Raw genomic sequence first — 68,391 nt, 5'->3', positions numbered from 1 at the left:
AGTAAAGCTAAAAGGGTTTATTTACTGAAAATGTGCCTCTTACCCCAGTTATTTAGACTTGATTATGCCTAACCAGATGCCTAAATTGTTAAAATATCTTTTACCCCTGCTATAACAGTATGTCCCTAATAGATGGAGTGAGAAGAGTGACATTCCAAGCTTCTGCAAAATCTGTGTCCTTAAGGAATAAATATCTACATAAGTATAATTGAATGATGTGTGTGTGTGTGTGTGTGTGTGTGTGTGTATGAATGTTCCACGATAACTCGTGAACGCTTTAACTAATCGTCTTCAAACCTTGCACACTATTTTTTATCATCTAAAGGTACAATCTAAGTTCAGAGATGGTTTAATCTGACGGGCCCTGAAGGGTGCCGTCATAGGGGTCAATGTAATTTATGCATTGTGATATGTTGTTGGAAAGCTTATGCCTTTCTGAATACAACCATGGCTGCTGAAAGCGTAGCCGGGTCCCGGTAACAAAGGGAGTGTGGCTAATGGGACCGGTGATGGGGAGGATTTGGCAACAGGGGAGCTGGTGACCAGTGACAGTGCAGATGGTGGTTTGCCACTGGTTCACCACTGGCACTACTAGAGGGGGCACTACTAGAGCCCCCTTTCTTTACAGTGACATGCCCGGACATTTCTCGGGAGAGTCCTCTCCTGCAACGCAGCGCAGCTCAGCTCAGCCCGAGAAATTCCCGGGTATACCACTGAAGGGGTTAAAGGCCTATAAGGGTCCATTAAATGAAAAACATTTTAACTTAACACAACTTTTGCGAATTGCATAAACATACACTTTCGCCGTCTGTCCATCCATCGGATGGGCCTTCGGACTAGATAACAATAAATAATCATCTTACTATTTTGCAGACTGTGTAAAAAATATCACTAGTGCAGAACTTATAAATGTATAACTTGTTGAGAGGATATTGAAGCTTATTTTTGGCCTTTAAAGGATCATAGATCCAGGAGCATCTGTGTTCTTGTGCATGATTAGTTAGCATGGTATGTTTCTGCACAGGGGAAATAAGTGAGGGACACTGCACTCTAGTGGCAACACATAATAATGCTAACCATTAAACCCGCTGTGCTGCCCCAAACACTGGCCCTTATTCTAATCGGATCGGTACGGCCCGCGTGCGGCCGTACCGCCGATGTTTTTACTCTGCACATGCGCAGAGGTCAATCTGCGCATGTGCAGCCCCCTTCGCCGCAGACGGATTTCGTCCGCCGCAAAGGGGGCGTATAGGGGCGTGAGAGGCATCATGCCCTCATTTCCCTATGTGTACGCCCCGCGTTTCATGGGCGTTCCCATGCAAACGCGGGGCGTACGCATGGTAATGAGGCCATGACGCAACTCATGGGGGCGGAAAGCTGACGTCGCCGGATGTCAGCTTTCAGCCCCCATACAAGCTACCACACGGACGATTGTCCGTGTGGTCTCAGCTTGCGGGAGCTGCCGCGGCGTGCGGACCTGCCTTCGATGGTCGACGACCATCGAATGCAGGGGGCAGCTCCCACCATGGTGGAGGCGTAGCCTCCACCATTTTTATGCGGATCGCCAGCCGTCCGTGTACGGACGGCCGTGGCGATCCGTAGGGTGGGCGGGGATTCGTCTGGTGCGGTCGCAGCCGCATATGCGGCTCGACCGCACCAACCAGAATAAGGGCCACTTTGACGTAAATTGACTAAAGCTTCTAAAAATGAAAAAGATGATATTGCCCATAGCAACATATCAGATTCTATATATTAATTTATAGGATGCAATAGAGAAATGGCAGACAGAATCTGATTGGTTTCTATGGACTCTTTAATTGTAGAAGCTTTAGTAAATGTATGCCGTTGAATCTATAGGCCTCTGTATAAAGCTTTTACGAGTACTTTGCTGAATGGGCTTATGCTCCTCATAGCAGAGCAATGTATCCCCAGCTTTACCTGCTATGAGCTTCCTGTGCTCGAAATAGCCAAGTGTGTATGGGCTTATATGGGATCGGCAGTTCGGCCCGACAAATATCAAACAGTACCGTAAGATGCAATCCCACAATTCCAGCCGCCTAAGGAAAGTGATCAGGCTGTTCACCCAATATCCAGTAAGATAGTAACGTAGTTTTAGACATTGACCAAAAGACCTTAGTCCATCAAGTTCAACCTATATATGATCCCCTGCAGTGTAAATGACCCGGATGAGGTTACTACCTATCTGTTAGAAACCAGAATCCCCGATGACCCCAAATGGCTGTGCACTACAGTACATTATACTTGTAATGGTTATACTTTTATTTTTATTCTGCTAAAACTTGTCTGGCCCTTTTTTTTTTTCTTAATATATTTTGATTGTGGGAGACACACCGTGTGAGAACCCCAAACAAAAAGATGACCCTGTATCAATTGTCTGCCATTACAACCTTCTCTGGACAGGTATTCCATATCTTAACTGCCCTTACTGTAAAGAAACGCTTCCTCTCCTTCCTGTGTGTTCATTTTGGTATCAGTGTCTTTGTGATGTTATTCTCTTTAGTACCTGTCTGCTTATACAACTCCTTCTTTGCAGGGTTATTTGGTACTATATTTACATTAGTATGTTACACAGAATTTAGAGCTTTGTGGTCCATTTATCTGACACTTTTGTGTTATCAGTTTGATGAATGTATACATCATGGCGCACCAGAAATGGTTCTCCATTTGTAAGCGGAGTACACAGTTGAGACATCAGAACGAATCTTCATTAACAGGAATTGCCGGTACTTCACGCTGGCATGACCTTAATTAAGGAAGCGAAAAAAACACTTAATTATCATGCATTAGACTGCTAACATTATCATCAGGTTTGATGCGCAGTACATCAAACATGTTGCAGATAACCACAGGAGTGCACATAGCACCAGTAGACACTGAGTTATGCCACCTGGGCGGATTGGACCAACATATCAATCTTCATGTACCCACCCTTACTGTTTAATCATTGTGCCAATTATCTAGGACTTGGGCTTTATACTACCCAGTTGATGTTAGCTACAGGACCCAGGTAGTTCGTTCATGCGATTCCTTTATATTAGTGGATTGATTGGCAGGAGGCAACCACCTTACCCTGATTGCTATAGATGACGTTAGCATGTGCATGCAAGGTGTTATGCTTTCCATGAGTGAGTGCAGGACCACAATGCATGTGCTGGCGGAGGGACATTCCCAGCTCTATCCCAGAGTTTATCCATACATGGGTGCTAAGCGGCAACCTGTACTAACATCTAGCAGTACAGTATTATCGAATTATCCACACACTAATACCCCTTTCACACCACAAGCAGACCCGGATAATAACCACGTTGCGCTGATGTGTTGACCAATGTCAAGGTGCGGCATGAAAGTGCCAAAGCTTATAACCTGGGTCAACCAAGCTGGCAATTTGCCCCGGTTATAAGAAGGACTAACCCAGAGTTGTTCGCTGTATAGTGGGTGACAAGTGTTTAATGTGAAAGTGTAGAGATACCAGGTCCAACCTGGAATTGTGATCTGAAAGGAGTATAATATATTATGTGGCTAGTCACAATAGTGTACTCCTTGCTTTATTTTGTACCTTTATAAGAAACGGGTGTGTAGAAGTACTAAGGCCCAGTGGAGTGTGTAGGTCAGGCATTCCCAACCACAGTCCTCAAGGCACACCAACAGTGCAGGTTTTAGTGATATCCAGGCTTCAGCACAGATGGTTTAATCAGAAACAGCTTTATTGGCCAGGTATACTTGCATATACTTGGAATTTTTTGCGGTTACAGTGCAGCATCAAGCAGGGAACACATGGGGGGGGGGGAATAGGAGGGGGGCATAACATACATTTCTCGTGAGTAGAACAGTTCAAGTTAAAAATTTGGTGCGTTCAGAATTGTTTAGTTGTTGGACAGCTATTGAGATGAAGTTTTTCCTGCTTCTTGTCGTCCTTGCTGGGATGGACCTATAGCGCCTGCCTGACGGGAGGGGTTCAAACAGGCAGTGGCCAGGGTGTAGCTTGTGCTTCATGACCCTGGCTAGGTATAGCTCTTGGACCGTGGGGCGGTCCGCCCCGATGATCTTTTCTGCAGTCCTCACCAACCTTTGCAGCCTTTGTCTGTCGTTCTCCTTTGCTCCTCCATACCAGATTGTGATAGAGAATCCCTCAGGTACTAATTAAGTCACCTGTGTTCAAGCCTGGATATCTACAAAACCTGCACTGTTGGTGTGCCTTGAGGACCGTGGTTGGGAATGCCTGGTGTAGGTAATCGCCATCTCCACGTTGTTATACCTATGCCTGCATGTGAGCAATACTGGCATACAGATGGTATGTCTTGGAAATAGGTCGATGTTCAGATCAAAATATTGACAGCCTCAAACTGAACCCACATTTGCAATTGTGACTATTGCTGATTTGGGCATAAACAATTGAGTAGATTGATTTCAAAGACAGATGAGTGCCCTCGTAATTACCTTGCCGTGACTCTCCTCTTCACACATATATCATCTATTCCCAAGCATTTCTTAAATGCTCCGTTGGGTGAGCTTGCATCTCCTGTGACACTATAGACTATATATTCTACTCCTGAACAGTTATGGCTAGGAGAACAGCTTACCTCTGAAAAACAAGCATTCATATTACAGTAAATGGGAAGAACCCTCTGGTCTGCCATGCTTTAATAGTATAAAAAGGAAAGGAAAAAAAAAAAGATCAGTGGAGAGCTTGTTATATCCTCTGCTATTCCATAAAGAGAGGTAAAAGCAGGTAAATCAGTGAAAAAGAACTTGGATGGCACATGTTTGCATTAGTCACCTTCTACAAACAAATATATTCATCCTTGGGAGAGTTTTCATTTTGCTCCGGGGTTAACAAATGGATCATTTCTCTGTATTGTTATGTGTGGATTCTGCTGGGGCTACAATGAACATCATGAAGTGTGAAAGCAGAGGCAGAAGTGGCACTTGAACCTAAAGTTCAACAACAGAATCATCATTCAATTTGTACACACATGTTTGTTGCCAAACCTGACAAGATCCAGCTGTTTGTCTAAGGGAAATAAGAGTAGCCAAATCCCTTCCGGCTTTACTGCTGCCAGTTAGTGCTGTCTGAAGACTAGATGAAGTGAATAACATTTAGTTCATTATGTGTATGTACAAATTCAATGTGAAATGGAGTCTATTGTGATCAACATTCACAGAATGATGTACTTGACCACCTCTGCGTAATGTGATCTCTATCCACATCGCAATGTAGTGATCCTCTCTCTTGAATAATTTATCTGCATCAGGAGCAATCCTACATGGTGCCTCATTCTGTGGTGTTAACATGTGAATACTGCTAAAATAAAAAAAAGTTGGCTTTGAATACAGAAGCATGCTCACAAAAAAATATGGGTAATTCGGGATATTACATGTAATTAAAATATATGCACTGCGCGACCAACATTGCAAAAAAAAAATGCCTACTTGATTTTTTTTTTTTTTTTTTGCAAAGAGAATACAAGTGGGGAAGATATTGAGCAATATGTCTGCACTCTACAGTACTTCACCATTACCTAATCAATCATGAAGTAAAGGATGGGAGCCACATAACCGATATTTGAAAGTTTTGAGGAGGAGGAGGAGCCCATTTCGCTGTTCGCTTTCTATTAAATACTTTTAAATCCAGAGGGGAGGGTAAGTTTCTCCTGATGATATAAATAAATCACTGATATGAACATATGGCAACTAGAAATGTAACACAATGGATCACAGAAAAGTTGCAGGAAGGCATGTGCATTCCAATAAATTGATGTCTGCTAAAGTTGGAATATACATTTATTAACAGGGTTTTGACAAGAAATGGAAGTGCTCACAGTGGCGCCTGAAAATATGCAAGGCCCATGAACACTGGGTGATTTTGAGCTAAAAGCAGCTAACATTTACCATATGAGCTGCTTTCAGACCAAAAGCCGCCTAGTGTGTATGGCTGGTCAATGAGCGGTGAGAACTGATGCACACTCCCGCATCATAGCCGGCCGAAGCCACGCACCTGCTGGTTTTACCAACAGATGAGTGGCAGGGTGGATGCCCAGCTATGGAAAGCCATTCACACCCCCGTGAAAATCGCTTTAACTGGCAAAACTCACTCTTTGCCCCTCTGAAGTGATTATCAGCATCATCGCTGTCCATACACGCTGGGCATAAAAACACCCAGTGTGTATGCACCTTTAACTTTGTTCCTCAAGGCATACTAACAGTGCAGGTTTAATGATATTCGGTCTTCAGCCAATTGTTTAAGCTTGGTTATTGCCAAAACCTGCACTCTTAGTGGAGCTTTGAGGACAGAGGTTGGAAATACCTTGTATAGAGTATTACAAACAATGTGACTATTGGATCTGTACAAGTTTTAAGGTCCGCATACATGGAGCAACTTAGTCACAATGATTTTGTCTTAATATTGCTCAGCGATATATCGCTCAGTGACCAAATCTCTGAGTGTCCCATTTTCATCAGCAACCAGCGATGGTTGCTGAAGAAAACAGACAATCACACCCAAAAAAAGAAAATCACAGGAGCCTGATGGACTGATGGTGTATGTCAATTCTATATTTTGATCATTGTTATTTAAGTACACACAGAAGTCATTTAGGGTATCTAGACCTCCCCTCCAGACGAACAGGAGGTCATCGATGTATCTGACCCATAGCACCAGGCTGGCATTCCAAGGGTGGTTGGACCAAATTTGTTTGTCCTCCCACCTTGCCATGAACAAATTCGCATAGCTGGGAATCAAAATTTGTAAGTCCAGTTGGAGAAAAAATTATGTTGAGGAGCGTTTAGCCAAATTAGAAATGAAATGTATATTTACCCTCAACACCATGGTCCCCAAAGGACTTAATGTGGACTATGAATATAAATGGCTCATATGAAAAATAAGGGGGGTGGTATGGTACCATCAATATACCACTGTTTTTTCAGCTTTTTCCCCTTTTTCTCCCTTCTCATAAATATCCGGCTTATAATGAGTTATGAGTCAGTATAGTTACAAAATACTATAAACCCATGCTGCTATATTACTTTTATAAACCGCTGAATTAACCCTGTATAATGTGCAATTTTTTGTAATTTTTGTGTAAATTTTTTTGTTCTATGTCGGCTTTTTTATGTTGATTTTTATGTCAACCTGCATGTCAATTAATTTTATATGCAAAGTTTCAGGTCAATTTTATTGTATTTTTAAATATGTATTTGTATTAATTATGCATTTTTTTAAATTTGGTATTTTAAACATACTGAGATAGAGCTAATAGATTAGAGCCGGACACAGGTTGAATCCCATTGGCAGGCTGAACATCATGTGACGGAGCAGGCCGGTGATAAAAGCATCTTCCTGTAACCAAGGCGGCACATATTGAAAAAGGATATACTTAATATCCGAAACGCGTTGATCGAGCCGCAATACCAATCAGCAGGACGGACCTCGGCAGCGTCACTACCTCCCTCTTTCCCCGGCGTTGTCTGCAGCACGCCCAGCACGGAGGGAGAAGTCGCCGGCACCCGCTAATCGGCACTGCTTTCACTTGGACACTTTTTACCGTTGTTTGTCGTGTGGATACGTGGATCTTTGTGTAATAAATTCTACCTACCTGTTTCCTGATGTCTACGACCATCTATTGACAAAGAAACCACTGACGTGCATGCGAGATTGAATTTCCATGTAAGTTGAATTCATGTTGGTATTTCCTGCACTGTGAAGTCTACCTTAAAGAAACCGTTACGGGCACACCTGAATTGAAGTGCACTGTAAGTTCACTTCTAATTTATACCCAGAAGAGTCACACGCAGAAAATAAGAGATACTACATTGCAGATAATTTTCATTCATTATCCACTAAGCGCTGGTTAATTGTAAAATCTTTTTGTTACATCGATAGAACTTGGCTGTAAATGGCCATGATTTCTATCGTGGTGTGTGTGTAGTGTATTAAAAGTTATATTTTATTATGGTCTGTGTGGCTTATTGAGGTATTGGTTCTGTTGTGGAACTACAAGACCCAGTGGGCCCATTAATGCTCACTCCCCTAGAGACCCGGTCGACCAGCCACGATAATCATGCTTTGGCTGGGGGACTTAAGTAAAAAGTGTCCCCCGGCTGTGGCATGGTACTGCTGGCTGTTTGAGCCCAGTGCTGGTTTCCGAAATGCGGGGGACGCTACTCCTTTTGTCCCCCATATTTTGGGAACCAGGACCGGGCCAAGAGCCTTGTGCTGGTTATAGAAATACAGGGGGATCCCATTTAATTTCCCCCGTCTTTCTGCAACCATTACTGGTTATACTTAAGTAAATACTTGTAAATTAGCTGTATTCTCGGTTCGTATTTTTGACCGATTATGGCCAATCCCGGTCATACCAATTAGTGCACAAGATGGGCCATAAACGACCTTCTTAGTAAATTTCCCCCAATGTGTCAAATTTCTATCACGTGAACATTTAAGGATAACAATGAATGTTGACCTACTGGCGATCCAGCCAAGTAGCAGCATTTTTTCCAGCATGAACTGTGCTCCAACATTTCTTCTAACAGCTGCGTGAAGTCATTTGTGGTCATCATACAGCCGCATTCACAAATCTGATAATTATGTGATTGATTTCAGTTGTATCGGCTGATCACATTGCGAGCACATGCTGCACGATTAGGAGAACTGCCCAGTATTTCCCTCCCATTCCTACTTTACTCTTTCTATGTGACTTAACATAAACCTTCCTGCATGCTTAGCTGTTGTGCAGGAGTGTGGCAGAAGCAAAGTAGAGATCAGCAGGTATGGACCAGTGACTCGATCTCAAATAATGCACTAAGCACATGCTTTTGAGTAACAGCTAAAATCCCTTCACATAATTCCCCAAAATGAATTGCTCAATAACAACGGTCAGTGAGGTCACTGGTTCCTAGAGAACTAATATGCTTCACTCTCATTGAAATCAACTACATTATTGCATAGCAATGGTATGTAAACGTTAACCTTGTTGTGTATTTCCATTCAAAAATATCTTGTCACATTTATGCTATGGTGGTAATTCAGAAAGCAATTACACTCCAGTGTTGTTGTTATATCTAAACGGTTTATTTTAAACCCATTCGCCACCCCTCTTAAAATATCCAACGACAAAATGGCTGAAAAACCAAAACAAAAAAGTCAATCTATAAAGCACCCAAGACAGGAGCTGAGATAGATGAGTGCTTTCATGTCTGGGGGTAGGGAAGGAAAGGGAGAGACAAAATAGACTCATCACTGACACAAAACAATTTTGCCGTTAATTCCTATTCAACGTCTACAAAGAAAGAATTTTTGGGAGTCCAAAATATAGGTTTAAAAAGTAAAAAATTAAAATGGGAAATAATGTGTCCCTATCATGCCTATAACACAATATATACAAACAGGGCTTGTAGGGCACATTAATCTTCTTCCGACATCCCAAACAATCCTCGCAGGACTGGTTCTGCAGCAAGTTTCATATATTAAAACCCAACAAGGAACTTGAGGAAAGAGTCAAAAGACAAGTAAAATAAATTACACACAGACTAATAATATTCAATAAATTAAGCGCAGAAAAAATATACACAAAATTATTAAGAATTTAGGAATGGGGGGAGGATTGTGCTGGAGTCAAGTTTTCTTCCTTTTCCTCCATTAATTGAATTTACATTATTCCTTTGAAAGGGCAACAAAAAAATCTTCACTATTTCCACCAACCATAAATGGGAGGGGAAAAAAAAAAATGTAAGAAAAAAAAAAAAAGGAAGAAAGAAAAAAAAAAGTGCAGCGATTGATTATTTAAGGAACTAGGTAATGGTTCTGGCAGTCACAATGAAAAATCATGTGGGTTACTAGTACATGTAACCTAGCTAGTAGCCAGCCATAACTATCTCAGTCATTAGATATGGGTGCATTATCTCCAGTGAACAGACTGGTAACTTTTGCAAAGGTTTTGCCTGGATTAGGGCACCAAAATGTGGGAAATCACATTATAGGGCGGCAGGACATTCACGATCCTAGAAGTAAAATTGCACTGTTCCATCAGTAGTACAAGTCAGGGCTGCCCTGCAGGTCCATAGTGAGAGGTGTTTCAGTAGTATAATCTGTCCGTCACTGGAAACTGAGCTGAAAGAACTTCCAAAGATATCAAATGTTCATGAGATGTACAGAATTACTGGACCTTTCCCAGTAAAATAGCTTACAATGCAAGAGGACTGGAGCCCACGATATTGTGGGCGAGTTTTCAAGTTCTGAAGAAACTCCAGAATGAGATGACCTGTTGTTCAGTAGTTTCAATGGGCCCATTGCCCCTGTTGTTCGAAATATTCCCCAGGAAATGTCACCACAATAGCATACTGAACGTAGCAAAGATGCTGGAAGCAGAACTGTAAAGTCAGCAACTACTAACGTCTCTGCAGTGGCTTTTGGTAATATGGGGTTTAGGGAGGTGTTGGCAGTGTGGCACTCACATCCAAGTTATCCCTCCATTGTGTAACTAGAGGGTCAGAAGTAGTCGGCGGAATTTCCAACCAAATTTCTCCATCCCTGGGGGGTTGTCCAGTGTTCTCATACCAGTGTTCTGTTTCCTAACAAGAGACAAAGAGCAATTACATCTTCTCATCAGTTAATCAATGCTCAACAAATAAAAATTAATGACATATTGAAAGATAAAATATCAGCTAAAGCAGATTTATGTCACCTGAAAATAACCAAAGCAAGGGGGGCACTAACCTAAAATCTATACAAGCAGTCCTGCAATTTATTTTATAATGAATATGTAACATTTTGCTTTGACATAATTAAGATAATACCCCCCTACTAGGGTTCAGGTCTGAATTCTCATCAATAAGCCTGTTAAGGCCTTGCTTAATACTAAAATCATGGGGCTGCCTTTCTGTCGTTAATGTTCTTAGACCATTGTGCAGTGACATTTTACAAATATGCTTTAATCTGTTTGAAAAAAAATAAACACCTAACAAAAATGATTAAAAAAATACTATTTGCGACTTCAAATGATAAGTATATTGTGGCCCAATACGAATAGCAAATAAGACTTTAATCGCCCATCATTGGTGCGCGGAGGTCATGAGCCTTAGTAGCTATTGAGGATAAGCCCAATGTCAATCTGAGACTGCAGGGTGCCCCTTTTCATCACAGGCCTCTAATCCTCAAATGAAGTGGTTTGGATGGAGTGAATATTGGGTTGAAAAGAGGGTATCTGTTGGAAAAGTATCTCTCATAAACCTCTAGCTACTAAATGAAAGCTGGGTCTTTGTTCTTTCCTACCTGTTTCACCCTTTTTTGTGGTACCTTATTATTCTGTTATGTGTTGATTTCTATTGAGAGTTCTTGCATTCAAGCATTATGCCTTCTTGTATTTTATGGTTTTTATTGTGTACCAATGCGTTTCCCTTTTTGTACCATTATCCTGATGTACCCAGGCTTATGGAATTTCCTGTTGCTCTCTCCCATTTTTTTGCCTTTCTTCTTTCTGTATCCTATTGTGATATATTTAGAGAAAAAAAGTACCACTTGTTTATTGTTGTGAACAAATAGCTAAAATGTCACCAATCCTCAATGACTTTTCTTGTAGGCAAAGACTTGTGGCCTAGATTACCATATTGTGTATAACATTTTGTGTTATCCCTGTGTGGTAATTTAACAAAAAATGAGCCATGCAAACGAATGCGAAAAGTATATCAGTTTTTGTAATATTTGACCATTTTCTGCCCTAGGTAAAACGAAGCCCAAGGACGAGTCATTATCAGTCAAACTAACATAGACTGACCAAGTATTTTTGGTTCTAGAATTACCTGGGCCAAACAAAATAAAAAGATTTTATAGAGCGTTGCTACGTGGAGCTCTCAGTACCAGACTCCATTCTGGGAACAAGACGAGCCTCCTTTAAACAAAGGTATATTTCCTCCTGCGGGTCGTAGTAATAGAACTTGCGCAGGTACGAGATGAGCGGTCTAGGGAAAACACAAAGAAATAAGGAATCAAACAGGAGACAAGTCTGGAATGCTTCATACCCAAGATAAAGCTAATTAACAGTTTGCCTATGATCATGTCAAGTTATAAGATGTAAGAATTAATTCTGCAAGTTCCATTTGTACACGTAAAGTCTTCTCTATCATGATGTCAGTAACACTGTGCTCTGACGTGAGGTGAACAAGCTGTTAGACTGCAGCCAACACAAAACAACCCGCAGACCTCCCAGAGCAACATAAACAGCACTTAGCCAGGGCTCTGCCTGGTTGTGACTAATAATTAGTGTTGACGTTAGAAAGTATAATTATATAGGAGGGAGAACTGTATTTACATACACTGCTCTGTACAGTAGTACTTAAGGGGGAACATGCCAGACAAGGCCTATGCTATATAGTACGGATTTGCGGATGGCAAAAATGATACAGAAGTGTAAGTAAAACCAGCTGGGTGCCTTTATATTTATAAAATACAAGAACAATATCAGCATTTTTAGAAAGTGGTCTATACTCTTCTGCTGCCAATTTGTTTGGTGTGGGTACTACATGCTATTGTGTCTATGAAGAGTTACAAACGTATACAACTAATAAGAGCAAAAGCAGACAGTGGAATAGTGGGTTTTTTTTACAGTTTAGGAGCATATTTTATTATTAGCACAGCCTATTATAATGCAGTTATTACCATGCATCATTGCTTATAAACAAAATTAATTCCCTGTATGTGTCAAATACTTTAGGCCAGTAGTTCCCAAACATTCTTGAATCACAGCACCATATATCAAAATATTTTTCCCCGTTGTACCCCTAGGATTAAAAGTTTTTATTAATAACAATTTGAAAAAAATAAAATAAAAATAATAAGTATAGTGTGCATATTTTTAACTATTGGCAGCCACTGTGCTTGTTTTGCCTATGACATTGTCCATAAATAATTTGATTTGGGCATGGACCACCAACTTAAGGCACCCCTGCATGAGCCCCGGGCACTCCAGGGTACATAGGCACAAAGTTTGGGAACCACTGCTTTTGGCATTGTTTAAAGGAGCTCTTCGTGTTGGCAGAAGTACCTGCAATACTGAAATGATGTGACCATTAACAGCCAATGTGCTGACAGCTGACAGGGTCGTGGTGCGAGCATGCACCTGCAAGTACATGGAATTGTTTATAAACTGACTACTACTTAAATATGATGGCTACATTCACGGTGAACAGTTTTAAACCTATATCACACTAAACATAGGTTTCATTTTCTGCTTTCTTGTACAGTGTGTATGTGATAAGTTTGGCCACAAACACATAACAAAACTTAACATAGAATCAGCTGCATAGGCCCAGTGACAAGGAAACACCACCCAGTGACACGGAAACACCCATGTGAGACCATGTTAGCTTTATTGACACTGTAAATAGTTTTACACTGCAGTTATGCTGTCAGCTTCTAGCTCCCAAATATAGCATGTTATTCTTTAGACCAGGCATGTCAAACTCGCGTGCCGCATGCGGCCCCGGCCTCCTACTTTTGTGGCACGCAGAATGAAGGGCAAAGCCCCTTTCCGAACGCTGAAGCCAGGAGAGGCTTCAGAAGAAAATGTGCGGTAATACTGCACATTTTCTTCTGAAGCCTCTCCTGGCTTCAGCGTTCCCAGTAGGGCATTGCACTGGTGCGCGGGTGACATCACACACACAGCTGATACGTGGTATTGTTATTATTATGTAGCCCTCCAGCTGTTGTGGAACTACACGTTCCAGCATGTCCTGCCACAGATTTTATGGATTGCTAAAACTGTGGCAGGGCATGCTGGAACATGCAGTTTCACAAAAGCCGGAGGGCCATGAGTTGACACAGCTTGTAATTTATGGTGTGTTAGGTATCAGCTGACATTCCCGTGTCAGGATGTGAATTTCGGGCACATTCGCTGTGTCAAATGTGAATTTGTAATCATTCCCTGTGTCAGAATGTGAATTTCAGCTTATTCTTGGTGGCAGAATTTGAATTTTGGCTTATTCTCGGTGTCAAAATGTGAATTTTTACTCATTCCCTGTGTCAGAATGTGAATTTCGGCTTATTCTCTGTGTCAGAATGTGAATTTGAACGCTAAATAGACACTGATATATAATATGATATAGAGGAGGCGACTGTACAGTGCTGAAAATGGGTATATAGGACAATTGTATATAGAACTTTTTTTCTTGTGACCCACACAAGACTTAGACCTTGGTTATTCAGCCCAGTTGGGATTTTGAGTTTGACATGCCTGCTTTAGACAGTGCAAAACACAAAGAAGCCCCCGGCTGTAACTGAGATTTCGATACTCACTTGGGTAGAGGGAGCTCTGGAATGTGGTCTATCCGGACCAATTGCCGAATACGAAAGCGACACAAATGTTGCAGAGACTTCACATTGCTGAAGCGGGACACAGGGTATAACAATTGTACTGGAGTAGGAGGGAGACCTGAAATAGACAAAGGGGCATCGTTTATAAAATGGTGTTAGGTCTACAAACAAGCTATAACCCAAAGCACAAATCACATTTGGCCACTAAGGGAATCCTATAGATATGACTTACTCAAATCAGTAGTTACAAGTTAGATAGGTTGAACTCAATGGACTAACGTCTTTTTTTCAGCCTTAATTACTATGTTACTATGTTACATAAGACTCACTCTATATTTATCATTAGAAAATGGTTAGCTAAAATCTGGTTGTGGCAGTTTACAGCATAATCATGCACATAGCCCTAAAAGATTAAAGAATATAAGGGGATGGAAATGTAAGAGTAATTCAATACAAAGCAGCATAGCAGAGAGAGAACAACAGGAATCCAGTATGCACATGGGAAAAGTACCAGTGAAAAGTGGAATACAGAAGAAATAGAATAAGGTTGAAAAAAATAGTGGTTATACAAAGATGTGATAAGGAACCAGCCCAAAAAAGATGCTGGTCAGTCTATGCTTTGCTGTAGCTACAGACCTGGCACCCGGGAACGCAGGAAATACAGGAACTTCCCATTTTTTGAGTGCATGATAGCTCGTTTAATAAATTCAACTACTGACTGGCAACGATCTTCGAACTTGGGATGACACCAGAGACTGAATGTGCCTGAAAGACAAGGTGGACAAGGTGATATTGAGCAAAAGTTAAGATGTACATTAAACACAAAAAAAACGTATACATGGCCCCATAAATTGAAAAGTATTCTTCCACATATGTAAAATTTAATTAAGGCATAAATATAGATTCCTACTTGATACAATATAAAAGTAAAAATAATAATACAGTCCCTTGATAGCTGTATGCTGCTACTAGGGAGGCCAATCCCACAATCAGCGGGATCCCAGGATTTGGTCCCAAAATGTTCAGGATGTGAAACCTGGGATAGGGATGTGCAGTCTAATGCCTGGCAGTGCCTGCGCACCCATTCAGACGCTGCCGGGCTGTTCCTGACCCAACGTGTGGCCTGAGCAGTGTGACTCCATCATAGGTCATGCTGCGCAGGCCGCAGCGCTGCACCTCCAGTGCCAAAACCCTCTCGCCATCTGGCCTCTCCTGGCCGCACGCAGTGACCCAAGCACATCATACTTACCACCTGCCTCTATTCTGCCTCCGCACCGCTGCTGCCTGCCCACCTCCGCCACTCCCCAAAGTAAGGGGCAGTTTTCTTTTAGGGATGCCAATCCCGGGATTGGCATGCCTAGCTGCTACTACATAAACAATGGTGTCTTCTTATGCTGGGGCACATGTATTAAGCCTCGTGAAATTATAAAGTGGCAGTGATAACACACAAGCCAATCAGCTCCTAACTGCCAAGTTAAAGTATGGGGTTATGAAATGACAGTTAGGGAGGGACTGATTGATTGGCTGGTGTGTTACCACCAGCCACTTTATCACTTCACCGGGCTAAATACATCAGGCAAACAGAAGTTGGTACTTGTTTCCTAGCACGGCGCCCCTGATTTTGATTGTATTACACCTTATACAATCGCAACACATGCAATATAGCGGCATGCGATGCGATCCGATTTTTAATTGTACAAGCACCCTGATGGGTGCTTTTAATGTTAAATGCATCCCCATTGGCAACGCCACCCCCACTATCAATGCCAACCCGAAGCGTGGTGACCGCAGCGAGCCCGTGTGGGGTGGCCGTACATGTCCTCCGACCTTTTCATACCCCCACTATCCACGTTGGCGTGGAGTTGATTTTAGATAGTGTGGCGAGCGCAGCGAGCCACCGAGCCCGAATCGCGGCGAGCACCGTGAGGGATCACGGATCACTTTACATGTATTGTGCCTCCACTTGCCACGCTCCAGGCTCGTATTCTGCGTACCCTCGCCACGCTTCGGGCTCGGTGGCTCGCTACGCTCACCACACTATGAAAACAACAATTTCCTGATTTAAATGAAACCGGGAAACAACCTTAGGAAGAAAGTCCCAACGGGTACAGAGAACCCTATGTGAATGGAAGACAAGATGGGGAGAAAAATGCAATAAAGCAGATAATTTGGAGACTCAGCAAGCAGAGGCTATCTTCCACAAGAGCCACCTAAGATCAACGAACTCCAGGGGCTCAAATGGGGACCGTTGGAGAGCGGAAAAGACCAATGTCAGGTCCCAAGGCTGAAGAGGCGGCACAAAATGAGGTTGTAATGAAGTACACCTTGAAGGAAGGTTTATATTGCCATTCACTTTGCCAGACGCCTCTGAAAGAGCACAGAAAGGGCCGACACCTGTACCTTGAGGGAGGCCAGACGTAAACAGAGATCCAGGCCAAACTGCAAGAAAGACAGTACTCTAAAGAGACAGAACTCCTGAGGCGCAAAACCTCTAACTGTACACCAGGTGTGGAAAGAGCGCCACACTTGACCCGAGATGAGGAGCGCTTCCTTGCCGCACTCATGGTCTTGATTACCGCAGGAGAAAAACCTTTGGCTCTCAGGTTTTTTGTCTCATGAGCCACACCGTCAAAGCCAAATAGTGGCAGATCTGGGTGTAGACACGGACCCTGCGTCAACAGGTCCTGTTGCAAGGGCAGTTGCCAGAAAGGCTCCACTGACATGACTAGATGGTCCGTGAACCAGGCCCTGTGAAGTCAGTAAGGCGCCAAGTTCCTGCTTGAGTCTCCAAAGGAGATGAGGCAGGAGGGCCACCGGGGGAAAAACGTACACCGGAGAGAATGGCCAGGGGGGTGGACAGAGCATCTACAGGGAACACTTCTGGATCTCTGGTGCAAGCCCAATAACACAGATGTTTTTGGTTTAAGCGGGAGGCAAATAAGTCTATCTGGGGCAGGCCCCAGCGATCCACTAGAGCAGGCATTCCCAACCACGGTCCTCAAGGTAAACCAACAGTGCAGGTTTTAGTGATATCCAGGCTTCAGCACAGATGGTTTAATTAGAATCCCTCAGATACTAATTAAGTCACCTGTGCTCAAGCCTGGATATCTACAAAACCTGCACTGTTGGTGTGCCTTGAGGCCCGTGGTTGGGAATGCCTGCACTAGAGCCTGGAACACTGCCTCATGGTGTACCCACTTGTCTGACTGGATTTCCTGCCGACGTAAGAAGTCAGCTTCCCAGTGGTTCAGACCTGGGATGTGGACTGCGGACACTGCAAGAAGAGGTTTCTCAACCCAGAGCAGTATTGGGAGGACCAAGGCCATGCTCCTCGTTCCGACCTGGTAATTGATGTATGCCACAGCTGTGACATTGAGGGAAATGTGGGTTTAACACGGCTCTGCTGGGGGAATTATAAATTCTGAGTGAACCCTACCGCACAAGCATACACTGGACACACTGCTTTAGGCAAGTAATATTTTATATAAATAAAATTGGTTTAATTAAAGTATATATATATATATATATATATATATATATATATATATAAATAAAATATACACACACACACACACACACACACACACATTTTACATGCTTTTTAGCCCCTTCTATCCTACACCAACAGCTGTGGCATTGTCTGACTGGATCTTCACCGCCTTGGACTGAACCAGGTGGCGGGCACTGGTGAGTGCCTGGTAAACTACATAGAGCTCGAGGACATTTATGGGAAGCCTTGCCTCCTCCCACGACCATCGACCTTGAAAGGAGTGGCGGTCAAGAACTGTTCCCCAACCGCTCAGGCTGGTTTCAGTTGTCAGAAGCTCCATTCCGGGACAGAAAACGGATGCCCCTTCCGAAGATTGGAGGGATGAAGCCTCCAACTGAGGGAAAGTCTTGTTCATCTAGAAAAGATGAACGTTTGAGACTTCAGACCCATGGGAGAACGGTTCAATCGGCAAAAAATCTCCAACTGTAGAAGTGGAGTGTAGCTGGGTGAACTCCACCATCTCAAAAGCAGGAGACCATCTTTCCATGTACCTTTATGCACTGGTAAACGGATACCCTGCGATGGCTGAGGAAGTTCCTCAGTAGAGCCTGCAGAGCCACAATGTTGTCGCCAGGCAAGTAAACTCGCCGAGCGACGGTGTCGAGATGAGCACACAGGTGGATTACTGTCTGAGACGGGACCATGCTGGACTTTTTTCAGTTTATCAGCCAGCCGTGTTCATGAAGCAGGTCTAAGGTCAGCTGAAGGTGATTGCGGAGGAATTCTGGAGACTGCACCAGGATTAAGAGGTCGTCCAGATACAGTAACAGACTGATGCCCTGAGCTTTCAATGTCACTGCCATGACAGCCATGATCTTGGTAAAGATTCTCGGGGCTGTGGACAGGCCAAACAGCAGAGCTATAAACTGGTGATGGCAGTCCTTGACCGTGAACGCAGGAAGTGCGGACAGTCCTTGCGAATAGGAAAGTGGAGATATGCGTCTCGGATGTAGAGGGACGTCATGAAGTCGCCTGGTTCCAGAGCCAGGAGAATGGTCTGCAGGGACTCCATCCTGAATCTGGGGACCTTGAGGAAGAGGTTTAGTTGCTTCAGATTGAGGATGGGTCGGTACGAGCCATTCGGTTTTCCAACGAGGAACAGGTTGGAGTAAAAACCTGTGCATCACTGAAAAGGGGGTACTGGAACAAATAAGTTTGCAGCCAAAAGCCCCTGGATTGACTGGGAAAGCGCCACCGCCTTGTCCCCATCTTGCGGGAGCCCCATCATGAAGAAACGGGCCGGGGGACGACCCAGAAAGGAAGGAGAGTACCCCTGAGATAGTATGGCAGTCACCCACCTGTCTGCCGGTCGTGGCCTGCCACCTGGAGGCAAACTGCAGGAGGTGACAACCTGCCCGAGGATCCGCCAAATACTCATACTGCGGGTTTCTCAGGCTGTTTGGAAGCCTGGCGATGACCCACCCAGGTCTGTCTACCACAGGAGCTGGAGGCTTTTCTAGGAGGGGGCAGGGCCCTGGTTGAGGGCTGACCCTGCGTTTAGATAAAGGTGCCACCAAAATAGATTTAAGTGAGATAGATAATTGCACTAATCGTTGTACAGAGGAGGACAAACCCTGCACCTAAGCAGGTTCCGCCCCAGACGGAGGGACCTGAATATTAGATGGTGCCACTTTCACTGCCACAGTCTCAGCAGGCTGTGTGGGTGCCCTGGCTGCGGCTAACTGGGAGGCTAGCTCTTTCATGGCTGAAGAGAGACCCATTCTGGTTCAGACGGTGAGACTGACCTAGATGGTCTGTCGACAGGGGGATTATCTGCAGTGTAACAGTCACACAGACCTGGCCTGTCTTGGGCCTTAGAAGAATAATTCCCCTTACAGCTATTACATGTATAAGCACGCAGCTTGGATGCATCCCCTGAAGGGGGTCTGGCAGAGGGCTTTGATGTCCTTTTTGTGACATATTAATAAAGTCACAACACCCAGCACACAAAATACTGACATTGAACAGGCTCTATTATAGAAATAAAGAGTTAGGCAGTAATACTCAATATTCCCTAAAACAGACAAGAAGCAGAATACGGAAAAGTAAGAGTTGGCACACACTAAGCCATGAACCAACACCAGCATGGTTACAGTGGGAGAGAGTAAAAAACCTGGTCCTGCAGCGTGTAGAGCAGGAATCCAGGTGAACTTCTCCCCTGTAGTGCTGTGAGCAATGGCACCTGAACGCTGCAGTGGTGGAGAGAAGCAAAAACCAGTGCAGGAAGCGTGACTGGGCCTGAATAATAATGGCGGAGAGCTGAAAATCAACTCCACCTCCCCTGGAACCACCAGTGCCCTGCACCATCTTGGCGATTCTCAGTACAGGTCTCTGCTGCCAGGATCACTGGGTGTGCACCCCCCCCCCCGGCGATATGGGCCGCTGGCAGGTATCCGGCACCGCGAATGGCATTTTAATGCTGGCCCCGCGCCTATCCCCCCTATGACTGCATCAATCGCTAGTCGCGCTGAGGAGAAGGGGGGAAACGCTTGCCTAGTGGCTGGGGAGCGGCATCCTTGGTGTGCAGGGAGGTCTCTGGCAGGTCTGGCTGTGGAAGTCAGTGCACCGGGGCCAGCCACACAGGAGCAGCTGCTGTAGTTGCAGGCAGTCTCCTAGTAAAAAAATAAAAAGTAAAATAAAAAAGGTAGAAAATAGAAAATCAACATGGGGCACATAGCCCTGTCCTTGGACACCTGTGCCTTAGGGCACCAAGAAAAAAAACTGAAGCATATAGGGGCGTGGAGGAGGAGGAGCCTGGGCTGCACTCAAAATAGAATCTCCTTGGTGCCTGTAGCTGGTAGCTCCAACCACACCTCACTGTCCCAGTGTCCACCATTGGTAGGATAGAAAAAGGGGGGACATGATAAAAACTTTTAAATATTCCAAGTGCTTTACCAAGTTCCAGGAGGAGGCAAGGATATGCCCTGAAAATTAGAGGGATGTAAGTTTAGGGGAAATATAAGGAAACACTAGCACACTGAAAGAGTAGATGAATGGAATATCCTCCTGCCAGAGGTAAATGCAATTTAAACATGCTTGAGATTGCCATATGAATATACAAAGCACTAAGAGGAAGATGTATTATGCCCGCACTGATCATGCTGAGGTGAAGCCGGAAACAGCAGTGCTAAGATGTATTTACATCTTGGATGAAAAAGTAAGGGAGCAAAAATTCCCCCCTCCAGCGAACGCTGTCACACCCACCTATCAGCCTAGAGCCGATACGCTGTGTCTCTGCCCCAGGCCGGGTCACTGGGTGTGCGCAAGATCTCTTGTGCCACAGCTGAAGGAGTTGGAATGGTCACTGCATGCCCCTGCATATGCACACTGCTCTGCATTCATGAGGATAAGCATTAACAGAGCACATAACAGCACTGATACAGCTTCTCCCCCATAACAACCTTCATTACATATACACCTAAAGGTCCATACACACTAGATGATTTTCAGCTGAAAAACGCTCATTTCGGCCGTTTCGAGCGATTTTCAGCTGAAAAATCGCTCAGTCTGTATGGGCCACCGATAGTAGACTAGCGATGATGCGCTAGCAAAGTCTCCAGTCTGCTGGGTTTACCAGCATGCCAGCGATGATGGCTGGTTTATCAGACATCATTGCTGTTTGTGTACGCCCCTCACGGCCGCCGGGCTGAAAGACTAGCCACTTTGAGCCAGGTGGACCGCCCCAATGCCTCCCCTTCTCTCTCCCCCTGCTCCGTATACTGCCGCACGGAGCAGGCAGGTAAAAGCCGCCCCCATCTGCAGCAGCACCACCTGCTCCCCTTCTCCCTCCCCGGCTCCCCCTGCACCACATACTCACGGCCGCCCGCCGTCTGCAGCAGCTCTGGGTCTCCTGTCAGCACGGCAGCTCTCGCTCCCCTTCTCCCTCCCCCTGCTCTGTCTATTCACAGAGCAGGGAGAAAAAGCTGTCCGCCGCCTGCCTGGTCTCCGGCTCCCCTGCCCGCAGAAGCACACTGATTGATTGATTAGCCGGTAATATATACATTGCTGGCACATGCCAGCAATGTATATATTACTGGTACCACTGCCCGCCAATGTATATAGATTAGCCAGTAATATAAACATTACCGGCACATGCCAGCAATGTATATATTTCTGGTACCCCTGCCCACCAATGTTTGTTAATAAAATATGAGGCGGTAACGTATGGCCAGCACTCTATACGCTACCGCCACCACTGCCCACAACGTACATTATGTTATGGGGGTAACACATGCATTGCTTGCCTGCACCAGCAATATATGCGTTACCGCCACCACTGCCTGTGATCGCTGGACGTTTGCGGTCTTATTGACAGCAGGCAGCAGTGTCGGACTGGGAGGGTAAGGGCGGAAATGTTTGCACACTCTGTGTAGCGGGGTCAGGTCACACTCAGTAGCCGGCGTGGGAAAGCGCAGCGCACACACACACACACACACACAAAGCACAGGAGGAAGGGAGAGCTCCCCAGCCCCATGACTGCCATGGTACCACTGGGATCTGCTGCTGCAGAGTAACCTGTAAACCTCTGCAAGTTGTGCCTGCTCCCTAGTCTGTGCTGCTGCGGCAGAGCCTGCCCCTTCTGCATGACTGTGTGCTGCTGCTGCTTCACTGAGGAGGAGGATGGCTGTGCAGAACTGCAGCTACCTGTGTGGCTCAGGATGGGCACCCTCGCAGCTGCCGGCATCCCCGCAGCCCCGGCCCATCCTACCAGCCAGCTTATCAGGCTCCAGCCCGCTGTCCGCGTCCGTCCCGCATATTTACGAAGTAATGGGCCAGACGACAAGGAGCAGCGGCCGGGCCCGGAGAGGAGCCGCTGCCCCCACTCATAGTGTCCAGGCTCCCGGCTGTGTGGTGACTCTGCAGACCAGCACCACCTGCGCAGCGTTCTCTAGTAGCAGCTTACACGTGCCTGACATTGTGACAGGCAGCCCGGTTCAGCGCAGCAGCAGCAGTGGCACACAGCAGGCAGATAGAGAGCAGCGGGGTAACGAGTGCAGCTGTAAGTCACCACCTGCCACTGCAGAAGTCCATTGGTTCAGATGGGATGGGCGCTGAGGGCCTGCCTGGGCTGCCCCGGCGGAGGACCAGGGGATAAACCTTTTAGTCAGGGTTGGGACCCGCCCACCTAAAAAGAAGGGCGTGGTCAAAAAATCACCCGGGTGCTCCTATGGGCTTTGCACAAGAACAGACAGGTTCAGTGAAACCTGTGTTTTTTTTGCAAAGTCAGAGCCCAGTTTTAGCTGAATGTGGGGATGCGTTTGGGGAGTATGCAGCGACAGGTAACAGGATTTTGCCTAAAATGTGCATATTATTGGGATAAATGACACAAATGAAAGCAATACATCTGCATTGCTAGAGTACACCAATCAGTGGGGTGTGCAACCGAGTCTGAATCTATGTAAAAAGGACACTGATGAGAGATTCCATGGCTTTCCCTTGTGCAGTTTCATTGGGCTTTATCTGCAACTTTGAACACATGTGAAACCAATTTCTGTGCAGTTAGAGTGGCAGTCCAGCATTTGCAGATTTTTGCTGCATCTGTGAAGGGACTAAAACACAAAAATGTACCCTCTGGATCTCTTATGGTCCCAAAGGGTTGACTCACCTCGATAATGCTCCATGCGTGTATGGTGGGTAATGCCTTGTGAGCGGAAGCTGAGGCTTAAGATATATCGAGGATCAGAGCTATCTCGTACTAGGAATGAGCCGTCTGGTTTTCCTTTCAATTTCATTTCTGCGTCTTCCCAGTTCATAGGACCCCAGTACCAGCCACACTGCAGGAGAGAGGGGTGCCATGTTTAAAAGAGGCAAGGCAACAGTGATATGAGTGGGGATGAGAAACAGTCTTTACCTTTTCCAGTTCTCTCAGACTGGCAGCAAAGCTGCTGGCATCCTGCCGGAATATGGGGCACTGTAAGGGCTGTACCAGTGGAACAGGCATGCATTCAGGCGGCCGAAGAGGAACCAGTCGTGGTAGAGGATCTACAGAAAAAAAGAAAAGAACACAAAAAATTCTCAAAAAATATTCAACAAACAATTATGTAAGTTCATAAGTCATGGGGTCTACCATGAAAATAAGGCTCAAAGTTGGTTTATTATACTGTATCTACCAGTAGCAAAGATAATTCTGGTTACAGAAATGGTGTGCATTTTTAGGATTATGTCCGTTATAAATGAAAAATAACTATAAGTATAAAAGCCATTACATTTGTTACTGTAAGCAAAGTGGGTTATTCAGTTTCGGGAGTTGAATTGCAGTTTATTTATCCAGAATAGCACATTAATGAAAATTCACCCTGTGCAATAAAATCTATAAAAATTTTGTGGTTACATCCAATATAAATGGTACACAGTACATAGGTAAAGACTGACCCGGAGCATGCGGCGGCGGTGGTGGGGGGAGCGGAAAGGACTGCAGAGAAGACCCCATAGGACCTACTAGAACAGATGCTGGTTGTATGCCTCCAATGTCATCTGGCAGAAGACCAACAGCAAAAAATACACACAACAGAAAACAGAATAAGCACACTAAGACCACTTTCTATCCAATTCCACAAGACTGTAGCAGAAAAGCAGTGGACTGGCTATACAATTCTAGATGGATTACTCTCCTAGAGATAGCTAGGCTGTTACCACATGTCTAAGTGGATAAACATTCAGAAAACAGACAAGTAAAAGAGAATTACCTAGAAGGCTGAGACTCCTACGGGGAGGAGGAGGTGGAGTAGGGGGGTGTGTAGAGCATGACCCTCGGTGAGAAATGTCCACATCCACAAGTGACACTGTTTCGCCTGCCGAACAAGAAATAACAGGTCTGAAACCGCACACAAAGTCCTCATCCCATTGTTGTGCCAAGAATTCATATGTGACCACTTACCAGTGAAGAGGGGGCTGAAGGAGACTGGAGAGAAGGCACTTTGAGTTCTGGTCAAACGGGGCTTTCTGTGGACAGAAACACATTGCTAAGGAAGCAAACAAGACCGGTTTACACAAGCTCCTCATTCCTACATAAAAGTAACCAATATGTATTTCCAGGGTTACATATGATCTACTTACAAATGTGGTGGCACACACATCCAGGCACAAATGTTGAAAATAAATAACTTGGCCAATTTTAATAAATAGGTTTAATCACTAGCTAAAGATTACTCACATCACATAGCAATTCGATCATTCACTTCCATTCACATGCACTGCCATGGTGATGTAACGTGCCTGTAAACCATGGCCAAATCAGATCTATTGATCTGTGCTCAGCATAAACATGTTTAGATGTTGTATAAAAAGGTAATATTCCATAGTATTTTTTTTTTTTTTAATCAATCATGCAATGTAACTATGGAGAGGTTCTCAAAATTATTCATATCTGACATTCACTAAAACCGTATGCATTAATTACATTTTCTCTGTACTATAGAGGTGTTCTCATATACCTATATTGGTTCCACCTCCCTCATACTCAAAATATGGACAATGTGCACCGAAGGCATTGTGGGGAGGGGGCGTGGCCACATAATAGTACCAATACACATTACGAAGACAAACTGCTCCAAGATTACGCACAACGTACCACCAATTAAACGTCCTGACAGAGCATAATGCCCATTACACACCGTGCCCCACACCTAAATGCCAATTACATATTATGCCGCAGACTGTAATGCCCATTACATATTATGCCACACAATATGCTACCTGTAATGCCCCCAGTACTCCTGCTTATACAATTAATGCCACTAGTAGTTACAAAAGGCCCCCAGTAGTGCCCATTACACATAATGCCCAAGTAGTACTTCTTACATAGTGCCCACAGTAGTGCCACTAAAGGCCCCCATGCACTATGCGATTTGGGCACGATTTCACCCGATTTGGGTGAATCGGGCCGTGAAATCCACCCAAATCCCACATTTAGACATCATGCTAAATCTTATGCGCAGCCCAGAGCCGGGCTGGGGATGCCGGCGACCAGAGAGCCGGAGGGACGGAGCAGAAGCAGGCAATTAGCGGAGACCTCTCTCAGCCAATCAGTGGCTGGCCATTCATTTGAATGGGCTTTTTTTAATTTATTTTTTAAGTGCGCCCTGCCCTGCTCCCTCCACCATCAGCCTTCCCCACCCCCCACTCCCTCCACCCAGCTCTGGTTGAGAGCATCCCCCGCCAGCTGCCGTCCCCCACTCTCTGGTCCCCTCGCCGGGGTCCGCAGCCCCCCCCCCCTGCTCCCTCTGCCTGCAGCTCCCTGGGAGTCGCATGAGATTTATCACATGCAAAACTTGGGACATAAAGTGCCTCATCGAGTGTGACCTCTCCCAGGGAGTTGCCAGGACATTCAGGTTCTACTTGTCCTTAGGACTAATGTATGGGGGCCTTTACACAGTGCCCACCATGTAGTCCAGCCTGCTTAAGCCAATGAAAGGAGACCGAAGCACTTAGCGTGTACTCAGCTTCTACGATGTTGAGCAGCTGACACCAGGGCCAATTAAAATGGTGTTGACTCATTAGCCAATCAGAGATCATGGTCCGGCAGCCATTCACTAACTGAGACGGCTAGACCGCAAGCTCTGATATGCTGGTGGGCCGGAGACACTTTGAAAGGCTCATGGCCATGGAGTGAGCCGCTCAGCAGCATAGGAGCTGAGCTCACCACATCCATGGCCTTGGCGAGAGGCCCTCAGAGCAAATGCGCTGTGGGCAAGGCACCACTGGCACACACTTAGCTTCTACCCTGATAATTATCATCTAAAACACTGTTAGTCATTCTTGTAAAAATATGCAAATATTTTCAATATGTGATGAGCAAAATTAGCAATAAAATAATGGGAGTGGAGAATAGGACATTCATTCCTCCTTCTATGAATCGTCATGCGAGGGAAAATATATGCCCAGGAATACAAAATACATAAAAGTGTACCCTGTGGCCTATTACTAGTGGAGGCAGCAAATGTATCAGCTGACTCAATATTTGTTAGAATCCACTAGAAAGAACCAATAGGCAAGAGCCTGCTTGTATCTTGGCAGACCATAAAAGAAATAGGTCTTTAGCATGGTCAAAGCAGTTTTTTTTTTCTGGTAAATGTATTGTCCATGGAAGACAACATAAGAAATGATATTTAAACCCTGAGACTGCTGGGCATCAATCTAGTAACAAAGTGCATATATTAATAATGATGTCTGTTATGTGAAGGCTTTAGTGACAAACAATCATACCTCCATCCCTCCTGCCTGAGGAACATATTCAGAGCACAAGCACCACATTGCTTTGATTTCCCTGGCATATAACTTGTCAGTTTCTGAGAGGTACTTTGCATAACAATCCCAAAATGAAAAATATCCTTGCAGCCAAACTGAATTATCTAATCCAAGATCTGAACTCATGGAGCAGCTGCAGTATACAACATGATTTTGCTTTTTCTATTGTTTTCCAATATTTATTACTGGAAGTACCACTTTCTATTGCATGAGATCTATTACTAGTACAATTATTACCTTTGCAAATCCTAAATTGAGATATACGGGCTGGCTTATTCACTGAAATGCACAAATGCGTTGTAACTCATAGCAACCAAATATATTCCGGCAATTATTTTTTGTGAAGTTTAGCTAAAGAAATCAAATGTTATATAATCTATAAAGGATTATTTTACTGACGAGGGCCCTCGCCCAGAGAGTATATTTTACAGCCTGTAAAAGTGTGCTCGTGTATTATCATCATCATCGTTGTTTATTTATATGGCACCACAAGGGTTCCGCAGCGCCCGACAATACATATATGAGCAAAGAACAAGAAAAATAGTGATTTACTGTACAAATGCAAATTAGGACAAGTATATGGTGATTGAAAAAAAGACCGTTGCAGCAGTGGATACTGATGCAATTAGAACAGTGGCAGAGATATATTCTTAGAAAAGCACGAGGAGAGAGGGCCCTGCTCGTTAGAGCTTACATTCTAAAAGGTAAGGGGCAGACAAACTGGGGTGACTCAGCAGAGATAGAAGTGAACATAACATGTATGAAAGGCTAGGACACGGACAGGTTGGAAGTTACATGAAAATGAATAAAATTCATAGATTTAAGGTGGAGTATCTCTTTATACAAGTGGCCATAATGATCAAACCTGTACTAATCACACCTTTGTACAGATACGTCTGGGATCCTGACACTGGTGAGAAGACTGATGCCAGTACTCTGACACAGCTCACACCACTGGCACCAGATTCCTGCCTGTCAGTGCCCTGAAAGTATGTATGGCGTGGCTGGTTAGGAACAGGATGCAAGAGGGGGCAAGGCAAGAGTGTTAGGGGTTGGGTTAGTAATAGGTACTTGTAGGGTATGGTTACAGTTAGGCTGCGGGGAGGGGAGCTGGTATTAGGCAATAAGAGGGGTGGGGGAATTAGGCTGCAGGTAGGGAGGGTTACAATACTGACCACCCGGGTGTTGGAATTGTGTGCATTGGAATGCCGTCATTTTCTGACTGACAGCATCCCAAGCCCTGGGAATGAATATGCCATCCTTATTTGTAGGGAGGACATAACATTACCACCAATCATTTTCATTTCAGATAATTTCAGTGATTATCAATTACCATATCACAAGTTAAAAGTGATACATTCCAAAATTGCTTTACAAATTCCTCAAGTAGATGTCCTGGTCGGTGCTTGCCAACAATTTGTGAGAAAGAAAAAAACTTGCTCCCACCCTGAGAGCTCTCCAAGGAAATGTCCTAGCTATTACCTGCCATGGCTGGGTTTGAAAAAGGACAGGAAGTGCTTGGTTGGTGGTTTCTCTCTTCATTTTATCACCCTACAGGGCTGCTTAGCGAATCTGCATTCATCTTAGTACATGTGATCAAAGTGCAGACGATTCACTACCAAGACCCACAAGCCCAAGCGTGTATTTGGAGCACCAAATGTACATCAGTTGTCAGTCACTTTTTCAAGGTAGAGTACTTCATTACATGAGCATGACCTAAACAACAATCTGAAATCCATACACCTTCCAATATGTTGGACTAAAGAGCTTCCACGATGACTTCTGCAATGGGTTTGTTGGAATGCAAATATACATATAAAATCATATTGCATTAATGCAAGAATTCAATATATTATTCTAAAGCTTGTGTCTGTGATAAAGACAGGATATTATTTTGTTTAAGCCATATGCATATGTAAAGACTTCATCTTCTCTAATGACACCAGCATTTACATTACGCTGTAATGCAGATGAATTGAAGTTTTCAAATGAATAATAATGCAAGGTAAAATGTAATGATTTAATACACCTTAAATGCACAATGTAACGGTGTATGTAGCCTTACAAATCCAGGGAACTTTATGGAAGCACAGAAACGATACAAAATATGCAAGGCAATTGTCGGAGATGCCACCTCCACTGAGTACAGACAGAGGATCCGAAGGAGGGTCTGGCACCATGTCACAAATCATACAAGAAAATACAGAGTTCCCATGGCAAAGAAAATGAAAAATATGAGATGCTGAAGCAGTCATAACACTGCCCCCACTAATTGCACACTGCAAGTGTATCATAGCCTCAGAGATCACTTCCATAACCACGCATTAACTGCTGGTGTATCATTCCACATAACACCGCACATGCCACACAGAATTTATCCGGTTTTGAAACAACAGTCTACAGTTATTTGTCTGTCATTAACATATGAACCTCTATAGATAAGCATGCATGCAGAGCATCTGATCACTTGGCTTAAAAGCAGACAAATGGTATGGGCACTGGGTCCTGGCATCGGTTGGCAGGGAGGGAGGGATGGAAAGTGGGGGAGGGGGGAGCGGGGACCATGCCCTTATTCCAAGATAGTAAAAATAGACTGTTCTGCACAGTCTGTTTCTACATTTGATTTCGATGTGGCAGGGCTGCACATCGGTAATTGGGTGATGCATAGCACGGTGCAATTTTGACTATATAGTCCATAGTGCGAATCTCACCATGTGTCCAGAGCTCAAGACAGAACACTATATATTTACCTTCTACATATACTCTTTTCAAACCTAACAGCAGTCTGAGAGGAGACTGTAACACAATGGGAATAACCAAAACAATGGATGAAAGAAGGGACCCTAAAGGAATGTAATTAAACAAGAGAAGATAAATGTGTTTTAAGCCAGTTTTAATCAGTGACTTAAGGAAGAAGTTGCATCCCATTCCCCTCATACGATATATTGTATATAGTCTTTTTGCATACGATATATTGTATGAAAACCCTTTCCCTGCTGCCGTGAGGCTGTCCAAGTCAGAGGGCAGATGTGCAGCAGGGTCCAATCTACAACTCTGATGCGCATGGGACAGCGCATTGGATGTCAAATACCTGCGATTTGGCCAGTTTTCTCCCAATTTCTGGGCCCGATCCATTGGAATGGGTTGAAAAGTGGGCACATCGCACTAGTGTATGGTGTAGTGTATTAGCAGGACTGAGAAGTGGCAAAACTTAATACAAACCGGTCATCTTCTAACATTGTGAGGGGCGCATTATTACAACCCAGAATGCCAGAAAAAAAATGATAACCAGAGTCTCTAAACCTATATTTATTAGATTTGTGGCATGTTAATTAAATAGGAAGTAATAACATTCTCAACACTCAAAGTTAAAAAGTTATTAAGATGAAAAATCACTTGTCCTGGGTACATAGATTGTACCACTATTGGAACTTTTACATGCAATAATTTAAGGTAGATATACTTAATCCCAAGCATTACAGTGTAAACCTTGTTTGTATTGATACTGCCACACCCTTAGGGGGGTATTCAATGTTAGTCGTGCTCCCGCAGCCATCTCCCGACGGCATTGAACAGGGGTTCTCGGCAGAACGAGACCGACATCACAAGGTGTCGGGCTCGTTCTGCCGAGAAAAGCCGGAGCTTGTCTATTTTTGTCCTCAGCTCACGGCCACGCCCCTTTCTTGCCGCTCGGCGGCCAGGACATTGAATCCCAACCACCGAGCTCAAGTCCAGCAAAGCGAGAATGGGACAGGGGCAGGGCTGTCGAGCTTGCTCAACAGCCCTGCCCCTGACATTGAATACCCCTCTTAATCTAAGTTACATACAAAAGTAAAAATATGTATAGGGCTTAACTTTGCTATGCATGGATAAAGATTGATATTTGGGAGTGTTTTTCTGCCTAAACATTACTTTCTCACAAATAAGGCAACCTTGTTATTTATATTGTTAAGATACTTAAAATGTGTAATTTTACATGCATTTGTAAACCAAGAGTTTGTGAAATAACGGGTTAGGCTACTGTTTTAGCAGATTGTATGTACAATGGGTAAATAGCAAAATACAAGATAATTACTATTATAACCAGTTAGCCTGAAGTAATAGAGGTGGAAGAAACATTTGCTTTGTTTTAGTCTGCCCAATTTAGGAAATATTCTAGTAAATCCGGGACACCATGAGATATATATTTTTTTCAGTGTTGAAGAATTCATGCAGTAGAAACACAGCTTTTAGAACAGTGGTTCTCTATCTCGGTCCTTTGGACCCCACACAGGTCAAGGTTTTTCCAGGTAACCCAGTGGGAGCACGGTGTATGACCAACTGTCACATTTTAAAAATCCGCAGGTGATCTGGAAAACATGAACTGATAGAGGTCCTGAGGACCGAGTTTAGAACCTGTGGGTTAGCCAATTCAGTCTAGTAATTATGATGACATAAACTTAAAGGAATCTTTCTAGGCTCCAAATCTGGACTCATGGATGGTCACAGACCAATATTGGCATAGGTAAAATGGTTGCTGGTAAAAACAGCCCATGTGACCCAAAAAATAAAAAGATACTGTTGCTTATGTACAAGGCACCACAAATCCTGCATACACAAGCTTTAGGTTTATTCACATAAAAATAAAACAAAAATTCTGCTAAAGACTCTTATAATGAGCCATTAACCTTATAGTAAAAAGCAGCATGTCAACATATACTGGTCTTTTAACTGACACTACAACAGATGTTACCTTACATAAAACACATCACTGTTTGATAATTCACCTAAAAACATAGAATTGCATAAGTGTTGTATTTTATCAGGTCATTGTTTAAAGTGGGAAGATGTATTCCCCAAATATAGAATATTTTTTCCTTTTCTTGCTTTGCTAAATATTACTACTGTTCTAGGGAGCACCTCCCAGAGATGTATATTACACTTGGCCACCAATTGCATTAGCGGAAATTATCCTGCACGTCCAATCCAGAGTCTGATTAATTCAATGTGGATTCAATGTGTTAACCTCTGGTGTACCACACAGGGAAGACTATTTTATGGAGTTGCTATTGACAGAAACTTGGAGCTACTACCCATGTGGCAGACACTGTTTTTATTTGAACCTGTAAAGTAAGGTTAACATGACATTTATTCTGGGCATTAAGTATACCATTCATGGTCACTAGGGTGTTAGCAGAACTGATCTTTGAGTACTACAGTACTATGTATTTTCTGTAAATGCCAGCAAAGTATGGTGCTTACCGGAGAATTAAATACATTTCTAATTAAAGACCAGTAAAACATAAGTGGTTGTTGATTCAATGAAATAAGGAAGCTTAGGATATTTACAAACATTTATATGCAAACTTGCTTTGCACGGGTAAATTTTATCTAGGAACGGTGACATTTATAAATAGAAAATCAGTGTCTTTTTCAAATTTCATGCAATACACGAAAGGGCCACATAAAATTGGCCATGGGAAAAAACCTTACCCACTTACAGTAGATCAACCGCAGCTACATTAAATGTTTGACCTTGGCATTATTTATGGTCATGGCAAAGCATACTGTTATCGGGAACTGGACTCCTTTGAAATTAAATGGTAAATTTAAGGTAATCATTGGCATTCAGTGTATTAAAAAAGTTTCTCCAGTTCCACAGCCAGTAAGAATATTACCCTCAATGAGAAAGTTTTTCCGTTTTAATTTGCAATTGTGTTCTAATGGGTGCCCCCTTCTACCCGTCACACCCCCCTGCCACACCACTCTATGCCCCCTGCTGCTTATCGCACACCCCGCCTCAGCTACCCCACTCTGTTCCCCCTGCTACCCATTCCACACACCCTACTCCAGCCACCATTCCACACCCCCTGCTACCCATAACCCACCCCCTGCCCTAGCCAACCTGCTCCATGCCCTTATCCCCATCACACACAGCATTCAGCCACAGTGCCTCGTTCTGCCCCAGAACACAATGTGCTCCTGACATGCCCATGCATACACTCCACTGCCCTCTGTGTCCGCATGCACATTGGCCTTCACCCACTGCACCCTGAATCCCCCCATGCACGCACCTTCCCACACCCCTGACACAGCATTTAATTCACCCCCAGTTGTTCCTCACCCATCTCCTCCTCACGTATATGTTGCTCCTGCCGGACATGTGCGAACACTTGCAGGGACACTTGCAGAGCAGCATCTAACCCAGGTCCAATACCCCACTCTAGTCTCCGGGGCCCAAGTCGGTTCACACGCATACCTGCAAGACTCCCGCTGAATCTCAAACTGGATCCCACAACACAGCTGCTAGCCTGTGCCGTGGCTCCAGCCTCCATCCAGTCCCAAACCGGAAAAAGCCACAGACAGCTGTGCGCGATATGTTATTATCAGCAACAGGCTTTATATCCACAGCACTGAGCAGGGTCGAGGAAGGAGAGAAACATCCCTGGAACCTGCATTGTGCAATACTGTGGCACGAGGCAGCAGCAAGGGCGTATGGCATAGGCGGATTACAGGGATTAGCAAAGGGTATGTGCCTAATACACTTAGGCACAACTGTACCTCTGGCACTGGGCTTTGATTTACACAGCGAGAGGGCATGGCTACATAGGCGAGTGCCGCATTCCTCCTCGCTTTATGATAAACTCATTGTGCTCGGCTCCCATACAAGATGGACCGCTGGTGACAGCGAGTAGTCTATAATAGATGTAGTGCTGATGCTGCATAAAGCACTTTATGTACTCCCTCTGGTCGCTACAGCTGGTGCATCTTTCCTTATTCTTTCATAGTATAAAGCAAAGTTCCTGAAGCACACCTGTCTGTCTGAACCTGCTAATCTCAAAAACCGCTGGACAAATTCTTCTGCAGCGACTAAACACGCAAGACCGACATTCTCCAACGTGGCAGCACGCTTCACAGGTGTGAACTAACATTGCAAACAGCATCCAAGACACCATATGGTCAACACCAACTGAGAACGGTTAGATTTGCATTGCGCATCGGCAGAACAAGGCACCTTGCTCAAAGCGCATTCACCATGTGAAGGGATGCAATACACCAATTTGGGGTCCATGTGATGTTTGAAAAATTGAAGTTACCAATTGATAAACACATGCCAACCTTTTTTACGTTGACCACTTCCATGTTGACTTTGGAGTCAGCCTATTGAATCATAACTGATAAAATTTCCTTTAACACCTAAACATTTCTCTACCGATTATAGTTACAGAAGCAAATCTTTTTATTGGATTTGGTAAAATATATGTAAGGAAGGGAAGGTTTCAAGCAGGGAGCTTTTGTATATATCAGGGATGGGGAACCTTTGGCTCCGAGCTGTTTGACTACACACCCCAGCATGTCCTGCAACAGTTTTAGCATGGTCAAATAGCAAAACTGTGGCAGGGCACAGTGAGATGCATAGTTCAACAGCTGGGAGCCAAAGGTTTTCCATCCTGGTATATCTAGTCAAATCCATCATCTTAACAATAAAAGTGTCATATTCAATTGGCAGTGGGGTTTTTTTTCCAGTAAAATGTACCACAGGCATCGCAACCAATTTTCCCTCCCCATGTAAATGCCAACATTTTTAAAATGGGTAAATTACTAAATAAATTGTAGAACCACCTGTAAAAGGGATCTGGCATCGAAACTGCTATTGCCTCATGATCCATCCAGCACATAGGGCCTTATTCTGGTCGGTGCGGCCAGATCCGATTATGCGGCCAGGACCGTGCGTGCGAAACCCCGCCTTCCATACGGATCGCCAACTCCGTCCGTACGCGGCAAGAAGCTGGCCGAACGGACCGCACGTGTATTTTACACGGAATACGCCTCCTCCATCTAAGGGAACCTCCCCCATCCTTCGATGGTCGCAGACCATCGGCTGCAGGACCGAGTGCTCCACCAGCTCCCGCAACCTCAGACCACACGGACATTTCTCCGTGCAAAAGCCGGGATCTGGGCGGGCAGCTGACATCCGGCGATGTCATATGTCCGCCCCCTACACGTGCGTCACGGAGGCATTACCATAAGTACGCCCAGCATTTGCATGGGAACGCCCATGAAACGCAGGGCGTATGCATATGGTAATGAGCCCAAATAGCCCTTCACGCCCCTCTCCACCCCTGTTCGGAGTGTTCACATATCATGCGGGACTTGGCCGTACGCCCCGCTCGCACATGCGCAGAGACGCCTCTGCACATGCGCAGACACAAAACATCGGCGGGCCGAACGCACGCTGATATATCCACACCGACCAGAATAAGGCCCATATACACATTCATGTTATGTAAATATGTGCTTAGAGACCCCCCCCCCCCAGGCGCAATTCATGGGTAGCAGTGCGGGGAGTCATATGGCATGCATAAAAAAAAAATCAGGATGTGCTGCAGTAGAGATAGGCAGGGAACTTTGAAACACAGACAACTCCACCTAATGCAATTGTGGTGGAGTTGCCGGACACATTCATTGCCAAGATTTCCAATGTCTCACAGTTTACCTGTACCTTGGTTTCTTTTATCGCCATTTCCAACATTACTTTCCGCCGGCCCCTGTTGATAAGTCACTCCGACCCTCTACCCTCGTCATCCTGTACCAGTATCATGGCCCTGCTCCAGGAAATGATGGCATGTTTCTATGCAGCTCTCCAAAATCTTTTTTGCAGTCATCAAGTACCCTCAAGCTGCAGTAGTTTATAGATTATCTACCACACTCTATATGCTGTGCTCTTAAGGGGTTTTTGCAATGAACATGTTCCGCAAAGCATTCTTAAATAACAAACACTAGAGGATACTGTGGAAGATATTGCTCAGAAAGGGCCTTCTGAGCAATATATTTTACACTAGTCTAGTGTGTACACTGAATCGTTAAATATGCATGCTCCGGAGCTTTATCAACCACTTATATCTGCTGAACAGTGTAGGTCAATTTGGCTTTATAGCCAGACTCTGCAGGTCCCAGTGACGTCACTGAACGATCTCATTTACTGTATGGGGCAAGGCTTCAGGGAGCATTTTTTTTTTATTATTTTTACTTCATTGGACTCAATTAGCTAATTGGAAACAGCCAATTGCCTTATAATATAAGGGGTGTCCAATGGGTTCTGAAGCTAGTCCCGAAGTTTTTACTAAAAGAACGATTTTAGGACAAATTGGATTTGCTCTGAAGCTTTAAGAAAAAGCAGTTTCTCTCTTTCAACTGAATAGATGTGCCAATATTGGCACATCGGGCAGCAATGTATCCCCCACAGGAACCTATGGGGGATGTGGCTGCAGGTGGGACAGGAGGGCTCTCAGCAGGTAGAGATTCCTACTGCAGTTCCTCCAAGATACATTACTGAGGTACTTAATATTTGTGGGTAATGCCCAAAAACTAGTGCTTTCAGAGAATTAGCCGCAAATATGCAATAGTCAATGGGCCCCTTAGGGCCCATTTGATTTTAATTAAAGGCTATGACGATTATTTTACAACCAGAACGACTATTGAGGGGGGAGGGACTGAGAGCCAGGAAAATCTCTGCTGATCTAGATAAAAGCAAATGTTAGAGAGAGAAAACTTGGCCTGAAGAGATGCATAATCTGTGAGATAGTAGTGGAACTGTATCTGCCAAGAATGTAATCATAAGTCCACTCAGCAAAGAAGGAAGCTCATTCCAAGGAGCTGGTCATTCCTAAAAGTTACTGAGTATATTTTAGGTTTTAGCTACATGGATCCAAATTGGTGTGGAGAAAGGTACAGTAGGAGGTAGACTAGCTTCCTTATTAATTTACAAGTATTATCAAGGATGTAGCCAGATGATGTTCCAATGGGAGAGCACAAGTGCTAAAATATTCACTTTGATCTATTGTTCTACTCATCTAGAGCATAAATAGTTTGTCCTAATGCTTGTACAACCTAACAGAACTTTGACGGGCGGCACTCGGAGACTCACAACAGCAGCCAGTGACGTGCTGTTGTGAGTCTCCGAGTGCCGCCCATCAAAGTTCTGTTACCTGTTGGACGCACAAATCCAGGGAGGGCACCGGTGCAAGTAACCCCACGGGGGGGAGGGGCGGAGTGCCGGTGATCTCCAGAATATACATATTTTATATGTAGGGACAGTGCGGGCAGCACTCTGAGACTGCACAAAATCCTGACTAAGGGGGCACGATCCCCGAAACGTTGAGTTGGCAATAAAAGCACCCGTTTTTTTCAAGCTCTACTTCTGATTTCGTGCAGTCTCCGAGTGCCGCCCGCACTGTCCCTACATATCATTGGGAACACGGTTAAGTTGTCCCTACCTGAGGGCACCGAAGCAAGCTAGCCAGAGTGCCGGAGCATCGTTGTTGCTATACATATTTTTTTTTTTTCTCTGTGTGTGTAACAGAAACACGGCCATCTGCTGGCAGCAAGTGAAACTACATCTTTCACCCATACAGAAACAGGCAATCACAAGGTAGTAGACTAGTTTTCAAAGCTTTTGCTTCAAGCAGGGTTAGCTAGTTAAGTATGTGTATGTATAGTAGCCAAATATAATAGGACGCTTAAAGATTATAGTTGTGATTTTAAGATTTTTAGCAAATTATATGAAGATCATGAAAAGGATTAGTGAGAGATGTGTATGACGACAGGTGACATAATAGGTCGTGGCCAGAAAGGGTTAAACCCTGGTGGCCCTCTGCATAATGGGCGACCCGGGTTTAATGTGAAGGCACCGAGGGTCCGTCCTGGCTTTGCAATGTGAAAGGGGTATAAAACTGTTCTCTTCGCCATCACTGCTTCTGTATAGCACTTGATGCAAAAAGGTTGTATGATAAAATCTCTACTACCCTTGTTAAGGATTTATACATCCTAATCAGTCCACCTATAATAGGACTAATTTAATAAGACAACTGGGCATTAAGATACTGTAATAAGTGTTCATTCCAGAACCCTGCATCTTTGAAAACTTGTGCAGTTCCTCTTCCCTGCCTAAAGTGTCTACTGCGGTGCTTCGAGCACAACGTGGACTGTATTTCAACATCGATATGCAGATCAGCCTATGCTAGAATCCACTGCAGAGAGTAACATCCTAGGCAGGGAAGAAAAATGGCATGGGTTTTCAAAGATGCAGGTTGCAAGAAGAAGCATTATATCTGTCTGTGGTACAATTAATACCTGTATTACAAATGAGAATGGTGCTACATAAATAAGATAAAAAGTGAGGTATTATAGCGGCGCCCCCGATGTTGGTTGTGCAATGTTTTTATCGCATCGCATGCCATACACCCGATGGCATGCGATGCGACGCAACTTTACACCACTATTCGATAAAAAATTGTACAAGCACCCTAATGGGTGGTTTTAAGCACTCTAATGGGTGCTTACAATGTAAAAAGCACCCTCACTCCACCCCCCCCCCCCCACCATAAACGTGAACACGAAGCGTGGCGAGCGCAGCAAGCCCACGAGGGGCGGCGGTACGCGTCCTACGACCTTTTCATACCCCCACTATACACGTCGGCGTGGAGTTGATTTTACATAGTGTGGCGAGCCCGAAGCGTGGCGAGCCCCACGAGGGGACGCGTATACCTGTGAAGTTATGCGCGTCCGCTCGCCACACTATATAAAATCAACTCTACGGCGAGGTGGATAGTGGGGGTATGAAAAGGTCATAGGACGCGTACCGCCTCCGCTCGCCACGCTTCGGGTTCACTTTTATAGTGGGGGTGACGTGGGGGTGCATTCAACATTGTAAGCACCCATTAGGGTGCATTTAACATTGTAAGCACCCATTAGGGTGCTTATACAATTTTTAACCGCATCGTATGGCATTGTTTGCCATATACAATTTAAAAATTGTATGCCATTGTACAACATCGCACAATATCGCATCATATGCCTTATGGTATGCGATGAGTGCCGCTATAATACACAAGTACCAAGATATTCTTCAAAATTAGTATGTAATTCACTTAAGCTATATATCCTTGAAGCTGGGCTATAGGAGGTTCCCTCTCTCCTTAATTACGGGGATCTGCATTCACCAATATTACTAGGAGCATAACTCAGATGTATGCCAATATTTAGCTGCAAACATGTACGCATCAGCTGCGCAAAAATAAGCAAATGTCGCCACCATTTTACTGAGATGCGCTCTGGAAGCATCACTGAACCACTGCTTGTGTAAAAAGATACAACCATGGGAAGCAAATTGGTCACACATCAGCCTTCTGTGTAACCCTACAGTTACAGACACCAGAGCCATTGTAACTGCATAGGGCAGTGGCTCCCAAACTGTGTGCCGTGGCACCATGGGGTGCCCGGGACACTAACAGGGGTGCCTTGGATTGGTGGTCCAGGAACATCTCAATTTATTTACAGTTAATGTAATAGGCAAAACCAGAGCATGAGGCAACTGATCCTAAATATGAAAAACATAATTTACTTAATTTGAGATTTTTTCTCTGTTTCTCAGTTAGAAACATATGGCCTAGGGGTGCCGTGGTTCAAAAAAAGTTGTGGAATCTCTGGCATAGGGTATCACAGTCACAAGCTGTGACCTGTCCACAAAATGCCATGACTTGCCTGCATTTGAGTCACCACTCCCCCCATTACCTTCGCTTTGCAAAGAAATCCTTACCGCAAACCCTATTTCACTGATGCATGCGCATTGGCATAAAAAATAAATCAATCACTGCATTGCGTCCATTGCTGAAACAGGACCTACATTCCTCTCTGTGGGTCAACAGTAGTTTACCACCTTATAGTAAGTGCATGAAACACAAATCTGTATTACACTCCTAAACCTCCCTTTTAATATGTTGTAGACTCCTTTCTTATATTTCAGAGTTCCTTACACTGTATATACACTATATGGTATTTTAACTAACCAATGCGGAGGTGGAGTTGGATCTGAGTGAACGTGATCAGACGTAACAAAAAGATTTACTATGAGATAGGTTCCTCCGTAGTTTTTTTTTTAATTTATTTTAGCAATAAGTTTTAAAACTGTAGGTACCTTATTTGGGCAAAGTTTCTGCTTACAATAGTGGCAAGAGTCTAGCATTTCGATTCATCAAATATATGTTCTGTATCTAACAAATGCAATGCCTGATCTTTGTAGTTTTCCTGGTGGGTATATGCATTCTCAAGCTGCCTGTTTGATGGGCACTTGGTGTCCGAGATAGAAAGCCAGTTTTCAAGGTGCATAATGCTTTTGCATGCAAACATATTTAACATGCATTAGAATCTTGCATTTATCGGAGGGAATCAGAAAGTAAAAAAACACAAATAGCAATGATATAAACATCAGTAGAGGGTTTGGTGACAATAGAAATAATGTAGCGTCATGTCCATTTACACATATTTTAATAGTGTTAAAATTACTATTAAAAATTGAGTAACAACATTGCCGGAGGGTATAAGGCTTAAGAGAAACATAATTGAACATTTCCTCTAGGAATAATAAAAAGGTCTAAAAAGGTAAATATGAATTATTAAGCTGCAACATCATAATATGGGACACTTTAAACAGAATGGTTCACATTAGTCTCTGTGGATTCCAGACAACAGGATGTCAACATGTTAAGCTGAGTACACATTACAGAATATGTGTACCCAGCAATGTCTGAAGCAAAGGGACCCAAAAAGGGCGCTGGCACCAGCAAGTGCATACAAACTTGTGGATGACAGGTCAGACGATTGACAGCACCAGGGTGGGGGACATGCATAGCTCTCATTAGCAATATCCACAGTCATCCTGTGTGTACAGACAACGGGGGACACTGCTAACTACCCGCGGGAGCATGCATCCTTAGCGATACATTAGACCAGCCATTCCCAACCACGGTCCTCAAGGCCCACTAACAGTGCACATTTTTGTGATCCCCAGGCTTCAGCACGTGACTTAATTAGTACACGAGTGATTCTGATTAAACCATCTGTGCTGAAGTAATATCAGTAACATGCATATTATTTATTTGGTTGTCTAATGACCTTAAGATAAGATAATGTGATGAGATTGCTAATGTTGACAGTAAGAATGTCATCATATTCAATGAGGATTGGGCTATAAACAAAATGTCAAAATTATAATATCACCAGAACATACCCATCCTGTCTCCCGTGGTACTTCCAAATTCTGTAACATGCCTTTACCTACCGTGATATTTTAAGACTGCAGCAGCAAATTAAAAGGACCAAAAGAAGACACACAAACACATGGAAAGCATACAAACTCCACACATACAGTGCTAGACACACATGGGAAGTGCTTTTCTTTATGGTGCATACCCAAGCTCAAAGTGTGATACTGCTGGTGTTGCTGTTTTGTCCCCCAATTATCTTATACTTAGTTCACATTCATAGGAAATAAGCTGTGCGGGTGCTGTTGGGATGGATGGCGGATGACAGCGGGAGTGTGTGTGCATGCAGGAGGAGGGTTGCGGGCTCACAAGCTACAGCAGCCGGTGGGCAGCACATGATGCCGCCAGCTCTCACCTGTCCAGCTCCCGCTCCCTGGACATGTCAGTCAGGCTGCCGCCAGAGCCTCCCAGGTCGCCAGCTCCTCTCCTGTCCGCAGCAGTCCCGGATCCGGCACAGCTCTTGGTCCGGAAGATCCTGGAGAGGCGAATCCTCAGCGACCCCTTCCTCCCTGCTCCCCTCCGGGCCGCCGCCCCGGCCTGTCCCTCCACAGCCTCCGCTGCTGCTGCGGCGTCCTCCTCCTCTTCCAGCCTGCGGGCCTCGGGCGCCTCCAGCACTAGCAGGGCATCGCTTGTCTCTTCGCACGGGCAGCCGGCCCCCCGTAGCCCCAGCGCCCCGAGCTGCAGTTCCAGGCCCTCCCCGGGCTGCGCGACTTTGCGGTGCCGACTGCACAGCTCTGCCGTGTGGGGAGCCCCCTCTGTGGGCACCTCCTCCACTCCGGCCCCCGGCTCCGTGGAGGCCTCCGCGTCCTCCTCCCCTCGTAGCATATTCCGGAACACCATGAGCCTGGGTCTTGCCGCCTCCTCCCCGGCCTCTGCTCCGCAGCCTAGCAGCCGGCTTAGCACCCGGTAGGACGCGGCGTCCTCCTCTGCCGCTGCGCCTCGCATGACCCCGGTGGCTCCGCAGGCCCCGGCCCGAGCCTCGGCCTCTCCCAGCTCCGCTCCCCGAACTCCGGCAGCTCCCTCATCGGAGACCGCCCCTGTTTCCGATGCTAGGCAACGTCACTACCGGCTCAGCTGAGCGACAGCTGAGGAGACCAGCAGCTGCATTGGAGACACTTGTCCCACCTCCTACAGCGGCAACATATGCGCCCGCTGTACAAGCTCTGTGAGAACTTGTCGCTGCTGTAGCGAGCCGCCATTGCATTGGTGGCTGAGGCTACATTCATTTTATCATTAAGCTGTAAGCTCATATTTCCACGAGGCTGAAGTTGGCTTCTTATTCGAGCTCCAGCTTCTTATTTAGGACAATCACTTTTACAAGGGTTAATGAATCTTTTACCACAAATTTGACTGCAGAAATCAATCACATAAATATGACCCACTAGCAATTTCTTTTCACCAACAAGATTTTGGGCAGAAATAGGGCAATAAAGTGGGCATAGAACAGGTCCCAGATTTCATCATTTTTAATAAGTAGCTGGTGTCCTGCAAGGGTTAAACAGCGTTGGTCAAAAAATATTACACTTGAAACCCGCACAGGGGGGTCACTTACATATGACCCACTTGCAATTTCTTTTGACCAACAATGATTTGGGCAGAAAATGGCAACAAAAATGGGCACGGGTCCCATAAATCATTTTGAATAAGTAGCTGGTGTCCTGCAAGGGTTAAACAGCGTTGGTCAAAAAATATTACACTGGAAACCCGCACAGGGGGGTCACTTACATATGACCCACTTGCAATTTCTTTTGACCAACAAAGATTTGGGCAGAAATTGGGCACAAAACTGGGCATAGGTCCCAAATGTCATTATTTTGAATAAGTAGCTGGTGTCCTACAAGGGTTAAACAGCATTGGTCAAAAAATGTTACACTTGGAATCCACACAGGGGGGTCACTGACATATGACCCACTTGCAATTTCTTTTGACCACCAAGTTTTGGGCAGTAATAGGGCAGTAAAGTGGGCATGGGTCCCAGATTTCATCATTTTGAATAAGTAGCTGGTGTTCTGCAAGGGTTAAACAGCGTTAGTCAAACAGTATGAAACTTGAAACCTGCACAGGGGGGTCAGGTACATATGATCAACTTGCAATTTCTTTTGACCAACAAGGATTTGGGCAGAAATAGGGCACTAAAGTGGGCATGGGTCCCAGATGTCATCATTTTGAATAAGTAGCTGGTGTCCTACAAGAGTTAAACAGCGTTGGTCAAAAAATATTACACTGCAAACCTGCACAGGAGGATCACTTACATATGACCCACTTGCCATTTCTTTTGACCAACAAGGTTTTGGGCAGAAATAGGGCACTAAAGTGGGCATAGGTCCCAGATTTCATCAATTGAATAAGTAGTTGGTGTCCTGCAAGGGTTAAACAACGTTGGTCAAAAAATGTTACACTTGGTATCCACACAGGGGGGTCACTAACATATAACCCTCTTGCAATTTCTTTTGACCAACAAGGATTTGGGCAGAAATAGGGCACTAAAGTGGGCATGGGTCCCAGATGTCATCGTTTTGAATAAGTAGCTGGTGTCCTGCAAGGGTTAAACAGCATTGGTCAAAAAATATTACACTTGAAACCCACACAGGGGGGTCACATACATATGACACACATGCAATTTCTTTTGACCAACTAGGATTTGGGCAGAAATAGGACACTAAAGTGGGCATGGGTCCCAGATTTCATCAATTTGAATAAGTAGCTGGTGTCCTCCAAGGGGTAAACAGCGTTGGTCAAAAAATGTTACACTTGGAATCCACACAGGGGGGTCACTTACATATGACCCACTTGCCATTTCTTTTGACCAACAAGGATTTGGGCAGTAATAGGGCAGTAAAGTGGGCATGGGTCCCAGATTTCATCACTTTGAATAAGTAGCTGGTGCTCTGCAAGGGATAAACAGCGTTGGTCAAACAGTATGACACTTGAAACCTGCACAGGGGGGTCAGGTACATATGACCCACTCAGGGGCGTAACTAACTATTTAGCGCCCCCCCGCCGCACGTGGGGGGGTGCCCCCCCCCGCCGCACCTAACCTGCCCCCCCTTCTTACCCGCGGTCTGCGTCTCGCCCGGTCTCTGTCGGGACCTTCCTGACGTCACGGTCCCGGCCGGCTCCTGCTGCTACAATGAAAACGGACTCTTAGAAAATGGCTGCCCCCATACTGCAGACAGAAAACTGTCTGCAGTATGGGGGCAGCCATTTTCTAATTGTCAGTTTTCATTGCAGCAGGAGCCGGCCGGGACCGTGACGTCAGGAAGGTCCCGACAGAGAGCCGGGCGAGACGCAGACTGCGGGTAACTATAGCCCCGCAGCCCCCCCCGGCGGCGCCCCCAATTTCTCTGCGCCCCCCCGCCACCGCGGGGGCTGCGGAGCTTTAGTTACGCCACTGGACCCACTTGCAATTTCTTTTGACCAACAAGGATTTGGGTAGAAATTGAGCACGAAACTGGGCATAGGTCTCAGATGTCATTATTTTGAATAAGTAGCTGGTGTCCTGCAAGGGTTAAACAGTGTTGGTCGAAAATATTACACTGGAAACCCGCACAGGGAGGTCACTTACATATGACCCACTTGCCATTTCTTTTGACCAACAAGGATTTGGGCAGAAATAGGGCACTAAAGTGGGCATAGGTCCCAGATGTCATCATTTTGAATAAGTAGCTGGTGTTCTGCAAGGGTTAAACAGCGTTGGTCAAAAAAAAAAATTACACTGGAAACCCACACAGGGGGGTCACTTACATATGACCCACTTGCCATTTCTTTTGACCAACAAAGATTTGGGCAGTAATTGGGCACAAAACTGGGCATGGGTCCCAGATATCATAATTTTGAATAAGTAGCTGGTGCTCTGCAAGAGTTAAACAGCGTTGGTCAAAAAATATTACACTTGAAACCCGCACAGGGGGGTCACTTACATATGACCCACTTGCCATTTTTTTTGACCAACAAGGATTTGGGCAGAAAATGGGCACTAAAGTGGGCATGGGTCCCAGATATCATAATTTTTAATAAGTAGCTGGTGTTCTGCAAGGGTTAAACAGCGTTGGTCAAAAAATATTACACTGGAAACCCACACAGGGGGGTCACTTACATATGACCCATTTGCCATTTATTTTGACCAACAAGGTTTTGGGCAGAAATAGGGCAGTAAAAAGGGCATGGGTCCCAGATTTCATCATTTTGAATAAGTAGCTGGTGTTCTGCAAGGGTTAAACAGTGTTGGTCAAACAGTATGACACTTGAAACCTGCACAGGGGGTTCAGGTACATATGACCCACTTGCAATTTATTTTGACCAACAAGGATTTGGGCAGAAAATGGGCACAAAAATGGGCATGGGTCCCAGATATCATTTTGAATAAGTAGCTGGTGTCCTGCAAGGGTTAAACAGCGTTGGTCGAAAATATTACACTGGAAACCCGCACAGGGGGGTCACTTACATATGACCCACTTGCCATTTCTTTTGACCAACAAGGATTTGGGCAGAAATAGGGCATTAAGTGGACATGGTCACTTACATATCACACACCAAAAATTTTCTTTGACCTACAGGCATTTTGGCAGCAAAATAGGCAGTAAAGTTGGCATGGGCAACAGATTTGGTTGAATGGACAAAGTAGCTGTAGCTTGTAAGGGTTAAAAAGCATAGGCGAATCTAGGGGGTGGTCCGGGGGTGCACAGGACCACCCAATAGCCCACTTTGTAGCTTAGGGATGGGGCTTTCCAACGAGCCCAGCCCCGTGGAACCGGAGATACTGCCAGGCAAAGCTGGAACGTTTTCCCTATAGGATAACATGGGACCCGCTAATTCCGACCCCCACCCAGTGCAACGGCTGCCATTTCCCCCTTCAGCATCACTGAAGCTCGAGGTTGATCTCAGTCGAACCCAAATCACTGGGCCTTCAATCTGATACCAGGCTGGATCCATATGAGTTAATTGGTTCCAGGGATATTTAGGTTAAACCGTTAGTTTTTTTCATTTCTTAAATGTACTTTCATGACTGTTTATGTTCTTTGAGGGCAGATTTCTCTGGAACCAAACAGCCCAGGGACCATTCGAATGATTTTGGTCACGGGACCAAAATCATTCGAAGCCAACTCAAAAGTTCTTTAATATGATACTGGTCTCATGTAAATGGGTCAGTTGGTTCCAAAGATATAGCTGGTTGGTTAAAGGGGGGTACGGAGAGGAGAGTGGTTGTCTTTCTCCCTCACACCAGAAAATGCAGGGACTAGGCTGGTGTATAAGGGGTCAGACTGGGAATGTCCCTGCATGATCCTGGGACCATATTCCAGGGTAAATCCTTGCATTTTCTGTTGTGAAAGGGGTATTATTTCAAACAGCCGTGACCTGCAGTGCTCTGAATACAGTCGGGCAACCCCCTGCTCTCTGCCCAGCTCTCAATGACTGTCACCCCTGCAGCTTCCGCTCCAATTCTTCTCCCCGCTTTCACCTCAGCCCGCCCCCCCTTTAATCATGTGGTGCCGGCGCCCGGCGTGCTCCTCTGACGTCACGCACAACAACAGTGCGCACAATATTTCAAATGCCCACTCGGCTAGAGGTGACACCAGGAGGGGAGTGGGAGCGTGCTCTGCGCTGCGCTCTGCTCCTCTCCCCATAGAAGCAGCTGCACCGCTCTCCATCTCTCCCTGCAGCAGCAGCGAAGGCTCATATAAAAATTTACAGTAAGTGGCACTTTTGGGGGCATTGCTTAAGGGACGCTACAAGTGGCGGTATATGGGGGCATTACGCATAATGTGTGGCTTAATGTGTAAGGGGCATTAAGGTGTGCAGCATCATGTGTAAGTGGCATTATGTGTGCAGCATCATGTGTAAGGGACATTATGTGTGCAGCATCATGTGTTATGGGTACTATGGTGTGCGGCATCATGTGTAATGGGTACTATGGTGTGCGGCATCATGTGTAATGGGTACTATGGTGCCATCAAGCAAGAACCCCCTAGCAATGAGCACATAGGTAAGCAGCACTTATGTAACAAATATGTAATGGGCATGACGGTTTCTTATATAGTATGTAATGGGCATTATGATGTGTGGCACAATGTGTAATGGGCATTATGGCATTATGGTGTGTGGCCTTATGTGTAATTGGCATTACGGCGTGTGGCTATATGTGTAATGGGTATTACGGAGTTTGCTAAAATGTGTAATGGGCATTACTGTGTATGGTCTAAAGTGTAATACCACACCCCTTTTTGTAATGCCATGCCTCCTTCCCATGAGGTCATGCCCCTTTTTGCCGCAAAGGTCCCCCTGCTGTTATGTCTAGATCTGGGACCACCCATTACCATAATTCTAGATTTGCCTATGTTAAAAAGGTCTGGTCAAATAATGTAGAACATACATAAATGTATAATCAGTTTAAACTTTATATACTATAAATCAGCTGTGCAAGTAATGGGGTACGGCGTGGTACGGCGTACCTGTAAGAAATATATTGAGATCGCCGTACCACTTCCCCGTGACCCAAAATCATATATATCAGCCTTCCAGCAGCTGGTTACTGCTCCAGCTCCACACACCTGGTATGTAGTTTTATATTCTCGTTGGCAGATTGCTCTGCCTCCTGAACTCTCATCCCCTAGTCCCCAATACAATTTGGTAGGTGGGATTCTCTAGTTTTTAATTCCATTAAAATCTAAGAAATCTATTTCTGGGAACTGGAGATATCTGCAGTCAAGCAAGCTGTCTTCCCACCAGAAAATTATGAATAATAAGCCCACTCCACTATACACCCCTCCTCCGCGTAGTAAACATCCTCTACCACCCTGGAAGTTATGTATCAGGGCCCTTTCATTCAGCCCAATGCCCCCTTCTCCCACCCCATCTCCCACCATCTGTGCAGTAAAGGGGTAATTAGTGGAAATTACTGATCCAGGCCCTACATGCTGAGCAGTTGATATAATACCCCCTACCTCCCGGGGTAAAGCTTCCCCCACCCCTACTGCTGGAGGATCGGTAAGTGCCCCAATACATTGTTATGCCCAGGGGTCTACACTGCTGTTGATGCCCCTGTATGTGTGTGTATATATATATATATATATATATATATATATATATATATATGTATATATATATATATATATATATATTTATTTATTTTTATTATTATTATTATTATTTATATACATTTGGTCTATCTATAATACTTTAACTGACCCGGCATATACTGGGTCACTTAAGTGTCCATCTCCGTGCTTTGCTCCGCCCCTCTGGAAACCCCCTTCTGAAAATCCTGCGTTTGCCACTGAGAACGGAAGCGATATGACAGCCAGGCAGAGTGGTGGGCTGCCCGTCTGTCTTCTGTGCAGGTCCATGGCTATTTGAAATATCGTCAGCCATCATCAGAGGCGGTGGGCAAGTGTGTTCCACCACCTCACAAGGACCACTTTAAGCAGTGGTGAGGGACATAATGGGGGAAATTTACTAAGGCTGTAGGTCAAAGAAAATTTTTGGTATGTGATATGTAAGTGACCCCCTGTATGGGTTCCAAGTGTCAAACTGTTTGACCAACGCTGTTTAACCCTTGCAGGACACCAGCTACTTATTCAAAATGATATCTGGGACCTATGCCCAGTTTTGTGCCCAATTTCTGCCCAAATCTTTGTTGGTCAAAATAAATGGCAAGTGGGTCATATGTAAGTGACCCCCCTGTGTGGATTCCAAGTGTAAAATTTTTTGACCAACGCTGTTTACCCCTTGGAGGATACCAGCTACTTATTCAAAACGATGACATCTGGGACCCATGCCCACTTTAGTGCCCTATTTCTGCCCAAATCCTAGTTTGTCAAAAGAAATTGCTAGTGGGTCATATGTAAGTGACCCCCCTGTGTGGGTTTCCAGTGTAATATTTTTTGACCAACGCTGTTTAACCCTTGCAGAACACCAGCTACTTATTCAAAATGATGACATCTGGGACCTATGCCCACTTTAGTGCCCTATTTCTGCCCAAATCCTTGTTGGTCAAAAGAAATTGCAAGTGGGTCATATGTACGTGACCCCCCTGTGTTGATTTCTGCAGTCAAATTTGTGGTCCAAGATTCATTAACCCTTTTAAAAGTGATTGTCCTGAATAAGAAGCTGGAGCTTGAATAAGAAGCTGGAGCTCGAATAAGAAGTGAATAAGAAGCTGGTCGAATAAGAAGCCAACTTCAGCCTCGTGCACATAGGCCCTTATTTAGATCTGATCGCAGTACAAATTTGTTCTCAAAATGGGCAAAACCATATGCACTGCAGGTGGGGCAGATGTAACATATGCAGAGAGAGAGGTAGATTTGTGTGAGTTATTTTGTTTCTGTGCAGAGTAAATACTGGCTGCATTATTTTTACACCGCAGTTTAGATTTCAGTTTCAATACACCCCACCCAAATCTAACTCTCCCTGCACATGTTACATCTTCCCCACCTGCAGTGCACATGGGTTTGCCTATTTAGAGAACAAATTTGTAATGCAATCATATCTGAATAAGGATCATAATACAGGTTGAGTATCCCGTATCCAAAATGCTCGGGACCAGGAGAATTTTGGATAACGGATTATTCCGTATTTCGGAATATTTTAATATTTCAATGATGTATTTTGAAGTATCTTGCATTTATGCTGTATAAACACATCAAACACATGAAATGCACACATATATATTTTATTTGTTCAAAAAACAAGGTTTCAAAACATGAAACGAAATGTGTGTACTATCTCAGACATTGAATTTGAATGCCAAGCAATCATGTTCTTGTACATATATAGTGCCAGTTACATATCATGTCACCAGTAGTGCTGTTACAGATGTCCCCAGTGAGTTTTTAGCAAAAAATATTTTTTTTTTTCACTTTCTGGAATGTATGGTTTTCGGAATAATTCGGATAACGGATATTCGGATACGGGATACTCAACCTGTACAGTGAAAAATTATATATTTGTACTTTACCAGTGATTGGCAAAAATTTACTAAAGGCCCATACACACTTGAAGATTTTCATTTCAAAAGACTTTGCCAAAATCTCTGAAAGATATATTTGTCACCAAAGTAGTGCGTACACACTGAGCTATTTTCCCCAAAGAGCAAGAGATTTTCAGGAGGTGAAAGACTTTGCTGAAAATCTTTCATATAAAAGGCTATTTACATAATGGGCAGGGTTTGTATTCCAAGGGTGGGAGCAGGGGCCATTTTATTCAGTGCATTTCTGTTCTAGGGGCCTGATTCAGAACTGATCGCTGGGCTGTGTATATTCGGAGCACAGCAAACAGGTAAACGCTACCTGACTCTGCTCCGACTGGGCAAAATCCCGCCCATGTGCACAACTACCATTTAATTTGCCACCGTGCACGTAGGGAGAAATCCATTCACCTTCCCCAGCAATGTATACATTACCGCCACAACAAAATATACATTGGGGGGCAGTGGCGGTGGTAACATATACATTGTTGACCTGCGCCGGCAGTGTATACATTAACGCCATAAAAATATACATTGATGGCCAGTGGCAGTGGTCTCATATACATTGCTGGTCTGCTCCAGCAGTGTTTACATTAATAACTATTATCACTATACATTGGTGCGCAGCAGTGCTTAAAGTGGTGAAATAATATATACATTGCTGGCCTGTGCCAGCAATGTATATATTACTGGCTTATAAGTAACATTACATTGGTGGCAAGTGGTGCCAGCAATATATACATTGCTGGCATATGCCAGCAATGTATATATTACTGCCTTAAAAATGTAACATTGGTGCCCAGTGGTGCTAGCAATATATACATTGCTGGCATATGCCAGCAATGTATATATTACTGCTTTAAACATAAAACATTGGTGGCCAGCAGTGCCCCCTGCTCTCAGTGCTCTGTGTTAAGCATAGCAGGGGGGGCGGGGCCAGCAGAGAGTATTGCCGGGTGAGGGAGAAGTGCTCCGTGGTGAGCAGGAGGGCGGGACAAGCAGACAGGCAGGGACTCGGAGCAGGATGCATGGAGCCGGCGCAGCAGCACTTGGACAGGGTGAGTATTATGACAGGCGGGGGCGGGGGGCGGCGCGGGGCGGTCCGCCGGGCTGAAAGTGGTTAATCTTTCAGCCCGGCAGGCGATGATGGATGAAAAACCATCCATCATCGCCACATCTGCTGGTAAAACCAGCAGATGAACCACTTTCCTAGCGATGATGCGGGAGCGCGCATCATCGCTAGTCGGCAATCTCCGGGGCATACACACTGGGCGATTTTCGGCCGAAAATCGCTCAAAACTGCTGTTTTGAGCGATTTTCAGCTGAAAATTGTCAAGTGTGTATGGGCCTTAAGATGGGAGTTGTTCCATACCTCCCAACTTTGTGAATGAGAGAATAGGGACACTCGCACAGCGTCCGAAAAGGGGGCGTGGCTTATGTAAATGAGGGCACGGCTTATGCAAATTAAGCCGCGTCCCCGTTTTCGGTCGCAAATAGATGCTGTGCGCACGCGCACAGCGTCTATTCTGTCAGATTGGGGGGGACGGACTCCCAACCCCCCCCCCGCAGCGGGGCACGGGAGGGACGCGGGAACGTCCCCAAAAAACGGGATGTTCCTGCGTTTAGCGGGACAGTTGGGAGGTATGGATGTTGCTAGGGGCAACCAATCAAAATCTGCTTATTTTTTTAAGCACCCTCTAGAGGGACTATGTAAAAACTAGACTCCGGACCACCGGACAGGACATCAAAATCTGCAGTCCGGAGCTTGTAGGGTCTGGTCCGGGGGTTGTCCTGTCCGGGGGGGGGGGGGGGGTCCCTGTGATAGCTATCACCAGGGACATGGGGGAGGGGAGATTACAGCCTCCCCGTGTGGTCCGGGCCATCCGTTTTTTGCTACATGCCCGGACCATACAGGGAGGCTTTATTCTACCCCTCCTCTTCTACCTGGTGACAGGTGTGACAGGCAGCCCCCCCGGACAGGACACCCCCGGACAGGGGTTTTGTCCTGGTCCGGTTTTCACGCATACCCCACTCTAGAACAGTGGCTCTCAAACTCAGTCCTCAGGACCTCACACAGTTCACATTTCCAGGTCACCTGACAGGTGCATTCATTACTGACTGACACATTTTAAAAGATACACAGGTTGAGCTAATTATGTCACTTGATTCTGTGAGGAGATCTGCAAAACATGCACTGTGTTCTACAAAATAATAGATAGTATTTGGTTGCCCATAGTAACATCCCATGTGTCCCATCTTAGTATATTACCCCCATTGTCTCAAAACTTTGATAATGCACCTTATGCGTAAGGAGCATACACACGGAATGATCTGTGAAACAATCCAATAGGGTTAACGATTTCCTCAGAACTCCTTTCTCAGAACTCAGAACGATTTCCTCAAACACTTTGACCATCTCACTCGGCATCAGTAGCCAGATTGGTGGCACTGACCAGGGTGTGTGAGCTGGCTGAGGGAAAGGCAGTCAATATTTATGCAGACTCTAAGTACGCTTTTTGGGGTAATGCAAGAAATTTGGGGCCTAATGGCACCTCAGAAATTTTGTGACAGCAGATGGCACTTCAGTGGCGCATGCGTTGTATGTAAAAAGACTCCTGACAGCCACACAGCTGCCAGACAGAGTGGCTGCTATCAAGTGTAAAGCCCACACCTCTAATAAGGATCCAGTGTCACTTGGTAATAGTCGTGCTGACGGGGCAGCTGAGTGGGCCGTGCGCTCTGCGAATAATGTTTGTTCCCCTGTAAATGTTTGTGTGTTCCAACCGTATCCATTCAAAAAGTTAATAGAGATGCAAGATTTGAGTTCCCTACAGGAGAAAGCTGTCTGGAAGTCGAAGGGATGTGGACAAGAACCAACAGGGTTACGGAAAGATGGACAAGGAAAACCAGTGGCTCACAGAGCATACTTCCATGGCCTGGCAGAGGCAGCCCATGGCCTGACTCACTTTGGCAGGGAAGGTATGTGTAAACTGGTCAAAACTTACTGGTGTGCCCCAGAGTTTGCTTCACAGGCATGTAAGACAGCAATGTCATGCCTTACTGGTCTGAAGAAAAATACTGGAAAGGCTGTTCCCACAGAGCCATCCCAGATCCCTCCTCTAGAGGGTTCTTTTCAGGTACAAATTGACTTCATACAGTTACCACCCTGTAGAAATGTCGAAATTTAGAAATATGTACTGGTACTGTATGTGTTGATGTATTTGTTTATAAGTATGGTATCCCAAACGTACTCACTTTACAAGAAAAGTCTTCCAAGTCATGTGTAAACTCCTAGGGATTGATAGTAAACTTCATACTCCCTACTGATCTCAGGCAAGCGCTAAAGTGGAGAGAATTAAGGGTACAATCAAGAACAAATTTGGCAAAGTTATGGCTGAAACATGGTTTGCTATGGCCTGAGGCATTGCCTATAGTGCTGTATAGTATCAGAACCACTCCCAGAGCTCCGCTTATCCTGTCTCCTTTTGAAATATTGTTCGGAAGACATCTGCACGTTATGATGGACTCAGAGGATGATTCAATGTGCAATAATGAAGTGACGGTTTAATTTCTTATGAAGGTGAACCAACAATTGAGAATGCAGCAGAGGAAGTTGAAAGTGTTAACACCTGAATTGCCTGTCAAGGACTGTCATTGTCTTAAGCCAGGGGACTTTGTTATGATCTGAAATTTCTTATGCTCAAGTTATTTGATAGATCGGTGGGAAGGACCATACTAAGCATTATTGATCAGCACTACATCTGTAAAGGTCGCAGAGAAGGAGACTTGGATCCATTCGCCCCATTGTAAAAAGGTCAATAACCCGGAAGTGGCTGATGCTAGAAGCGACGAAAAAGAAATATCGCTAGAAGCTCTGTTCTAAAGAGACAACTGAGATCAAGCTACCTAAAAAGGTAAAGCAGAGTTCTGACAGTAGGTTGGCGGATCATAATCAAGCCATGTTAGGATCCCTAAGTAATCCAGATACTTTGGTATTAATGTATTGCGAACGCCCTCTACGCTATTTAACTACGGTATTTGCGTAGATCTAGTTTAAATCAAAATAATCTTTAATCGATCAAATACGGACGTAATACATTAATATCTAATTATTGTGGTACTCCCGACATATGCACATTATGTATTCCCCAAAGTATTGGAATATGATCGTTCATACTTTTAGAAGGGAGCTACACAGGGCCCGGACACACATGTGATCTTACAGAGCACATTCACTGAAGGAGAGGGTCAGGTAGGCAACCCTGTTTATAACTACTAGTGTTATCTCATACTTGCCTACCTGACCCTCTCCTTCGGGAGAAAATGCTCTGTTCCTGAACTTCCCTGGTAATGTATGATTACCATCACCTGTGGTCAAACACCTTTCTTATCAATTACCTAGCTAACCACAGGTGATTGTAATCATACATGTAAGCAAGTCTATAAGAAGACCGTTTCTCGCTTAGCCTGAATATCCATGTAAGGAGCAGGAGGAGTGTTATTTGAGTAATATCAACACCCTCTTTTGGTTAAGAATTAGGAAGAATAATCCAAAGAGAATTTTTTGCTTCAGGCATTCCAATTATGTAAGGATCCAGTAACCAACATATTGTGAATACACTCTTCTTGTGAGAAATTGTCTGAAATAGTGGCGCAATTTCACTACTGTACTATATATATGATATATATATATATTATATAAATAAAGTCTTTGAACCGGCACTCTCTGCTTAAATGATTAGCTTGCGCCCAGGGCCCGTCCTTGACTATGTAGGTGGATATATACCTCTGTAATTACCGGCACTCTAGGACGTCTTAGTCAACACGAATCACAGCTGACACGCTATCTTTCAGCCTTTTTGCTATCTTTTTGCTGAAAGATAGCGGGTGAGATTTAATAGGATGAGATACTCAGAAAGTGAGAGTTTTGGTGAGAAATCTCCAGTTTTTTTAAAGCGGCAATCATTTACACTTCAAAATCAAACTGGTTTTGCAGTATAAAGGATTGCCACTTTAAAAAAACTGGAGATTTCTCACCAAATCTCTCACTTTCTGAATCTCTCATCCCATTAAATCTCACCCAGCGTGTCAGCTGTGATTCGTGTTGACTAAGACGTCCTAGAGTGCCGGCAATTACAGAGGTATATTATATTATATTATATATAGAGAGAGAGAGAGAGAGAGAGAGAGAGAGAGAGAAGGGGGGTTGTGTCCATATCCTGCGCCTATAGGTGAGCAGCACTACTCTAAAGGCTCCGCCGCTAATGGGAGTCTGATGTACAAGATAGAGAAAAGAAGGTGTAGAGGTGCGCTCAGAAGGTGATGTCACCAATCCACAATTGTAAAAATACAAAATTTATTTCATACAATAAAATAATTTAAAATACATTTGTTATGAGTGGTTTACAGAGATTGTTGGTGTATCGTTGTAATTCATAATGACTCCAAACATAGGTGTAGATTGATCATGCGAAAAAACCCTACGCGTTTCGTCCACTTGGGACTTCCTCAGGGGTAGTACACCAGGATCTATGTAATCTTTATACCTTGGTACAATACATATACATTGAAGTACACTCTTTAGAAGTTATTTAAGGAAGGTGTGGTCACCGTTGTGAATCGGATGACCCTGTAATGCTCCACTATAAAATGCAACGATATCAGGATAAAAAGGCGAAATAACACACCTCTCCAACTGATGTCAATTTCAGCTATACAGTTGATTCAGAATCAACTATCCACAGTCACGATCAGCAAGGAGAGCAAACGGGTGAGATTTAATAGGATGAGATATTCAGAAAGTGAGAGTTTTGGTGAGAAATCTCCAGTTTTTTTAAAGCGGCAATCATTTACACTTCAAAATCAAACTGGTTTTGCAGTATAAAGGATTGCCACTTTAAAAAACCTGGAGATTTCTCACCAAATCTCTCACTTTCTGAATCTCTCATCCCATTATCTCACCCAGCTTGTCAGCTGTGATTCTTGTTGACTAAGACGTCCTAGAGTGCGGCAATTACAGAGGTATATTATATTATATTATATTTAAATATATATATATATATATATATATATATATATAAAGTCACTTAGAATCAGGGCACTCACCAAGCAGCTATAAGGCAATGCTTCTTTTTATTAATCCATCAGATATGACAAGTGGCTTACTTGTCATATCTGATGGATTAATAAAAAGAAGCATTGCCTTATAGCTGCTTGGTGAGTGCCCTGATTCTAAGTGACTTTACATTTGGACCATAAGCTGTGCTTGTGTGACTGGCGGGAGCACCTCCGGATAAGAACAAATTGAACCGTGAGTGCATTGGAAATTACAGTATATATATATATATATATATATATATATATATATATATATATATATATGAAATATTTGGGAGTCCAACCACGCACAGTCACTCAGAGAATGGACGTGCTTCCTTTTTGAAGTATGTTTGCAGCCTTTTCTCTCAAAGAGCCAGACCACGGCTCAAAGGTGTCCCAATGGAATATGCAGAGAGAGAGAGAGTAGCGCAACCAAATGAGTAATCATAAAAGTAGTTTACTTGTAAAATCAAAGCTCACATACATGATAAAATGCAGCAATCACGCCTCTACGCGTTTCGTCATGTCTCGGTTCGTCTTCGTCAGAAGGTGTCTCCTGACAAAATCCATCACGTGACGAAACGTGTAGAGGCGTGGTTATCTTCATACAGCACTGTGCATAGACCTGTCTGGTCTCCTGGTCCGAATAGAGAAGCACCGACGGCGGGGAACTGAGTCCCAGCTTCCTCTGACCTCTGGCTGCGTCTATGGACTCCATATGTTGGGCAAGCTGATTGCTGCATTTTATCATGTATGTGAGCTTTGATTTTACAATTTGATGATTACTCATTTGGTTGCGCTACTCTCTCTCTCTCTCTCTCTGCATATATATATATATATATATATATATAAAACCCTGGTTAAACCCCCTGGACGCCCAATAGTGTCCTCATGTGGCTCTATATGTCAGCCCCTGTCACAATACATAGACTTTTGGCTCCAACCTGTTGTGCAAAATACTCCATTCTACCTACGAGATACGACAGACTTTATTCAAAAACTCCAGAAAATTGACAACTTACCGACAGATGCTTTGCTGGTGACATTAGACGTATCTAGTTTATACACTAACATCATCCACAGGGAAGGTCTAGCAGCTGTCAGGAGTTTAGTCTCCACCAGTCCACACTATGCGGGTCCCAATGTCAATTTTCTTTTACTATTGATGGAAATTGTTTTATCCAAAAATTACTTTCTTTTTGAAAATACATTTTTTTTGCAGTTACAGGGCACTGCGATGGGGTCCAACATGGCCCCATCGTATGCCAATCTGTTCATGCATATGTATGAGAATCAACACATCATGGCTAATCCTCAGTTTTCATCTTCTGTATTTTTTTATGTAAGGTACATTGATGACCTGTTCATGGTGTGGATTGGTGGACCTGAACTCCTGACACTCTTTGTGGATCATTTGAATGGTCTAGACACTACTATACGTTTTACTATGGCTTATAGCGAACATTATATTAGCTTTCTCGATGTAGGCATCTCTATGTCCAATGGGTCCTTGTCCACTTGCATCTATAGGAAACCTACCGACAAGAACACCTTATTGTCGGCAGGTAGCTTTCATCCAGCACCATTGAAACATGGTTTACCCTTGTCACAACTATTACGTGTGAGACGCATCACTTCAGATGACAACAAATTATTGTTAGCCCTCACAGAGATGGGTGATAGATTCATTGAGAGAGGGTATATGCCTGATGAGATACAGGAAGCCATTTCTCATTGTGTAAATTTGTCTCAGGAACAATCCCTGGTACCTGCCTTAAAAAACAATGACTCTGATAGATTAACTTTTGTGAGCACTTATTCTATTGCCTCCAAAAGAATAAGAGATGTAATACATCGTCATTGGCATATACTACAGGCAGATGATATCATGGGGCCATTCTGCGACAAATTACCGATGTTTTGCTACAAAAAAAGTAGCAATGTTAAGGATATTGTTGCAAAATCTGACCTGTTGCCCATCAAAAACAAGGGTTGGCTTACTCCTAAAAATGGTAGCTTCCGTTGCACCAAATGTGTCAATTGTCAGTTTTTAACATCATCTCCTGTCTTTGTAGATCCTCGTACTTCTAATGTGTATCCCATCAGACATCATCTTACCTGTGATACACGCTATGTTATTTATGCTATCACCTGTCCGTGCAAGATGACTTATATCGGCAAAACGATAAGGACTCTTAAAGAACGTATTGGTATGCATCGATCCTCTATAAAAAAAGCCATGACATCAATTGACTCTAGTACGCCTCCTGTCGCCAAACATTATCATAACTGCAAACATCATTTAAAAGATTTTCGGTTTCAACCAGTGGACCATATTCCCCCGCTAAGGAGAGGCGGGGACCGTGGAAATTTGCTTTTAAGAAAGGAATGTTATTGGATCAACTTACTGGACTGTATGTCTCCCAGAGGACTTAATGAGGAACAGTCTCTACATTGTTTTTTATGATATAATCATTTCATATGATCTATGCCATGATTTGCTGCACAGCTTAGCTGTATATGTCTCCTATACTGATATATATTTTGTGTATTTTTTGTTGTTTTCTTTTTTCTCATTTGCCATTTTTTTATACTTTGTGACAATATGCTCCTGTTTGCCCGTCTCCAGATTACCTGATAGCTTGTATTGCCTTTTTTCATACATCCCTTTATAGTGATGGACAGAGCGACCACTGGATCATATATCTGGTTTTCGTTTTGTTCCTACACTTGTCCATACGCTTCCCTGACTCTGACCAGTGTGCTTGGTTCATCACCGATGACGCTGCCAGAGTTCAAGTGAGTAGCGAGGCACTTGATACTAGACGCGTCACCATGGATACAGACGCCAAGGAGGGTTTACAGCCCACCGGGCGTGGTCTCTATGACGCGCACGTTTTCTAACACTGAGTTCCTTGGTGACGGCGCCGTGACCAGCTTTGGCCGGAAACGACGCCGCATCACTTCCTGGATACGCAGTTGTTTACATTTGTTGGCAATGGAACTTCAAGCACGTACAGGTATCTGCATGAGATTAGCGGCATTCAGGTGATTACACTTACTTCATTTAGTGCACTATATATATCCGGTCTTGCTGAAGGGTCACTTATGCTCCTGAGGACGGTGATACAGCATCGAAACGGCCGTCGGGCATCAGTGACCCTTGCAGTGGACCACCATGTTACGTTTATGGATGTGGTAATTGCCATGTATTTGGACTTTGTGACTACTTTTTTGCATTTTTGCATTGGTGTGTCCACTTGCTTTTGATGGATTTTTCGAAATATAAAAGATTTTTGGATACTTTCATTTACTGTGCTGGCTTCTAACTTCTTCTTATATATATATATATGTATATATATATATATATATATATATATATATATATATATATATATATATATATATACACTCAATTTGTGTTTCCAACTTTTTGTGCTGCAATCCTTCAAACATTAAATAAGTTGCAATTACAAAAAAATAAAAATGAGATAGTTGGCAGGCGACCAGGGAGCATATGTTCAGTTTGACTATGATGTGGTAGCAATTGCCAGGTTCTCAAGAGTCAGGGTGATAGATTAGGACTTGCAGTGAAATGGGGTCCCTTGACATTGGGCTGAGAGCTTGAATGCAATCCATGAACTTAAACACCATTATTATTTACTTATTTACAGTATGTGTTAATATGAGTATGTTTACTATGGTGAGGCACACGATTGAAGAGAGTTTACATTCTAAAAGTGAGGCCCAGATAGACAGGAGTCACACAGATGGTGTAGATCTATGGAAAGAAGGTTAGGATGAGCTGGGTTTGGTGAAGATGTGGCTCTTGAGAGCCCATTTAAAGTTTTGTATTGAGGTGGAATGACCGCTTTGGTGAAAAAGGGGTATAAGTGAGTGCAAGAAGCTTGAATTGGAATCTGAAAGGGAAGGTGAGCCAGTGTAGGGCTTGTAAGAGAGAGAGAAGATGGGTGTGGTGCATTTAGGGCCTTATTTTGGTTCACTCTTTCTGACAAAATCCTTCTTAGATGGACAAAACCATGTGCACTGCAGGGGGGCAGATGTAAAATGTGCAGAGAGAATTAGATTTGGGTGAGTTATTTTGTTTCTGTGCAGGGTAAATACTGACTGCTTTATTTTTACACTGCAATAAAGATCTCACTTTGAAGTAAAACCCCACCCAATCTAATTCTCTCTGCACAAGTAACATCTGCCCCACCTGCAGTGCACATGGTTTTGTCCATCTAAGAAGGATTTTGTCAGAAAGAGTGAACCAAAATAAGGCCCTAAATGAGGAAGATGAGCTTGGCTGCAGTGCTGAGGATTGATTGTAGTGTCAAGGATGCCAGAGGAAATTACATTAGTCCAGACTATATGGTTATTTATATCATAAATACATATTCTTCAGGGCTTTACAGAGAATATTTATATCTGCCCCTGCCCCAGTGGATCTTACATACTGTATATCTATACGACATGTTCACACACATTGTTTTGTCGGATGCCAATTAATCTACCAGTATATTTTTGGATTGTGGAAGAAAACCGGAGAATTTTTATACACTTGGGTTGTGGCCGTGTCCACTCCAGGCCACCACTCAGGTAGTTATCTCAACTTTTAAAATCTTTGTATTTTATCATCATCTTTTTATATTTACTTGTTCTGTGTAATGTGTAATAAATTGTTCAAGAGGCATTAAGACCTTTCTCTATTTTATTCCACACTCCACCTATGTGTGAGCGGATTGGTATATATTGGACCTAATACCATCAAAGAAACCGCTATATGCATATCAGTGACGTCCGTGCTGTAAGTACGGTACGCCACTCAATATATTAAGAACCCCACACACCAGGTGTTAAAGATACCTTTATGAACACAGTGAAGTGAAATTCCCTGTGTGTTGGGTACGCTTTTGGTGGTGGATGCTAGTGTGTGTTATGGTTTCGGGAGTTAACCCATAGCTGGGACTGCTGTTTAGGACAGCCACAGCGAGACCCTACTCTACCTCTGTTGACCCCCAAAGTTAGGTAACCGGTTCCTGCAGAGCTAGGCTTCGCCTGTAGCCGCTACGTTTGGAAGGGCGGGTTAACCCAACCGCCTGGCGTTGTGACGGGGAGGACGTGCGGCCGTGAGATGCCGCCGCCGCCCCATCACAGACACTGCACGCCGCACGCCTGCTGCGTGCGACAGTACCCCCTTGAGGAGGGGTTAACAAACCCCTATAACCAGCCTTATGGGGAAAATCCCGAAAGAACTCCGCTTTGAGTCTTGGGGCGTGCAGATCTCTATCCGAGACCCAGAACCTTTCCTCTGGCCCATATCCTCTCCAATGGACTAGAAAGCGGAGAGACCCGCGGACCACCTTGCAGTCCAGGATTTTTTCTACCAAAAATTCAGAGTGACCGTGGACATCCACTGGCGATCTACCCCGCACCATCCTTCGGGGAAACTTCTTTGAGAAAATGGCTGGTTTAAGTAAAGAGGAATTAAAGGTATTGGCGATTTTAAGAGATTTGGAGATGAGTAACCGAACGGCTACTGGGTTGACCCTCTTTATGATGATGTATGGACCAATAAACTTCAGACCAAACTTGGCAGACACTTGCCGAAGTTTAATGTTACGGGTCGACAACCACACTTTATCACCCACCTTGAAATTACAAGGCCGTCTCGAACGATCTGAAAAGATTTTTTCCCGAAAGGCAGCTCCTTTGAGGGCTAAATGTACTTGCCTCCAGATAGCTCTGAGCCGGGTCGTGGTAGAAGATGCGACTACAGGACCCTCTGGGCCCAGCGCATTGTCCTTGGGATGGACCCCATAGACTGCAAAGAAAGGAGACGTCCTCGTAAAGGAGTGATAAGCATTGTTATAGGCAAACTCGGCGATGGGAAGAAATTCTGCCCAATCATTCTGAGTCTTGGAAACAAACATGCGCAAGTACTGCTTCAAGGACTGATTAAGCCGTTCCGTTATCCCATTAGATTGGGGATGGTAAGCTGAGGTCAGACTAAGTTTAACTTTTAGTGCAGCACAAAAGTGCTTCCAAAAACGTGCAATAAACTGAGGACCTCGATCCGACACAATGTCGGAGGGCAACCCATGGAGTCTGAAGATGTGCAGAAGGAACAATTTGGCCAGCCCATTGGCTGTTGGTAATTGTGGCAACGGAACAAAGGACCTTATTCTGGTTGCGGCGGCCAAACGTACGTATGTTCCGTATCAGCGTACGTTTCCCGTACGCGGACGTTGAGCGAAAGTTGACGTTGAACAAAACATTCGCATATGGACGGTCACAAACACCGGCAAAGGGGAGTGGCGTACACTTGAGCGTACGCCACCGTACACGGACGGATCACCGCTTAGACTCCGACAACTGGCGTACAACAGAGCGTACGCCACCGTTTACGGACGTCTCTCTTCCGTTTTCCCACCGACATCTTGCGGCTATCTGAGCGTACGCCACCGTGCACGGACGGGTCTCTATTGTTTTCAATTGAAAACTCAGCGTATGTCACCGATCGTGAGAGTGAGCATACCCTTCACATATATGGACCTGCTAATCTAGCCTTTCAACTATGATTAAGCCAATTAAATGAAATTCTAATTGTTATTCAATTATTGTTTTCTATTACCTCAATTGTCTACCTTAATGAGCAGCCTAATAAAAATACATTTTACCCCTCCTTACATGTATATTTATTATGTTCTAATGTTGCATTTTAATCACTATCTATGTGTCCCCACATTGGTTTTACTTTTAAATAAAGTTGTGTTGGTGTTACAGTGAAAAAGTTGACACATGTCGACTTCTGTAAATTGAGTGTCCTGCTTTTTAAAGTATACAAAAACACTTATTGAATGGGTGTAGATGGTTATAAAATAACTACCTTGACATATATAAGCAGGTCTTAGAATGAATCTTACCTAAAATTAAACCAACCTTTACATGTAGAGAAGTGTAGAAAGATATGCTTCCAATGTGTTTGAGTGCTGTGTGTGGCTTGCGGGTAGTGAAATAATGGTTTGGACTTAATAGGCTGCAGCATTGCTTATTACATTCAGGTGTATGTGTTTGAGTAATAATCAGCGTTAATTAGCAGACCCAGGCATCCGCTCTCATGCGTTATCTGTAGGGGTGGTCTGGAGGTGGCGGTGGCGGCCGCCTGTTTTGTTTCCGAAATGCACGGTGCTTTCGCCGATCGAGCGGTAGTAGCAGCGTACATTTTTTGTGCACACCCCGTGTACACCCATGTTTACGCCCAATTGTCCTCATTATTTCGGCCGATCCTCTCAACACGCCCCTATGCCGCCCACAATGACCGTACTCTTGCGGACAGGTTTTTTCGCACGTAAAGAACCGTCCGTGAGCGTTGTGCAGTCGTCGCGCCTGCGCATTGCGGAAGGTACGCATGCGCAGATAAAAAAAAAAACCCGGAACGTACGCTTACGGCCCAGCCGCACGAACCAGAATAAACCTCAAAGTGAGCCATTTTACTAAAACGGTCAATAACTACCCAGATGACCTGGAACCCGTGGGACATGGGTAGATCCGCCACAAAATCCATGGCAATATGTGACCACGGTCTAGACGGAATGGCCAATGGAATAAGTTGCCCCGTCTGAGTTATCCTAGGAACTTTATGCCTAGCACATACAGGGCACGACAAAACAAAGTCCCTAGTGTCTGCGGCGATGTCGGGCCACCAGACGCTGCGAGAGAGGAGTTCCAAAGTATTTTTGACTCCATGATGTCCTGCAATCCTACTTTCGTGGAATTCTGCCAACACCTCCTTTCTCAAGGCCTGTGGAACAAACAGGCACCCATCGGGTTTCTGACTGGGCGCCCCATCTTGAACTTGGAGAAGTGAATCTTTCAAGGTCTTGGACCATCGTTGGACCATCGGCAGGATTCCGTGCAGTATGCTTCCGCCGGATTCCTTCCTTGCCTTAAGGCCCGCAGGTGACTTTCGGCTGAGGCCTCTCTATCGGGGTCATTGTACAGTAACCCTAAGGACCTAAAAAAGGCGTCCACCGACCGAAGGGCCGGATCGTCGGGTTTAAGACCGAAGGCCCAGGTTTGGGGATCCCCCTGTAATAAAGAGATTATCAATCCCACCTGTTGTTGCTCGGAACCAGATGACTTTGTCCTGAGGCAAAGATAAAGCTTACAGCTTTCTCTAAAATTAAAGAAATCTTTCCGGGTACCAGAAAATCGGTCAGGGAGATTCATTTTAGGCTCGGGAACTGTTACTGAGGGACCCTGGGCCACCTCCTCCTGGGACTTAACTCGCAGAGACAACTCCTGCACCATTTGGGTAAGGTTCTGTAGCTGGTTGGCAAAAGCCTGAGCTGGATTTGGCGGAGTTGGATTCATGATCTTAAGCCTTAATAGGGAGCCAAGGGGCAAATAATCCTAATGGAATTATATCCCCTAATACTAAGTACTCCCTTCCTGGATTTTTTTTTTGGGCCGGTTATAATGTTATGGTTTCGGGAGTTAACCCGTAGCTGGGACTGCTGTTTAGGACAGCCACAGCGAGACCCTCTGTTGACCCCCAAAGTTAGGTAACCGGTTCCTGCAGAGCTAGGCTTCGCCTGTAGCCGACACGTTTGGAAGGGCGAGTTAAGCCCGCCCTAACTCCGGTGCAGCCAGGAGTTATGATGGTACAAGGAACCGGGACCTCCTAAGGGTACGGCCAAAAGGAGATCTGACTACGGGACCTAACTGAAATTTAACAAAAAGGCTACTAGCCAAACTAGCTACGCTGCTAAGCGCCAGCGACCTAGTCGCTTAACCACCAGCATACACAATAAATAACACCACACAAAAAGGCACACCACACATAAGACACTGAACACGGAATAAGGTGCAGAGAGAATGACACCATACAAAGGTAACTGAAACGTGGCACCTCCTAGTAACCACAGAGGATAGCCCCAAAAATAAAGATAATCCCAAGGATGGGCCACAGATACAAAAGAACAAGGCTGGCCCCTAGAAGGGGTACTCACGGGGACCAGAACGGAACCACAGCAAAGAAAGCTACAGGCAAAACTCCCCAGGCGCCGGAACAGCAGGGAGACAGGAGAAACCACTGTGACAGGTGCTATAACCGGCGAGGGTATGCTGGGCTGGCCTCCTTATGAAGGAACTCTGCAGCCTGATTGAGAAAAGCTGCTGCCAGATAGGAAGAATCCGCCTATCACAGCACCCTGCCTGAACACTTTCGCCGCTGCTCTGAGCCGGCCGCCGGCAACCCGGCCGCCTGGCGTTGTGACGGGGAGGACGTGCGGCCGTGAAATGCCGCCGCCCCATCACAGACACTGCACACCTACTGCATGCAACAGTGTGATTATATAAGTCTTCGAATTTTTGCTAAAGTATATATATCTGTACTTCTCCCCATACACGTGATATATGACTGGGGGGGCTATATATATATATAGGAACGACAAATCCACAGATGTCAAAGGAACCTTGATGAGAGGCAAAAACTCATCATTCTAGTGAGTACGGTACGCATACCGGTTATCTATTTTATCCAGACACAGTCGGTGATCCTTTAAAGATACCTTTACACACGGGGGCTCATGATTAACCTTGTGAGTTCGGTACGCTCCTAAGATACAATTCTTAGTAGAGTTGTTCCGCTTGATTTTCGAACTTATCTGACATACATTATATTCCTCTTTCTACTAAGGACCTTAACATGACATGTTGGTGGATGCAGTAGTCATGTTGGAAGTCAGGAGGTGCTGGTCCAGATGTGACATCTGGGGTGAGATTTAATAGGATGAGAGATTCAGAAAGTGAGAGATTTGGTAAGAAATCTCCAGTTTATTTAAAGCGGCAATCATTTACACTGCAAAATCAAACTGATTTTGCAGTGTAAATGATTGCCGCTTTAAAAAAAACCTGGAGATTTCTTACCAAATCTCTCACTTTCTGAATCTCTCATCCTATTAAATCTCACCCCTGTTGTTTAGTGGGCATCGAAGGATAGAGGCACTTTTGTATGCACCGAGTGGAGCACATGACTAGGTAAGATTTTTTTTGGTGGTTTAGAGCAACATGATAAGGGTGCAGGCAACGGAGTCGAGATGAAGCTTAACTTATGGTGCGTACACACGGGGCGATTACAGTATATGGTCACCGAGTGACCGTATTGCCAGCGATGGGAGTGTCCACCAGTGATAAATCGCAGGGTGCACCCTCCCGTTTTCAGCCCCTGAATGGTCGCTGGTCGGAGGAGCATGCTCCTCCGACCAGCGACTTCCACTGCCTCTTCTCCCGGCAGTGTGACATTTTCATCTGCGACCTTCTCTGGTCGCAGATGAAAACGGGACACTGAGCAATATATTGCTAGCAATATATTTCCAGCGATCATATTGCCCCGTGTGTATGCACCTTAACTCTATGCACAAGGTCTACAGTGACAAAAGGTGGACTTGGAAAAGGTCAACACATGAAAAGGCCGACATGAGTTTTTGTCAATGTTAATACCTGAGCATTTGCACCATGTACCCTCACATTGCTAACTTCACCCTACATAAGTCTCACATTTTTTTTTATATCAGTGTCGACACCCGAGCATGTGCCTTTAGTCTTCTTAATCAGAGTTCATGTGGATGGTAAAGTATGAAAATTTTTGTCCTTTTGATGTCAACCTATTAACTGTCGATTTAGACATTGTCTGTCAGCCGTAATACAAAGAAATAGGAAATTTGGATGGAAGGCGCTTAGGTGGATGTAAAAATAATGATTACCTTTTTAATAAAAACTTTTATTCACACAAACAAAGGGCAGTGTGTACTATAAATGCGTTAAAAAAACAAATAAAAACATACATTCTAATCCAGATGTTGGTTTATGCTTAAAGCCACTTAAGGAGAACGGGGTAGGAATAGTAAAATATAGTAGGTACCTCTACTCCCATCTCCAGATCCCTGACTTGCGCTGTAAACTTTCAGTCTCTGCAAGATCAAACGAGAGCCGCCCCTTGCCGCCGCAGCTGTGGTACCGGCTTCCAGTCGGATAGTGGGCGCCTGCTGCTCAAGATGTACTTTTTATGTAGGGTAGTGGACAAGCATAGACTTCGTTCAGGTATTTAGAACTATTCCATATGATAAAACAATGTCCAAAACAATGGAAGCCAGTACCACGTCCACCCGCTGCCACCAACGCGTTTCTACTACTTAGAGATCTTTTTCAAGGCTCAGATGGAGGTGGTCACGTGGTCACCTTTATAGTACTCCATATTCTGTATCCATGTTCCTACTATTTATGCTCATTCCTGGGTTCTTTAAAAGCAACAGCATACCTCTAATTGAACTACAATGGTATGGCAGCCTTTATATAATTGTTAAGCTCCATATTTTCAAAAGTTATTCAATCTTTAAAAGTGTCCCTTAAATGTCTTAGGCTTCTGAATGCAACATTTCTCACATCGATAATTCATTTATAAATCTCTACTCCCATCTCCAGATACCGATGTGCGCCGTAAACATTGCCGCCGCAGCCGTGGTACTGGCTTCCAGTCAGATAGTGGGCGGGAATTGGCGCAAAAAGAATGCTGAGGTGGTGTTAGCTCAGGCGGAAATGTGCTGGATACATGAGCTCAAAACTCTAAGTCCCCAAGGTTTAAATGGGGACTTCGAGTTGAAGTGGTTCATGTGAAGAAATTATATCCCAGCGCTTTGACTAGAGATGAAAATCTTTATGTTTAGTTTTTTTTTATCCTGCTGTCTATATGCCCGTATATAAAAGGAATGTATGATTACAGTAATGATGGTTTGCCATTCCCAATATATTCTCATCAGTGCCAGATTAAGGTCTATATGGGCCTGGAGCTGAAAATTATCAAGGGCCTATTATGCGCAATAATAGGGGTTGTGGCCAGCACCTAATAATGTGGGAGGCGTTACCAGTGTTCTGTTTGGGTGGTCTGCTCATGGGTGTGTCTCTATTTGTGTAAATAGAAAAATGCAGGGAGATATATTGGCGGGTGCCCTCCAAAGGTACACCCACAGAACGCCGATGTCCTAAGGTACTTGCGGGATGAGGTGGCATTCCAGTCATAAAAAAAAATATTGAAAGCTGAAACGTTATTGAAATATCAGCACCT

At 44.5% G+C, this 68,391-nt stretch overlaps 1 protein-coding gene across 2 annotated transcripts; it reads right to left on the bottom strand.

Moving 5' to 3' along the window:
* Nucleotides 1-9,066: 9,066 nt before the first annotated feature.
* Nucleotides 9,067-42,281, bottom strand: SOCS7 (suppressor of cytokine signaling 7). 2 transcript variants are annotated; one of them, XM_083147120.1, is made up of 10 exons: nucleotides 41,556-42,281; nucleotides 24,751-24,815; nucleotides 24,560-24,664; nucleotides 24,246-24,347; nucleotides 23,725-23,855; nucleotides 23,479-23,647; nucleotides 14,960-15,088; nucleotides 14,306-14,441; nucleotides 11,815-11,973; nucleotides 9,067-10,587 (listed from the first exon to the last, which is right to left on the bottom strand). In XM_083147120.1, exons 1-9 carry the CDS (start codon nucleotides 42,143-42,145, stop codon nucleotides 11,853-11,855), a joined length of 1,548 nt encoding a protein of 515 aa, XP_083003246.1. In that variant the 5' UTR covers nucleotides 42,146-42,281; the 3' UTR covers nucleotides 9,067-10,587; nucleotides 11,815-11,852. The 2 variants fall into 2 exon arrangements, with proteins under 2 accessions (XP_083003246.1, XP_083003247.1); XM_083147121.1 differs by lacking the exon at nucleotides 24,246-24,347.
* Between the last annotated feature and the right edge of the window lie 26,110 nt (nucleotides 42,282-68,391).

Source organism: Crinia signifera, chromosome 6, assembly GCF_055691185.1.
Source record: "Crinia signifera chromosome 6, ASM5569118v1, whole genome shotgun sequence".
Taxonomy (NCBI): Eukaryota; Metazoa; Chordata; class Amphibia; order Anura; family Myobatrachidae; genus Crinia; species Crinia signifera.
The sequence above is the reverse complement of the archived record's forward strand: the minus strand, read 5'-3'. Positions and strand labels throughout refer to the sequence as shown.

Bases quoted from the DNA above. Each gene is read 5' to 3' on its own strand.
- SOCS7 (XM_083147120.1), bottom strand. From the start codon at position 42,145: ATGCGAGGCGCAGCGGCAGAGGAGGACGCCGCGTCCTACCGGGTGCTA. The intron at 23,856-24,245 runs GTCAGTCTTTAC...TTTTTTCTGTAG, and splicing joins ACCGCCGCCGCATGCTCCGG to ATCCTCTACCACGACTGGTT. The intron at 14,442-14,959 runs GTCTGTAGCTAC...TGTCTATTTCAG, and splicing joins CCTGCGTTCCCGGGTGCCAG to GTCTCCCTCCTACTCCAGTA.